Below are 72,089 nucleotides of genomic sequence, written 5' to 3' on the forward strand. Positions count from 1 at the left end.
AGCTTTTTTGGCTATGATCATGTTCTTGATAACTTTTTGTTGAGTATAATATAACAGATTAAACTGAATTTGGTTTTTTTACAATGAGATTTTCTTATGCATTGGACAATGAATTTCTTGTACATGAACGAGATATAACTTGATATGTCTTTCTGAAGTGTGAATTTTTATTTTAGGATCCTTCAACGACACCTCTCAACTTCTAATTTTTATTTAAGGATATGAAATGTTACTGTTGAAAAATATAGAGCTTGAGGGAGCTAGTGGTAGGGACACACATTAGTGATGAGCATATTGTAGGAGGAGACACATTAGTGATATGGTGAAGCCTTCAATATTATTGACATTGCATCTCAAAGGCTTAAAGGCTTGAATACAATTGCACCCATATAAGTCTATTTATAGGTGCTTATAGATGTTTCTAGAACTAGAATAATCTAGACCTTTATTTGCCTTTTCTACATTAGAATATTATGGATGTTTCTAGGCTACAACTTAACCTAGACATTAATGGAACAATCTAGAAACATATAATAACTTTAAGCTTATTCTAGTTTTCTCTAATGTATTCTAGAAATATCTAGAAATGTGCATCATATTTCAACACTCCTCCTTGATGCATATTTCGAAAACTTCAAATGTAGTACGTAGTTGCTCAAACATAGATTTGTGCTATCATCTCCTCCTGCATTGATACTCTTAATAGTTGATCAATTTGACATGATAGAAAAATTTGTGCCACCTCTTGCCATAATATTTGTTATTGGTCTTTATGAAGACTTCTGCATGGACCATTCTTCCTCCTTAGTTGCATGTGAATCTCCTTGTCGACATTGTTGAAGATTTCTGACAGGGAAAATTTCTTGTTCATAGTTGCTTGTGAGTCTCCTTGTCACTCATGTAGTAGATTCTTGACAGGGACTCATTCTTGCTCTAGTAGTTACCTATGCTTGTACTCAAGTTAAGCATCAGAGGTCACAGGTCTCCATTTATATTTATTGCCTGGACTTGTGCTCTATTCGAACTTGAGTGTCTTATTAGCCATAGGTCTTCGACATTAGTCGGACTTGAACTTTAGAGGATCGGGCTGTTAGGCTACCTGAACTCCTCTATAGCCTTCTTAGTTTTCTTGTTTTAACTCAAACAGAGTAGAGCCTTGTGGCTACATGTACTCCTTTTGCGTTTGAGTCATAGACTGAGAATTTCTACTTTTGTAGAATTCATGTTATAGAAGAACATATAGTTGGTGACACGAGATCATATTTTGCTACGCCCTGTTAATGACCGAACGCAGCTCTGATACCACTGTTGAAAAATATAGAGCTTGAGGGAGCTAGTGGTAGGGACACACATTAGTGATGAGCATATTGTAGGAGGAGACACATTAGTGATATGGTGAAGCCTTCAATATTATTGACATTGCATCTCAAAGGCTTAAAGGCTTGAATACAATTGCACCCATATAAGTCTATTTATAGGTGCTTATAGATGTTTCTAGAACTAGAATAATCTAGACCTTTATTTGCCTTTTCTACATTAGAATATTATGGATGTTTCTAGGCTACAACTTAACCTAGACATTAATGGAACAATCTAGAAACATATAATAACTTTAAGCTTATTCTAGTTTTCTCTAATGTATTCTAGAAATATCTAGAAATGTGCATCATATTTCAACAGTTACCAATAAAGAATTTTAATGATAAAAGTTTATAGCCGTAAATTTATTTAATCCATGTAATTCAACCATTTACAATTGTGGGGTTACCTTGAGATGATTTATAGCCATAAATTCATACTTAGATTCAATTATATTCAAAACTAAGCAATTCACCGATGCCTTGTTCAAATGGATGCGAGGGTTGTCAATCTTAATATTGCTCCATCTAAGATATGGTATTGTTTGTTGACAATTATTTATAGTTTGCTTAATAACGATGCAAGGGTTTTTGTTTTTGACACAGATGCAATTTTATATACGGAGGGACAAATAGTCAGGTAGATGGTAGGGTCGTATATAACAGGATTTTTAATTTTTCAAGGAAGAATATTTTTTAGTTACATTGTACAGATTTTACTTGCTTATTATCTCAAGGGACGCAAAAAGATAAGCATAAATGTTGTTACAATTTTTCGAAATTTTAAATAAAAATTTATTAATTAGTTAAATCATATTTTACCGCATAAAATTAAATAAAAATTTATAAATTTGTTACCAATATTCATCCCCATAAAACATAAAGAAGAAATAAAATCAATGACTAGTGATGTTAAGAATGAAAGAAGATAAATACTGGAAGAAATGAAAATTATTTTCATATCAAATAAAAAAAAAATCATCATTTTTTTGAGTTAAGAATTTTTTTTTTGGGGTAAGTCAGGAGAAAGGACATGCATTAGGAGGAAAGAACGACATCTCATCTAGGTTGGCAGCCCGCGAAACCTCCATCCTATTCCACTAAACAAGAAAAATATTTTATTAAAAAAGGGGGGAAATATGTACAAGAGGGGGTCTAGGCCAAAACCCTCAAAAGCTGAAAATAAAGGAAAATAAAAGGAGAAGCAGATTATAGAAATATGTAATTATGCAGACCGCATCATTCACGAAAGAAATCAGAGTGTAGTTATGGCGGTAAAGAAACCAACCAAGTGGATCCCTCGAGAATTCCAATAGAGGACAAGCATTGAGCATTTGGAGATGAGTCACCCGTTGAGCGGGTTCTAAAACTTCTGCTGCGCATCTGCTAAACTGTTAGCTTGCACCACGAGCTTCTTGTTGGTAATGGATGAAACAACAGCAACTTTGGCAACTTGTGAGAGGTGAGGTGAACCTGTGGGAACCTCAAAGAGTGATTGATGGATAAACGTGTGGTTGTGATGCTCTGCCATACCTTCTACGGGGAGGTCCGAGGTAGAAATACTAGGAATAACATGTTGAATAACCATGTTACTGTGTTGTTCTACCAAGCTTTCCTCCTGCTGATTTGCGTGACTATTAGCTTGAAAACACTACGTGGGCTGCTCATGGGCATCAGTTTCTGACACAATGCTAAAAAGAGCATGGGGACTGGCAGCCGACCTTGCTGTTTTTGTTTTGTGCAAATGTGGTTGTGTGCCATTGAGCTGGGCAGGACTCTGCCCCATAACAAAAGATGGTAAATTTAATTCGGGGGACTCATGCACGTCAACGTACTCTACTGTATGTGGAAGCGGGGAAGCGGCGACAGAAATCTCAAGATTTTGAACGGTCCGAGTGTCTTGTTGTGTTTGCTCTACTTCATGTGAATGCACGTCATCGTGTGCAACTTCGGATACCATCTCCAACATGCGCTTAACAGACTGAGGTAACCTACCTTGAGGGACTTCATCTGTAACATTGAGCAAACTAAAGATGTACGAACGTCGTCATTAACGGGAATAGCCGAGTGAGGTAATGATTTTTCCTGATTGTGCAAACCGTTTGTTGTGGAAGATGGGGCTGTAGTATCAACATATTGAACCATATGTGTGGAGACAGAGGCACCGACATCTCTTCTTGGCAACCAGTTTTGGCGTGGGGGAACAGTCCGTGTGGGAGGCTCATCAACCACTGCTTTTTTGCCACGGTCGAGCATCCTTGGTTGCTTCCGGGTGGAGCCTTTTACACGTCGTCACGTTATGTCCAACCACATAACAATGATGACATAAAAGAGGCTGCCTTTCATACTGCACTCTCACTTTAAAAGAAAAACCTTCCCGTTCCACAAGAATTTCGTCAAATGCACGCTTAGATAGATCAACTTCAAGCAATATCCATGCGTAATGCCCAAAAGCACTATTACGTGTGCGGGCATCCAATTCAATCGGGCTACCAACCGTGATTGCTATTTCCTTCAAAGTAAGTTCCCGCGAATATTCTTGTGGTTATTCAGCCAAGCGGATCCAAATGGAAGCATGAGTCTGCTTCTGTGAATAATGAGAAAAGTCTTTCGTCCATTGGGAGAGGCGAAGGAGACTTGGCCTTAAATTGATAGTACGTACCAACAGACCAAATTTTCCGTAAGTCCACAGTTGACTCAATGAAAATCATAATAACCCCTTCCAAGCAACACCATTTTCCATTTGTGAATAAACTTTTAGACCGAGCCTACCTTCGTAGCCAAATCCTGCGTCGTTTAAGGTTAGTTATCCTTGACCAAAGTCAGACGTCGCCCGAGTGGTTCTAACAGTCTGCTAAACATTTCCTTTATTCCTCCTGCCCAATTTTAATACAAAGCGCATCATCTTTGAGGCAAGGAATCGGAAGGGGAGTGTCATCAGGGGGGAACCTCTTCCGCCAAGTGCTGCCGCAAAGGACTTGTGAGTTACCGTAACAATCTGAGAAGAGACTGTAAAAGAGGAAGAAATCTATGTCTTCGCATATGGAGAAATAATAACCGGCGCTGTAAGTTCAGCATGCCAATCAAACATGGCGAGGCAGGCCGATGCTGGAACAATCTGTAAGTTATCAGTCAAACCAGAAACTTGAAGGAATTTGGTCTCGGTGACACGCAATTGAACAAAACACGTGAAGAATTGAATTGTTCCAATCACTCGACAGCTGCTATAATGAAAGCAAACACGTGAAGAATTGGTGAAATTGAATGGCCGCCTAATGATAATAAAGCTAACGATTTGTTGATTAGTTGGAAAGCCCAATAATCCAATCAGTATATCAAGGAGGGGCTGCGCTCATGCTAGGAGAAAACCCTCAAAAGTGAATTGCTGTTGAGTTTAAGAATGAGAGAAGATAAATATCGGAAGAAATGAGATTTATATTCATTTCAAATATAAAAAAAATAAAAAATCATCGGTTTTTTGAGTTGCAAGAAGTCATTTAAATATATAAAACAAAAACTATCAAGGGTATTTTTCGAAATTAAAATAGGCCAAAAAAAAATAAGTATCGCGTTTATATACACTGGCAAAAAGACGGACACTCACGTGCCCGCCTTTCAGCTTTTTTTACTGCGCAAACGCGTGTAAATTATGAGTGGTAATTTATTTGAAATTTTGATTTTGATTAAAATTAGAAGTACAAATTATAACAAGCCCAAAAAATCATATTTATTTTTTTCAATAACAACAGCAATTTAACTAATATATAATAAATCCTTATCTTTTTTAATACCACCAACAATAAGAAATTAATTTACCAAAATTAGTTTAAAGGTATAATTGGAATTAAAATTAATTGTAACATCCCGCTAAATTCTCAACAGACTGCGGTATCAATTGAATGTGTTAGAGAAGAAATATTTATCAAGGGTTAACTATGAAAATCGGCATCACTACTAGAGAAACACTTTTGGGAAAAAGTAAGATTATAGAAGAATTGTCCTCTTGTCCAATAATATCACCAGGATGTAAACTTTCATTTCAATCTAAGTATATTTATTACTAGAACTTTTATTATTTTTTGTTAATTTCTATTCTAGTATGCTGCAACCATTTAGTTTGATAGTTTGGACTGCATATATAGTTTTGGTCTACACATTAACTGTGATGGTAGCCTTTAGTGTTGACGAATTCTAGGGTGCATGGACCACAATTGTAGCCCGATAATGACTCGGTTTGGATGCTTTGTTAGAGTTATTTGATTGTGCCTATTATTGGAATATGTTGGTATTAAGGAGCTTGTGATATTCCAATTGCTTATCATATACTTGGTGTTACCTCTATTATCCTTTCTTTGTTAACAATAGAAAGATCCAAAGAAAATAAAATAACAAGAGATGGTTACTAAAAATTTTGTGTGGTTTTCTTGTATTGCTTTCTCTTTCTCACTCTTTACCTAATCCATATAATTTAGATGCTGTTTTTCTGGTGGTTTTGGGATTCTATTGATTGATATATATTGGTTTGATTTGGTTATAAGATATCACAAAGCTTGCTGAATATTAAATAATTGAAAGAAATAGAATCTGTAAATGTGTACATGTATTACATGCATACAAATTTTATGCCCAGTGTTGTAATGTGTACATGTAAAACTGTAAAATATGTTTGAAAACATGTTTGCAAAGGCACCCACCCAAATTATTCTTATCCCAGTGCTAGTGTTAAAAAGTTCAATAGTCTACATGCCAAATTTGCGGGGATTTTTTTTGGTGGTAGCCGGGGTTTGAACTTCGGACCTTGCATATAGTATGCATTGTCCCTTCCAACTAAGCTAAGCTCACGAGAACAAATTTGCGCACTATGGCGTCATTTGATCCATGTAGCCGCCCCCACTTAGTGGGATAAGGCTTGGTTGTTGTTGTTGTTGAAATTGAATACTCTAGTTCTTTACGGCAAATATGATGTTCTTGATAAGATTTTTACATAAAGTGAGATTCTCTTCTATTTCAGTTGATTATTTTAGGACTAAGGAATTATTTGAAAAATTAATCCAAGTTGGTTTGCTGAGGTTTCAACCTTCATACCCAAATTAGTAACGTAAAGGAGAGTAAATGAAGCCTAAATGTAGATTAACTATTAATTATGTATATGTTAAGTTTATAATCTATATTGCTGCATTCATAGCAAGACATGTAACCGATCGATATTGAGTAAAGGAAACCAAAACTGAAGCAAAACCACAATTTTGGTGTAAGGGCAAAGATAAGAGATGAACATAGTTATGAAGAGACTAATAAAATTATATTATGATTTGTTTTCTTTAAAAGTTAATAAATATTAGGCTTAATTGCATTTTTAGTCCTCTAACTATTTAATTGGTATCGGTTTGGTCCTCTAACTAAAAATTGAATTATTTTGGTCCTCTAACTTTGTCACTGTTACTGCTTTTCGTCCTCTCCGTTAGTTATATTAAAAAAACGTTAGGGTTCTTTACTGTTCATCTTCTCTGTTCCTACTGCCTTTTCTTTTCCAGAAACAACACAAACACAACACAACAACAAACACTACACAACAATACAACACAAAATAGCAACAGATCTTCATCTTCCATGTCTAAACTCCCACCCTTTCACTCTTGCTTTGTTTCCTTCAACTCCGCATCAATCACCGTCGTCTCCTCTCCAATTCAACAGCACCGTGGCCACTGTTGGAACAAAATGTGTTTAACAATGAACCTTAAAGAGTTTTGATGATAACAAGGTATTAAAAATTGTAAATTGGACTAGCTAATATTTGTTCAAGTGTACAGGACCATAATTAAAAAGTTACATCATCATTGGTTCTGAATGAGAAAATAAAGAGCAAAGGAAACAACAAAATTTGAAGCTTGGACGCTCCTGAAGGCAACTTGCTACTGAAGAGAAAAAGCGCTCCTGAAGTTAAGTCGCTTCTGAAGAAAGAATAGTGCTCCTGAAGAATAGTGATCCTGAAGACAAGAGGTCCAGAAGTCATATCATCAGAAGCTGTTTCATCAGAAGCTGCATCATCAGAAGCTACAGAAGCTGTATCATCAGAAGCTGCATCATCAGAAGCTGCATCATCAGAAGCTGCAGAAGCTGCCTCATCAGAAGCCATTTCACCAGAAGCTGAATATCAACTGGATTTGCAAAGATTCAAGAATTGAAGAATTATCACTGCAAAAGCTGTCTATTGGATTCGAAAACACAACAAAGGATTAGTGGAATTTTGCAACGGTCACTTCAAAGGTGTTTGAAGGCATGTGCTTGCAATTTGTACGAAAGCGTTGACATTTGTACGAATTGTACAACCACGTTCTCCACTACTCTGTTTTGTGTCCACGCTACAAGACAAGAAAACAGCTCCAGAATACGGCTTCGCCTACTTAGATGTTCCTTTGGATAAGGAATGGTTTTCAAATTAGTTCTTCATAGGACAACAACCAAATCAGGCAAAAGATCAAAGGTGAAAGATCAAGCTTCAACAACGACTCTTTGGTGTGCTGGCAATTTCACAACGTCTCTTTCACACCTCTATATAAAGGAGTGAAGACCTAGAGATTTGGTAATGCTGAACGACAGACTCTCAATATTTATACAAGTGCCAAACCTCTGCTGAAATTGTTCTGCATTCACTTAGAATTTCTGTGTCTCAAAGTCATATCTTAGAAATTCTTAAGTCCATTGAGTCTGTATCTGATTTGTATTGTGGGCACCTCTGATTGTGTATCAATTGTTCAACCTTAAACAATTTTCTGTGTAATTTTGTTTAGTTAGAAAGTCTCTTGCAGTTGTGCTTGAGCAGGAAGTCTCTAGCTTGTGTGCTTGAGCAAAGGAAGTCTCTTGCTTGTGTGCTTGAGCAATTGTAATCAGATATTACTCTTAGTGAAATCTCCTTGGAAGTGCAAGGGGGACTGGACTACTTCCGGATTGTGGAAGGAACCAGTATAATTGCTTTGTGTCGTTCTTCTTCTCTCTCTCTGTTTTATTCCGCTGCATTTAGATTCTGATTATCACTTCAGAAGCTGTCTCACTTAGTTTCTGATCAGTGTGTTCAGTTTTTAGGAGAAACGAAGAATTTTTCAAAACACAATCCAACCCCCCCCCCCCCCTTCTTGTGTTTTTCTCACCTTCAATTGGTATCTAGAGCATTGGTCTGTTGTGTAACACTTAACCGTGCAACAGTCAAAGATCTGAGAAAAACATGTCTACTCCTCCTCCTACTGGTTCTGATGATACTAGCTATAAACATGTCTCACATGATTATAGTGATAGTAAGAAATCTAGTGTTGGAAAGATTCCAAAATTCAATGGAGATGCTGAAGAATTTTCTTGGTGGAAGACCAACTTTTACAGTTATATCATGAGCCTAGATGAAGAATTATGGGATATTCTGGAAGATGGTGTTGGTGATTTACTCCTTGATGAAGAAGGAGCTGCTGTGGATAGGAAGAAACATACTCCAGAACTGAGGAAGCTCTACAAGAAGCATCATATTATCAGAGGAGCCCTTATCACTGCCATACCCAAAGCAGAGTATATGAAGATGAGTGACAAATCCACTGCTAAAGCTATGTTTGCTTCTCTCTGTTCAAACTACGAAGGGAGCAAGAAGGTCAAAGAAGCAAAGGCTCTCCTGCTTGTACATCAGTATGAGTTATTCAAGATGAAGGATGATGAAACTATTGCGGAGATGTACTCAAGGTTTCAAACCTTAGTATCTGGGCTACATATTCTAAAGAAGAGCTATGTTGCTTCTGACCATGTGAGCAAGATACTCAGAAGCCTGCCTGCAAGATGGAGACCAAAGGTGACTGCCATAGAGGAAACTAAAGATTTAAACACCTTAAGTGTCGAAGATCTTGTTAGTTCTCTCAAAGTTCATGAGTTAAGTCTTAATGAACATGAGTCTACTAAGAAGAGTAAATCAATAGCTCTTCCATCCAAAGGCAAGTCATCAAAAGCTCTCAAAGTGGTTGAATCTGAAGAAGAAGAACAATCAAGCTCAGATTCTGAACCAGATGTTGCTGAAATGGCCATGCTCTCCAACAGACTTCAGTATCTGGCCAAGAAGAACAGAAAGTTTCTAGCAAGAAGGAGTAACTCCAGAAGCTCAAGGAAAGAAGATCAGAAGGGATGCTTCAACTGTAAGAAGCCTGGACATTTCATTGCTGAATGCCCTGATCTTCAAAGAGAAAAGTCAAAGGACAAGTCAAAGAGGTCTACATTCAAACCAAGCAAATTCAAGAAGCAGAACAAGCAGAGTTTAATGGCAACCTGGGATGATTTGGGAAGTGAATCTAGATCTGATAAAGAGGAAGCTGATGAAGATGCAAAGGTAGCTGTTGGGTTGGTAGCAACAGCAACTTCAGAAGCTGGATCAGATTCAGACTCAGAAGATGAAAACGAGGTATATTCCAAAATTCCCAGAGATGAACTTGTTGAGTCACTTAAAGAACTTCTTACACATTTTGAAGTAAGAACCAATGAGTTGAAGGATTTAAAAGAAAAGTATGGTGATTTGGTAAAACAGCAAAAATCAACTCTATTGGATCTGAAAGCTTCTGAACAAGGACTTAGGGGCTTTGACTTCATGTGTAAAACGTATGAAGATCAGCTCAGGTTCTTATGTTAGAAGCTACAAGAAAAGTGTAATGAAAAATCTTTAAGTAACCATGAAATTGCTCTTGAAGATTTTATTATATCTGGCATTGACAGAAGCAGAGTGGCTTCTATGATTTATAGCATTTACAAGAACAATGGCAGAGGAATTGGTTTTCCAGAAGTGAAACTTGAGAAAACCAATCTAAAATCTTGTTGTGAATGCATCAAGGAAGGTCTGAAAACCTTCTTTGTACCAGAAGGGGCTGAGTTGGAAACTGTTGTTCAATCAGAACCTGAAGCTTCTAGTTCTAAGGCTAAGATTACTTCAAAGCCAAAGAACTCTAAGTCAAAGGCTATGATCAAATCTGATTCCAAAACTTCAAAGGTTAGGATCTTGAAAAGATCAGAACCTATTCCTCAGAGTCTGGTGAAACCAAAATCTGAGGCTCTGAAGTCTAATTTCAGAAGAAGACAGTTACTGCTTCTGAAGTACCAAAACCTAAGGTGATGGTTAATCAGAAGCAACCCAACTCACAGCACAAGGTACAAGAAGTGAAGAGTAAAGCCTTAAGTACTAACCTTCCAGGACCCATAGGACAATGGGTACCTAAATCTAAAAATGTCAATGATGCAGGTATGTCTAAGAGCAGTGCCAAAGCAAAGATCATGGTACCTAGACAGCGGTTGCTCAAGACACATGACAGGAGACAAGTCCATGTTCCTCAGCCTAACAATGAAAGAGGGAGGAAATGTGAAGTTTGGAGGCAACCAGTCAGGCAAGATCATAGGTACAGGAACTATTGGTAATTCCTCTACCTCAATTAATAATGTATGGTTGGTAGATGGTCTTGAACATAACCTTTTGAGCATTAGTCAATTTTGTGATAATGGTTATGATGTGCTTTTTGAGAAACCCAACTGTACAGTAATCAACAAGGAAGACAAATCCATTGTGTTCAAGGGAAAAAGAGTTGACAATGTCTATAAAATCAATTTTTCTGAACTGGCTGATCAGAAGGTGATTTGCCTACTATCAGTGAATGATAAGAAATGGATGTGGCACAGAAGGTTGGGACATGCTAACTGGAGGTTAATCTCTAAGCTTAGTAAGTTACAACTTGTGAAAGGGCTACCAGACATTGACTATCATTTAGATGCACTCTGTGGTGCATGTCAGAGAGGGAAAATTGTGAAATCATCTTTTAAAACCAAAGACATTGTTTCAACCTCAAGACCTTTAGAATTACTCCATATTGATTTATTTGGACCAGTGAGTACTGCATCCTTATATGGAAGTAAATATGGATTGGTCATTGTTAATGATTACAGCAGATGGACTTGGGTGAAATTCCTGAAAAGTAAGGATCCTGCATATGAGGTATTCAGTAACTTCTGCACACAAATTCAAACTGAAAAAGAGTCAAAGATTTTGAAAATCAGAAGTGATCATGGTGGAGAATTTGAAAATGAGCCATTTGAAGCTTTTTGTGAAAAACATGGAATTATCCATGAATTCTCTTCTCCTAGAACTCCACAACAAAATGGGGTTGTAGAGAGAAAGAATAGAACCTTACAAGAAATGGCCAGAACCATGATCCATGAAAACAATTTGGCTAAACATTTTTGGGCAGAAGCAGTGAATACAGCATGTTATGTTCAAAACAGGATCTATATTAGACCTATTTTGGAGAAAACAGCATATGAACTCTTTAAAGGAAGAAAACCCAATATCTCTTACTTTCATCAATTTGGATGTACATGTTACATTCTGAACAACAAGCTCTACCTAAAGAAATTTGATGCCAAGGCCCAAAGAGGAATCTTCTTAGGTTACTCTGAAAGTTCAAAGGCATACAGAGTGTATAATTCAGAGACACTCTGTGTTGAAGAATCTATGCACGTTAAATTTGATGACAAAGAGCTTGAAGATAAAACTTCAAAGCAGCGTGAAAGTGTTGCAGAGATACAGGTTCCTGAAGCTACTCCAGAACCTGATCAGATAGCTGAATATGAAGAAAGTCCAGAAGCTGAACCCACATCAGAAGCGCAAGATGAAACTGCTTCTGATGAAGCACAAGATGGCTCACATCAAGCAGATCCTCCCAAAAACACATTCAAACACAAGTCTTCACATCCTGAAGAGCTAATCATTGGAAACAAAGATAGTCCAAGAAGAACAAGATCACATTTCAGACAAGAAGAGTCAATAATTGGACTAATCTCAATGATTGAACCTACAACAGTTGATGAAGCACTTTCAGATGATGGATGGATCCTAGCTATGCAAGAAGAATTGAATCAATTTCAAAGAAATGATGTGTGGGATCTGGTACCCAAACCTCAGCACAAGAACATTATTGGAACAAAATGGGTATTCAGGAACAAACTGAATGAGCAAGGAGAAGTAACAAGGAACAAAGCCAGACTTGTTGCACAAGGGTATAATCAACAAGAAGGCATTGATTACACTGAAACATTTGCTCCAGTTGCAAGATTGGAAGCAATCAGGTTACTTCTTTCCCATGCAGTTAATCATGGCATAATATTATATCAAATGGATGTCAAGCAACCTCCTGGATTTGAGGATATTAAATATCCTGACCATGTGTTTAAACTGAAGAAATCACTATATGGCTTGAAACAAGCTCCCAGAGCTTGGTATGATAGACTAAGTAATTTCTTAATCAAAAATGATTTTAAAAGAGGACAGGTTGATACAACACTCTTCAGAAGGACCCTTGGGAAAGATATTCTTGTTGTGCAAATATATGTTGATGATATAATATTTGGTTCTACTAATGCATCTTTTTGCAAGGAATTTTCTAAGTTAATGCAGGATGAATTTGAAATGAGCATGATGGGAGAGCTGAAGTTCTTCCTGGGCATTCAAATTAATCAATGCAAAGATGGAGTCTATGTTCATCAATCTAAGTATACAAAGGAGCTTCTGAAGAAGTTCAAGCTTGAAGATTGTAAAGTGATGAACACTCCAATGCACCCTACGTGCACCTTAAGCAAAGAAGATGAAGGAGCTAAAGTTGACCAGAAGATGTATAGAGGTATGAGAGGTTCTTTGTTATACTTCACTGCATCTAGGCCAGATATTTTATTCAGTGTATGCTTGTGTGCAAGATTCCAATCAGATCCTAGAGAATCTCATATGACTGCTGTCAAGAGAATCTTCAGGTATTTGAAAGGAACAACTAATCTTGGACTCCTTTATAAGAAATCCTTAGATTATAAGCTAATTGGATTCTGTGATGCTGATTATGCTGGTGATAGGATTGAAAGAAAGTCAACCAGTGGCAATTGTCAATTTCTGGGTGATAATCTTATATCCTGGGCTAGCAAAAGACAAACAACTATTGCTATGTCTACAGCAGAAGCAAAATACATTTCAGCTGCAAGTTGTTGTACACAACTACTTTGGATGAAACATCAGTTGGAAGACTATCAGATAACTGCTAACAGTATTCCCATTTATTGTGATAATACTGCTGCTATTTGTTTGTCTAAAAATCCAATTTTGCATTCAAGATCTAAGCACATTGAAATCAAACACCATTTTATCAGAGATTATGTTCAAAAAGGAATTTTAGATATACAATTCATTGATACAGAAAATCAATGGGCTGATATATTTACTAAGCCTTTAACTGTTGAAAGATTTGATTTTATAAAGAAAAATTTGAACATGCACTTTGTATCTGATTAAATGCTTGCTTGCTCCTGAATAGGATTTTATGTTCTGAAGTTAGTTCAGAAGCAGTAGTCCATCAGAAGCTCTTTATTGAGGTTCTGAGGAAAACTCGCTTCTGATGATGACGTCAGCATCTGAAGTCCAGAAGCTGGATTTTTTTTTGCTTCTGAATAGTTGAATTAGTGGAAACGTTGGGAGTTACTTTTTAAAGTAACTTCTGGCCCACTAACTTGGTAGTTACTCTGTGAACTTCTGACGTGGCCTGTATGTGTTGGTGTATAACTAAAAGGGCAATGATGATTTAATAGCTTTGAAAGTACTTTTCACGCGCCCCCAATTTTGTCATTAATGTTATGTTTGTTTGTCTCTTTTGAATTGCAATCGTTTTACTTTTAACACTTTGTCAATTCACACACTACTCACTCACAACAAACATATTTGCTTTCAAACCTCTTGCGAAGTAAGCACATTCTCTCAACCCTAGAAACCTAAAATTTTCATCTCCTACAAAACTTCTTCAAACATCATCAATGGCATCATCAAGCTCAAAAGTTTCAGAATCTACATCAAACATGCAAAGCGCACCAGAATCTGGGTTCGTCTACAAAGAGAAGACTATGGATATTCCATGGAAATCCTTAATAGTTCAAGTAGAATCACCGGTGGATTTTGCTTCACTCAAGAAGTACGAAGTGAAAATGGAAGGATTGATAGAGACTCAGAAGCTGTCTGAGTATTTCAAGATGATAAATGGGCCAACGTATGTGAACTTGGTCAAGGACTTTTGGTTAAGAGCTGAAGTGTACAATGAAAAGCCTGCAAAAGTCGTAAGCAAACAAGCTGGGTCAAAGAAAGGGAAAATGACCATGGATATGAATCCTACATCATTTGATAGCTTAGAAATAAGGTCTGAAGTGATGGGCATTCCTATAACCATCACTGAAGATGTTATAGCTAAAGCTTGTAGAATGAATGCAGAGGGAAGATTCCAAGAAATAGTCAAGAAGGAAGATGTCCTGCTACAAGGTTACTACAACACTCTTCTGGGTGGAAAGAAAGATGCCAAGCCTTCGGAAATGGAGATTCACAACAGGATGTTGGTGAAATTCAGTAATGATTGCTACTTTCAAAGAGCAGGAGGGTCTGATCAACCCAACAACCAACAGAAGCTAGCAATTTACTTAATGCCTATTCTGGAAAAGATAAACTTCCCAAGATATGTAATGGATCATCTCTGCTGGGCTATAAACGAAAGCACTATTAGAGGAAGAAAACAAGTACCCTATGGAAGATTGCTGTCTGAAATCTTTTATCAAGGAAGAGTGCTGGATTTCTTGAAAAAGACAAGGAGTGCTTCTGATAAATGCTTTGAAGTTTCTACTGCTAAGAAGACTATTAGTAGCAGAACCTTGCACTCCATGGGTCAGTTCAAGAACGCCCCTCAAGATGAAAAGTGGTTGGAGTTGACCACAAAAGAAACTGAGATTATCAGGGACTTTCCAACCATCTTTAAGGAAAGCAATCCTGAAATCTTAGCCAAATCAGTAGCTGAGTACGTCCTGGAGGAAGATGCTAGCCCTCAGAAGGAAGCTGCTCCTGGAAAAGGAAAGAAAGTCAAGGGTGCTACTGCATCAAAAGCAGATACTGATAAGGGCAAGCAAAAGAAGGATGTTAAAAGAAAGAGGGGAAAAGCTGAAACAGTTTATCACAAGGAAAAACTGAATGAAGCTCTGGATGAGCTAGAGAGAGAAGAGGCTGAGCCAAAGCTGAAAAGGAAGAAGGCTCCTCTTGATATGAGAAGCTCTATGGTTCAAGTGACTCCAGCCATGAAGAGAATGGCTAAGGAACATTCTGATGATTTCTTAGCAAATAGACGAGAAGCAAAAGCTATGAAGGAATTTGTTAAAGATGAGGAAGGAGAATTTCTGATAATGGAAGAAGCTGGTGTTGATAACATAGCGCAAGGACAGATGGATCAGAATGAGAATCCTAGAACTTCAGAAGCTGATGCTTCAGGATCTGTTCCTTCAGCTGGTGCTCCAGATGCTACCATGTCAGTAGCTGGCTCTTCAGTCAAGGTAATTCAGATTCCAGTTACCTCTACCCCCATCTCATCCTCTTCATCACAACCACCTGCACCTGAACCTACAGAAGACACTTCTGTTTTAGACAATCTTGCTCTCCACTACTTAGGTGAGCTACCCAAAGTTGTGTCAAAAACAGAAAAAGCCTCTGAAACAACTCCAGAAGCAGCTGCTTCTGAAAATGTTGTTTCAGAAAGCCTCCATCAACAAACACCTGAACCACATAAACCCACAACACCCCCACAATCACCAATAGTGACCATTGACCCCCAACTCAACAATCAAACAACAACTTCACCACAACAACCACCAACTGAAACTGAAACTGACTTTCAACATTCACCTGAACACTCCCCAGAACCAACTCCCATGGATATTGACAACTCTCAAGTCAATATCCAAGACCTAACCTCTACCGCACACATTGGTTCTGACCAGCCATCAACCTCAACCCCAACTCAACACATCACTATTCCAGTTTCTAGCCCTGTTCAAGACCTTGAACTTAATGATTCTGATCTTGAAATTCTTGAACAACCACCCCCAAACACCCTGGAATTTGAATATATTAATGCTGAGCTACTCACTATTCTCTCTCAAATGCATAATCTGGTGGATCAAAGAAGAACAATTGATCTCACCAATGCATATAAAGACTCCTGGGCATCACTTCAGAACCGAGCAGCTAAGTTTATGGAAGATGTAAAAGAGAAGTGCATCAGAAGCCAGGAAGCTTCTGTCAGAAAGTTAATGGAGCATCTGAAGAAAAGTCTCAGAGTTAGAAGTCCTACACTGCTCCTGGCAAACAAGCCATTCTTCTCAGAAATGGACTACTTGACCAGAGACGCAAGGATGTTTAAGCTTCTAAGGCAACAGATGGCAAAGCAGCAGCAAGAAGCTAGAGATAGGGAACAGGCTCTTCTCCAGAGGCAACAATTTCTTGAAGAACAGTTGCAGAAGAAAATTGAAGAAATGGAGAAGATGAAGAAACAACAACAAACCAATCCTTAGTTGCACACCTTAGTGGGATTCACTTAGGGGGAGCTTACAAACCTCACCTTAAAGACTATCAGACTCAGGGGGAGTTTGAGCTTACAAACCTCAGATTCCGAGCTTACAAACCTCAGAACCCCAAAGTCAACTTATTAATTAGATTAACAACAATTGATCAATTTTTAAATACTTTTGTTTGTCATCATCAAAAAGGGGGAGATTGTTGGAACAAAATGTGTTTAACAATGAACCTTAAAGAGTTTTGATGATAACAAGGTATTAAAAATTGTAAATTGGACTAGCTAATATTTGTTCAAGTGTACAGGACCATAATTAAAAAGTTACATCATCATTGGTTCTGAATGAGCAAATAAAGAGCAAAGGAAACAACAAAATTTGAAGCTTGGACGCTCCTGAAGGCAACTTGCTACTGAAGAGAAAAAGCGCTCCTGAAGTTAAGTCGCTTCTGAAGTAAGAATAGTGCTCCTGAAGAATAGTGCTCCTGAAGACAAGAGGTCCAGAAGTCATATCATCAGAAGCTGTTTCATCAGAAGCTGCATCATCAGAAGCTACAGAAGCTGCATCATCAGAAGCTGCATCATCAGAAGCTGCAGAAGCTGCCTCATCAGAAGCCATTTCACCAGAAGCTGAATATCAACTGGATTTGCAAAGATTCAAGAATTGAAGAATTATCACTGCAAAAGCTGTCTATTGGATTCGAAAACACAACAAAGGATTAGTGGAATTTTGCAACGGTCACTTCAAAGGTGTTTGAAGGCATGTGCTTGCAATTTGGACGAAAGCGTTGACATTTGTACGAATTGTACAACCACGTTCTCCACTACTCTGTTTTGTGTCCACGCTACAAGACAAGAAAACAGCTCCAGAATACGGCTTCGCCTGCTTAGATGTTCCTTTGGATAAGGAATGGTTTTCAAATTAGTTCTTCATAGGACAACAACCAAATCAGGCAAAAGATCAAAGGTGAAAGATCAAGCTTCAACAACGACTCTTTGGTGTGCTGGCAATTTCACAACGTCTCTTTCACACCTCTATATAAAGGAGTGAAGACCTAGAGATTTGGTAATGCTGAACGACAAACTCTCAATATTTTTACAAGTGCCAAACCTCTGCTGAAATTGTTCTGCATTCACTTAGAATTTCTGTGTCTCAAAGTCATATCTTAGAAATTCTTAAGTCCATTGATTCTGTATCTGATTTGTATTGTGAGCACCTCTGATTGTGTATCAAGTGTTCAACCTTAAACAATTTTCTGTGTAATTTTGTTTAGTTAGGAAGTCTCTTGCAGTTGTGCTTGAGCAGGAAGTCTCTAGCTTGTGTGCTTGAGCAAAGGAAGTCTCTTGCTTGTGTGCTTGAGCAAAGGAAGTCTCTTGCTTGTGTGCTTGAGCAATTGTAATCAGATATTACTCTTAGTGAAATCTCCTTGGAAGTGCAAAGGGGACTGGACTACTTCCGGATTGTGGAAGGAACCAGTATAATTGCTTTGTGTCGTTCTTCTTCTCTCTCTCTGTTTTATTCCGGTGCATTTAGATTCTGATTATCACTTCAGAAGCTGTCTCACTTAGTTTCTGATCAGTGTGTTCAGTTTTTAGGAGAAACGATGAATTTTTCAAAACACAATTCAACCCCCCTCCCTTCTTGTGTTTTTCTCACCTTCAGCCACCACAACTGCCGCCGTCGTCTCCTCTTCTTCTTCTTCTCTCTCTCTCTCTCTCTCTGTTAGCCTCCATCTTCTTTGTTGCTTGATTTCGTTTGCTGTCTCCTTCATCTTTGTCCCGATATCTATTTTATCGTTTTTTAAGCTCTGCCGCCATTGTTGTGAACTCTGTTGATTTCGTAAGCCTCGGATCCAAAGGGTAGATCGAAAACGTGAAATGAATTGGAAGCTTGTGGTTTGTATTGAAGATATGCAAACTAAGGTACCCAGATCCGGACTGTTTGATGGAAACCTTTTAATGGAGTTTAGTTGGAAAGGTTCAAGCTTTGATGTTTGAATTGAAAAAAAAATGTGAAAAAAGATTGTGGGGATTGAAATTCGATGAAAAAGATTGTGGAAATTGAAATTTGAATTGTAAAAATGGCTTGTGAATTTTATCAAAGTAAAAAGAATGTTTGTCCTGGATTGTTTTTGGATTCCATTGTTGAATTGGAAGAGACCTTGTTGGGTGGGAGGATGATGTTGATGAACCCTAACAGAGTTTTAATAAAACTGACAGAAAGGACGAAAAGCAGTAACGGTGACAAAGTTAGAGGACCAAAATAATTCAATTTTTAGTTAGAGGACCAAACCGATACCAATTAAATAGTTAGAGGACTAAAAATGCAATTAAGCCTAAATATTATATGGTAATACTTTTCAAAAGGTTGTAAATAATATGTCTATTGTTGTCAACTCAGTGGTAAGATGGTCTTGTAAAATGCAGGGATGAAATTAAATTATTCCCTAATGTTATTGGCTTAACAAAAGTGAACATTTTTTATGTAGTATAATTAAACACTAAATTCATAAATCCCAAACCATTTATCATATATTATTATATATAGTATTCAAATGGTACAGCATGAATAGTCAACTGTTGGAAACTGAACTCTTCACACCCACCAGCCATCGTCGGCACAAATTATGCATATAACACATGCATTCTTATTAAACAATATAACAAAATATACAAATACACAAAGATAGAATGAAAATCATAACATGTCTAAATTAATTATCACGTTCTTGCATTATTCTTAAATCATTTTTTTGATACTAGGTTGTTGGTCATCATCATGATGAAGATCTGATCTTCAAGGACTAGCAGAATCAGGACGAGGATAGTATCTCTCCGGTATACAATTGCAGAGGCTGGGGCCGTAAACCCATTCAACGCAACCTGCCGGACATCCAGTTCCAGCAACAATGCAACCAATACAAACTCCCCAAGAGTCTGCACATTCCGGAGCACACTGATTCCAAATGTCGAAATCATCTTGAGCGTATGCTGCAATATATATAATACTAATATCAGTAAAATAAATTAAATAATTACTTTTTGATAACAAAACTAAACACAAATCTGAAAGAAAACGATGGACTCGACATAAATAATAGATAACCTGATCCAGCAAGCAAGAGAAAAGTGAGGAAGACGATGGCAGAAGAGGATGACTTATTAGCCATTATTAACATTGAACTTGTATTGATTATGAACTTGCATGTTCAACAAAATAAGAAGTCTAATATTTATAGGAAGGCACTGCAACCTGCCAGATGTATTGTATGATTATTTATTAAGAGCCATGTGACTTTTATCTACAAAAACACTCTTAATCATTTTCTCAAAATCGCGACTTGCGATTTTATTCACCTAGATGGATCCAAATCCATTGTAGAATCCAAAAACAAGCAATATCCTAGTAAAATTGCATCGAAATCGCATAAAATCATGAATTCACTGCAAAATTGCAGGTTTTTATATTATCTTGAAGGATTTTGAGAATTTATTTATACAGGTCAATTTTTTCCGGTTGGCATAAAATCGTAGGTTTCCCTTGCATCTAGGATTTAAGTCATTTATGACCATATGCAAATATATAACAAATATTTACCATTATTTTTCACGATACCACACTTTAAAAATAGATTCCACATAAAGTGGTGGCTCACATGAGTTAGAGTAAGTGTTGAAAATACAGTGTTTACAACACTCACCACAATAAAAAAGTGAAAGCTACCCAGTGGTGCCGGCTTGCGGGCATCCGAGGCTATAATATAGTCAGACTGGCCGAGTTAAAGTCTGACTCTATTTTCATCCGACGCAAAATTAGGCAACTTCTATAAGTCAACTAAATCACCTAGTGTTGGATAAGCCGACACGAAAGTCAACCTAACAAAAGTCAAGCGACTCATTTAGAGTTAGATGAACCGATTATAAAGTAAACATGTGTAGTCAACTAAATCCTTTTGAGTCAGCCTTACCGATGCTAAAATAAACATTAGAAAGAAAGCTAATCTTGATAGTGTAGGCATACGAAATGCTAAACTATAATTTTTCTTATAGCACCTAATACCCTATTTTGCGTTGAATACTAAGAAACAAGAATAACACATTAAATTAGTTTAAAAATACATACCAAGAATGTAATGTCTACATGACTATCTTCTAAATCATCATCATAAGGAGGATGTGAAGGAAGATGGGAAGCACTACATCATCTGACAGCTAAACAATACTCCATATCTGAAAAGTTACGAAACAGAAAGATCAATTATATTTAGCGAATGAATATTATCAAGGCATGAGATTAGACTAATTTTACGTTGGTCACTAGCATTAATTAGTCACAGTTTTAATCCTTATCCAATCAAACACTATGTTGTGGATCACTAAGCCATATACAACAGAATGTACAAAATTTAAAAAGAATAATCAATAAATTAAATTCTCATAAGAATTGTGATGAGGGTATGCTCAAGAAATAATATGTCAAATTCTCATAAGGAAGTAGTGTTTTAGATATATAATGAATTCATAAAACATGTCACTTCAACTAGATTTTATTTCTAACAATCACCAACATTGTTCAATATCAAGTGAAATATCTTAAACATAATCAGTATGGTTGAAAGGATAATCAATCACTATTAACTATGTTTGCTTGTTATGAAAATCATTGTACAGAAGGCATCCATTAAGAAACACTCATATCGTATGAGGAGTAAAAGACATGGCAACAAGAAGACATTCAAAGATGTCACGAGCTTCAATGTGAGACAGCATACCAAGAAAGAGTTTACTAAAACAACATGAGACCACATAAACATATTGGAATTTACTACTTTAGATAAAGTAAATCATGGTAAAAATACCAGATCAGACTTCACTACTTTTATAATTCGTTTTTGTTCATCTTTAATAGATAAGGTGGTGGACTGTAATAATTCAGTAATTGTAATCGGAGAAAAAGGAGGCGAGGAAATCTCACTTTCAACCGCCCCCGACATCTTCTATGCTGTCTAGCAGGCCTGTCTTCAAGTGCATGCTCCTTGCATTAAGTACATGCTAGACCTCAAACGCATATTCGTTATGTTCAGATCACCCTACACTATGGACTGCATCTTTATCCATCCTCTATTGAGAAAATTTTCTCTTATACTGATGTTGACTGGGGTGGATATCCTGACCCTCGTCGTTTCACATTTGGCTATTGTGTGTTTCTTGGTGACAAGCTCAAAATCTATTTTATTTGTTTACCGTTATAAAAATCACTTTATTTTTAAAATAATAATCTAGTTTGTTTGGATACAATACAATAATTTAGTTTGTTTGGATACAATACAACTATATAAAATAGATTTTTTCATTTTGAGGGAAAAATAAATTTTTTATTATAAAATTAGTTTAATTTTTTAAAACATATTTTCTCTTTTTCTTAAAAAATCTATTTTTTAAAAAAATTACTCTGAACACTTCTTATTTGAAGTTGTTTATAGATTTTTTTTTAAAATATTGCACGAATAGCATTTAATAATGTTAAAAGTGATTTTTTTTTCTTAAAAAACAAAAACTATAACAAACAACTCCTAAATAAGAGTTTAAAGTTTATCAATCGAAAAAATAAAAGTGTGAAGTCTGGCTTTTATCCTTGTTGGGCCTTTCAATGTAAATTATAAATACCTTCATCCTTGATTCATTGGATTGATTCATTTGTTCAGCTATGAAGAAACGGAGAAGGGAACGAAAAGAAGAGAGGCTTCTTTCATCTAGTGTTTCTTCTCCTTCGGTTCAGGTTAATTTATTCATGTCTTGTTAGGTTTACGCAACTCTATTTCCTATGTCTTCTTATGTTGATGATTGGATAATTCTTTGTAGCTAGATTCCATTGTTTAAAAACCGAAAAACTGTTCTTAAATAGCTCTACTTCTTTGAGATATAGGATTTGGTGGAGAATATCAAGGTTCTAGCTTTGTATTGGAGTATGAGTAAGCTGATAATAGCGACGTTTTTGTATTATGAGTGGTGTTCGAATTCTCGGGATTGTTACTTAGATAGGATTGGGTGTTTTTTTGTGTTTTTTGGGGCTGTTGCTGTCGGACGTTGGCTCTGCTGTAGCTGCTGCTGGGCGCTGTTATGTGGGCTGGACAGTAGGTGTTTTACATGGTGCTGTCATGTTTTGGTAGTGTGGTTTTGTCCGGTTTTGGGCCACCCTGTATTGCTTATACGCTGGGGTATTCTATTCTATTTTTTAGGGGCCTTTTTTCTCGTCTTGGGAGTTGTGGTTGCTAGTAATAATATTAGCTGTTCAAACAAAAAAAAAAACGAAATCGAAAGTTAAAATAACATGATATTTGTGATTTTAACCATAAAAGCTGACATGCCCGGCTATTTATTATTGTAGTAATAATCATAGTTTTCATTGATAGACAACAACTAATCAAATATATTTTCATAGCAGGCACTCTACGATCATGAAAACAATTTGATGGATAGAATCAACAATTAACCAGTGGAGTTATTGTGTCACATCCCCTCTTTTCTTCCAACAAAACTCTTTTTCACAGCAACAGCATTTTCCAAGAAGTGGACCCCACTCTGCTATTCACTATCAGTTCTAGACTTTCACGATGAAACCTTCAAAGACATAAAGACCTTCGACGGCTTCGGTCGTTTTGTCGACAATTTCATGTTCTCTCCTCTTTCAACCAACCAACCCCTCAAATCGTTTCGCCTAAACTGCTTGTCTGGAAGAAATCACAAGCATGATTGTGCAATCTTCAATTCATGGCTTGAAGCCGCAAAACGGCGCCATGTTGAGGAATTACATCTCAATCTGTATTACCAAACATTGAATCCCATTATTTTCATCTCCCAAACTCTTGTTGTTCTCAAACTTGAGTTCTTAGAACTTGGAATTGATACTTCGTGTGTTGATCTTCCATCCCTCAAAACCTTGCATTTGATATCCGTTTATTTTCCAAATCGGAATATCAATTTTATTTCTGCTTGTCCTATTCTAGAAGATTTACTTGCTAAATCTATCTACATAAATAATGTGAACATTACACAAGAAGAAGGGTTTAAATCCTTGACATTGCCCAGGTTGGTTAGAGCGAATATCAATTCAACAGGTGATCCGTTTTATGGCTCAAGATACTACTTTCAAAATCATTCCACTGTTTCCAAACTTAGTTCATATAGAACTAGTGTTTTGTCGTCGCTCACTTTATTGTTGGGATGGTGTATTACAACTCCTCCGCCACTGTCCCAAGCTTAAAATTCTTTCTATTGGCAAGGTTTGATTAGTAGTTCGTTTGTTTACATGGTGTTTTCTTTTTCCGTATATTTAGATTAATATTATTTTTTATCTCTTGGACAGTGGATGAATACCAGCTCAACCAAGGAATGGAAATGCCCAATTTCGGTTCCTGAATGCATTTCGTCTCACCTCAGATCATGTACTGTTTTAAACTTTCAAGGCTCAAGAAATGATCTTAAATTTGTAGCATATATTTTGCAGAAGGCAAGTCTCTTACAAGACATGAAAATCTGCTTTGCTACTTATGGAATGCTTTTGGAAAAAAGTTTGATTATAGGAGAAATATCCTCTTGTCCAAGCATATCTCCAAGTTGCAAAGTTTCAGTTGAATTAATTTAAATTTACTATAACTATCAGTGTTTTAATGGATTGTTTTTTATTCTGCTTGGATGCTTTAATATTTCTATTTTTATTTGTTTTACTTTTAATATTTCTTTCCTCGCTATGTATATTCCGGCTTCTGCAGTTGTAGTATCAATTGCTTGTTCATTATAGATATTCCGGCTTCATGTTTTATGACTATTTTTCAAACATTGATATGGCGACATATCCTTTGTAGCTCTGAATAGATTTTGGTTGAATTACAGTTATTCGATTTTCTAAAAATTTTGTGCATTTTATATAGCTCTTGAACTTTATTTGTGGAGAGTTTTGAATAGAAAAAACTAAAAGAAGAAAATGAGCGCTGTCGTTGCACAAATTTGTTTAGATCATGGAAATATGAAGGTGTTGGGTGATCTTGCAAGGAAAGGAAGATGGTTTGTACTTTATAAATTTTGATTCCAATATTATAAATATACTTAATTTTTGAATAATGTATTCTGTTAGTATCCAATGAACAGAAGCAAAAATTGTTGTTGAATGCTTTCATGATAGCTAAAAAGTTGTACACCTCTTTAATTTTGCTACAGTCATATGCAGTTGATTTGCATCCATTTTCTGATATTCTTGGACATTGGCACTGTCTTTACAATCTACAAATTAATAAGTTGGTTCTCATGTTCTCCTGTTTAAAATACATTTATTTCTTACTCTAGTGAAGTGTTTTCTTCCTCTTCTTTGAAGAAACAGTAATCTGCCTCATAGTTTCAAAGGGATACATTTTTACCGTTGTTTCTCATTCTATCATTCGCTTTCACTATTTGCATGTTCCTTCTTATTCTGATTCCTCCCAAGGTTCCTTCGACCGACATTGATGCTTCCCATGGTTTTCTTTCTCTCAGTTTGTGGATATGTCAAGTTTTAGTGTAGCATTTTCCTTCATTGAAATTTGAATTTTTTATTTACAATCTATTATGTTTACCTAATCAAATAATTAATCAATTTTTTTTATAATTAGAAATTTTATCAATAGAGTCCAACCTAATATCACAGTGAGAAAACTTTACCAACGGAAAGGGTGCAAATAACCTATTATATCATTTTCAATCCACTTGGGTTGGTCAAATGGTGTTGACTTGAGACCTTTGAATGTGCTCCTCGAAAGATCTCAGGTTCGATTATTCTTGATACTAATTTCGATGAGCTAGTTTGACTTCATAAAAAAAAAAATTAATAAACCATTTGCTTGAAAGTTGGACTTAGTACAAAATCTATAGAACAATACAACTCCAACGGGGCAACACCAATTGGCCACAAACTGTCACAAGCCAGAGGTTCAAAATATCAAAATATAATGTAATGTATAAGATCCTTAAAATCAAAATGTTTGGAACCATAGATATAAATAGTAATAACAAAAGAAAGGTATAAATTATCATCGTCGTCGTCATCATTATTATTATGATTATGATTATTACTTAAATTTGTACTTAACCATATCGATTATTAATTCCATAAAAATAGATTAATCAATAGTCAATTACTGTGAATGATTCTTGATTCACAAGTTTAATACCAACCATCAATCAAGTATATTTTTTCATGCTATGTGAAGCCGATATGAGCAGAACCTCATGGTCCTATCCCATGTTCTTGAGCTGCCTGAAAATGGCAACATATAAAACGAACAAAGCTGAAGTAACAAAATTTTGTAACTCAAATTCGAAACAAAGCAGAAGAAAAAATCATTCAGAGTTCTTATAGTTGGTTGAAAAAAAGATAGGGTGATTTCCATCAATTTCTCCCATGAATTACCGATGAATGTTCCTACTTCCTTGAGAAATCTGAAAGAACTAATAATAAGAGAAGGGACAAGGAAATCCAAAGTTCAAGCTTAATTGAAAATCTCAAAACCACAAGAATAACAATATCTGAACATTGAAGAAATTTATTAAATATGTAAATATATACATTAATTATCAAAACAAAGGAAGATCAAACAAGCCCAATTACTCCAAAAATTATTAAAACTTCAAGAATCTCCAAGAGCATACTATCACTAATCCCCACTAATCGATCACTAACTTCTTCAAACAAAATCATTGATCACTTACTTCATCCCTTTCTATCATTGTACACAGTGACTGGATCCAACCAATTTAGATTGTGACGTTTACTCACAGTTTCTGTAAATCCATCCTTTCCTGACACATGAAGGGGAACACAGTGAATGTTTACCAATTTCTTAGTTCTACAAATTTCCTCTCCCATCACTGTCTATCTGACTTGAAATTTTGGAACGTAAGTTGTTATCTTCGATTTCCCAAACTAAATATTATGTACATGGGTAGGAGTTTCATTTTATCTTCGATGTCGAACATCGCATGAACCCAAACTATCTACCTGCTTGTTTATTTTTCCTTTGTGCAATATACAAATCCCCTACCTTCCATTATGTTTGAAATGTTTTCCGTAGTGTTGATAAATATGTGCCTTATGGGAAATTAGATATGAAAAAGGAAGTTACATTTCCATTCCAAGGAAACTTGTATGATGTATACTTAGTGAAGTCGGCTACATCAATCATTCAATGCCATAATTTTATGCCAAGCATATTAAGTCAAAACTGTCATCTATATGAAGCACATAATTCATCTCGGTAAATAACTATAGGGGTACAAGTCTCTTCCTTACGGAGAGCAAAACTCGTCTCATGTGGGGTACAAGACCCGTATGTATTTTTTTATTTTTTTTGGTGGTAAGACCCATATGTATTTAAAATTGTGTTTAATGTTTTATTAGCTTATAAAAACATCTACAATAGAATTTAATTTTTTTTTTTTTTTTTGTAATTGTAAACATGCACAAATTTTTTTAGTAGTCTTACAAAATATCAACAAAGGTTATTATCTAGTTGAAAGAGTTAAACTATCACGGCTTAGTAAAATAAGGTTTTAATTTCAGTCAAGAGAGGTTGTGTGATATTTAGTGTCTGACACACTTCAAATATGATCATAACCACCTTATACATAACCTATAATAAACAAAAAATCTCTCGCCAAAATTAGTTTATATCAAAGTCATTATTTACAGATTTTTTTTTTTAAAAAAATTTATATTTAAAGATAAAATATCCAAATGAGCTACATAGCTCATTTGGAAAGATTATATTTGTGCAAAAAATTAGGAATTTATTGGTGGAAAGCTAACCATCTTTGCCAACACGAATGCACCTTCCTCGTCATGAATGCATATGGCAATCCCCGTACGGTTAGTTTAATTCATGGAGGATTTGCACCTTCTTTTTGTTTTGATGTAAGCACTTTCGTTAAGGGTTATGGCCCTCTCCAGGTCTTCTATAATATTTCTTCGCTTGATCAAAAAAAAAAAATCCCCGTACGGTTGAAATTTAAAGAAAATACCGCATTTATATTACATTTGTAGCACCCAGAAGACGGCTTCTGCCACACAGCCAGAGACGCAGCTGATGTACTAGTTGCTGCAGAATTGGAAGGCAGGCGTGAATGAGGGTCTGTTGTAGCAGTTGTGCGCACAGCTATGCGATCGCAATCTTCCAGTCCATAATCATCACGCGAGCACGATCAACAACAACCACAATAGTTTCTGTTACATCTTCTAAACCCTGCGCCATGTCCTCATGAGGTGAAACGCAGCTAACGCATTGCGTAGGGCACTGCACACCTTTATCATGAAGTCTAATTCTCGTAGGTAAACAACCCCTACACATCCTTCAAACTAGGTTCTGAACCTTGGGAGGTATTTTGATCTTCCAAATGTCAGCCCAATTTCCGGCACGACAAAGGTGGGAAGAGTCAATGAGTTCCTCGACACACAAGCGATAAGAATTTTTTACATAATACTTTTCATGCTTTTCAACCTTCCAAATCAAGCGATTTGACTACGCATGAGCAATGAGGGGCGTGTTCATAATTTTGTCTGCTAATTCAAGACTAAGAACTTGTCTGACAATTACCTCGTTCTATCGCTTCTCAGTTGGCACCATCAAGTTGTCAATGGTAATATCACGAACATATTGTGCTCCATCAATATTAGGATATATCAATGCATTCACCATTCATAATCCATGGTTCACCCAACACAGGAATAGTTCCACCCACACCAATACTCCATCGAGCTCCCCCACGAACAATGAAACGGGCACGCATGATACTACACCAAACATAACTGGGGTTTTGGCCAGTAGTTGTGAGATAGGTGTTGTTGGGGAAGTAACGAGCTTTAAACATCCGGGAAACTAGGGAATCCGGTTCCGTTAAAATTTTCCAACCTTGTTTACCCAACATGGCGAGGTTAAAAGTCGTAAGATCCTTCAAGCCCATGCCGCCATTGGTTTTGTGCATGGATAGTTTCTCTCAACTTAACCAATTAACTCCTCGCTGGTTACTACGACAATGTCCCCACCAAAACGAATTCATCATCTTTTCGATCGTATTAATAAGAGCGGCAGGAAATTGAAATATGCTCATCACATACGACGAGATGGCCTGCAAGACAGACTTAATTAGAACTTCACGATTACTCTCTCCTTCTTGAACAAATTATTTTTTTATTTGCACACACTTATGTCTCTCTCTTTCTCTCTTTTCTCTTTCACAAACCCTATCTCACAAATTTTCTTCTTTTTTATCTACCAAAAAGGGTGATTTAGGATCAATTTTTACCAGAAGTCACCATTTGGAATTTTTTTTCTTTCTCTTTTAGTTAAATAGGTGATTTTCACAAATTTTTTGTTTTATTTCGTGTGTTTTTTTGATTTCGTGTTCTAGCACGACCTTTTTATTTTTATTTCTTGTCTTTGCGCGGTGTTTTTTTTTATTTCCATCTTAGTGTGGTGTTTATTTGATTAAGTGTAGATTCAATCAATGATTTTTGCGTCGTCAATGTTGCACATCTAGAAACATGAGTATTCCGGTGGCTTGAATATAGTCATATTTGCAGCTATACATACTTTGCTGTTTTATGCTATTAACATGGATGATGTAATGGATTCATCCGTTTTGTTTTTTGCGACTTTGAATTTGTATTGTATCGATATACATCAATCTGAATGAATATTGTTTATTTTATTTTATTTTTAAATATCAATTTGAATGAATATCGTTTATTTTATTTTTAAATAAAAAAATTAGATTTAGAAGTTTGGGCCTTTGCCTTGTTTCTACTTCTTTTGTGTATGTGTTATTTTTCTTCTTCGTCTGCTGTTGTAATTAAAATCTATATGTGTGATAATTAATTAGAGTATTCGGTCTGTGTTTAAGAACCCAAATCAAACATGCAAACATCAAGGTATTTGTGATTTGCAAACATCAATATGTGTGATGATTAATTAATTGGATTATTTATTCGGTCTGTGGTTATGAACCCTAATAAAAAAACTCATATTTTAGTGGTGACATGTAATAAGATTTTGGATTCGTATTTGCAAGACCTTTCTTAGATTATTATTAATATTGTTGTTTATTATGATTTTTTTTTGGCACACCGGTTTCCGACCCACCAATGGTGGGTGACTAATCCGGCTAATGTGTAGAGTCATGCGCACTGGCCAATTGGTTTTATGATTTTTTTTTTATTAAAGAAGATAATGTATTCATTTATATAATCATATTATATGATATTTTTATTAAAGAAAGATGCATTCATTGATCCCATTCATTGTTTGAAATTAGGTCAACGAAAACATGAAGTCAGATTTCAGCAGCACAAGAAAGAAAAAGCGTGTTACTGAAATTTCAAAAGAGGGAAATTGCTCTCACGAATGCTTCCTTCCTTCATCCCATTCTACTCAGGACTCGACAATGGTGGACAGAATCATCAGTTTACCAGATGAATTGTTGTCTTACATTCTCTCTTTCCTCCCAACCAAACTCGCTTTCACTACAACCCTTCTTTCCAAACGGTGGATCCCACTATGCTATTCACTCCCTGTTCTCGCCTTTGACTATGAAGGCGACAAAATATATGAAACCAAGCAAGACTATGAAACCTTTGATTGCTTTTGTCGTTTTGTTGATACTCTCATGCTCTCTCGTCCTTCAACCAACCAACCCCTCAAATCATTTCACCTAAACATTTGCTATGGACACCCCGATACCGCGATTAATGTGACAAAATGGCTCAAATCTGCAAAACGGTGTTGTGTTGAGGAGTTACATCTTAGTCTGTGTTGTTTTTGGATTTCCAAACTATTAAATTTGAATTTCCAAATTCTATCATCTACCGAAGTTGTTACTAGGTTGAGTCACGACCAGGTCGCTTTCTTTAAGACGTTTCGTGGCACTACCCAAAGTTGTGCAAGGTAGACTATCAACCACGCCGCCTCCAGGATATAAAAACAAGCCCAGCTACAACTGTTCGATTAACTACTGCACTGTAGAAAAATCGTTCGAGAATTACACCCTCAAAATATGGCTCAATCGTTTGATCGAAGCCACTCGATACGGTACGTAACCGCTCTATTCGAAACCGTTCAAATTAATATGGTATTATTACCATTCTATTATGGTGCTGAGACCACTCAAATATGGTGTTATCACCATTCTAACTTCTCCAAAACATGAATATGGCACTACGACCACTCAAATATGGTGATACCACCATTTCTCTTTAAAGTAATATATATATATACTGTTAAGATCATTCTTTAATATGATCTTAATAGTACTCTATATTCCGAAGAATCATATATTATCGAAGGGACTATGAACTTAAGACCAAGGGACTATGGTCTTAAGAACACTCTTAATACCGAAGGGACAGAAAGGAGTAGAAGCAGAAGAAACTTGTTAAAAACAAGTCGGAGGGAGAAGAGAGGAAAAAACACAGGAAGCATCGACTGTGAATTTTCGATGTAAAGAATCAAATGGGGCGAGCTCTCCTTTTATAGGGAGAGTTTGTAACAAAAAACGAGTGACTTGGGGATTAAGTCTGCTTAATCCTTAAGCAAACGCGTTTTGTTTCTTAATTGGATATATCCGGAAGTTTCTAGATATGCTTTTGGATCGGGTCGGGTCGTAACAAATTTATTTGTTACGCGTAGCGCTTACGGATAATGATTAAATTAATTAATTAATTAATTTAACATTTTCAAGTGACAAAAAAAATATATATTAATTTTTTTTTTTTAAGCGTTCACCCGTTCACAAAATTGGGTACCCCAAGGGCACACCCTTGGAGGTCACTTTTCCCGTATATAAACACTTACTAGTTGGGGTGACCCTTCAATGTGGGACATTTTTAAGTCACACCCACACACTAGTTTTTTCATAGTGTTTTTCTTTCCAATTTTCTTCACTAGAATTAACTAGTGTTCCAACAATCCCCCACTTGACTTCAAAATGGTTTCGAGAAATAACGTAAAACGTTTCCATAAGATTTGCTAATATACAAAGGTGTCGCCAACAACTTGAACCTTAGCATAGTGGAAGATATTCTGATTTAACAAGAGTTGCTTACAGCATTTAACTCTATCTCAGACATAGAAACCACACACAAACCTTTTCATAGGTGTATTCTAAAAGCCCGTGCGTTTTAAGGCCCTGCACGTGTATCCCGGTTTTAACGAATGCTCTAGGAATTTTGCCTCGAAATTCCATAGGACTGGCCTAAGTTCCACATTCGTATAGGTGAGTCTATCAAGGGTACTCCTGTAGCTGTGTACCCCACTCAACATAGAGTATAGATCTCATTAAGAGTTACTATTACCTCATCCTTCTTTCGCTGCAGGATCATGCTTTCTATATTCTTTCTCTCATAGCATGTTCTACCACTTCATGACTTGTTTTAACCCATTGAACCTATTTCTTGGGATCTCCAGTCATGTAGGTCGGGTTACCATCACTTGTGGGCTATAGGCATTAGTCCCATCCTACTGGATGTTTCTTGGACTTTCTCTCTATTAAGTCCTTTCGTCAAAGGATTAGCTAAGTTTTCATTCGTACGTACAAAATCAACTCCAACCGCTCCATTTAGAGATACACTCTCTAATCGTGCTATGTTTTTGCCTTATCTGTCGTCTCTTACCATTGTAATAACGATTCTTAATCTTTGCAATAGCCGCGGTACTATCACAATGAATTAACACAGCAGGTAATGGTTTTTCCCATAGAGGGATCTCAGCTAGCAAGGATCTTAGCCAACTTGCTTCTTCACTAGTTTTCTCTAGTGTTCTCATCTCAGATTCATTCCATAGTGGACTGAGTCAATATCATTTGTTTTAACAAACAACTCCTCTAGTGATGCTCAATGTGCAAACACTAGTCGCTAAATATTCATCTGAAAGATGTTCTATTTTATATCTTGTACCATTTAAGTACAATATGTTACTCCTAGTGAAGTAATCTTAGAGTCATATTCTTCTTAAGGCACCTCATGATTATTTCTATAGCATGGCAATGCTTCCCATCCGTCTATTAGTAAACTTGCACAAGAGTTTCACGACATCGACAATGTCGGATCTAATACATTCAGTGGCATACCTAAGTGCTGCCAATGATGCTCGTATATTCTGTTTTTCTAATTCCATCTCAAGTGTTCTTACACTTGGATCATAATATGTGATTGCAAGTTTATGGTGAAATAATTACATTTCTTTAAGATCTTCTCAACTTTGTGAGATTTATCAAAAAAGTTATCTTTTCTGATCTAGTAACCAAGAATTACTTCAATTTTTTTGTTTAGGTCTTTCTTATCAATGTTGTTGATAAACAATGATTTCACATAATTCATAACATGAATCTTTAAATCAAATATGAGCAAGTCGTCTTCATAGAGACATATGATCGTGCAAATATTATTTGTCACTTTCATTCACTTTATACTCATTCGATAACATTAGAATGTCAAATTTTTCATGCCATTCCTCAGGAGTTTATTTTAGACCATTCAAATAATTATATAACTTACAGACCTTGTTTTCTTGTCCATGAATTGCAAAAATTTTCAGGTTGTTCCATATAGACTTGTTCTTCTAGTTCGCCATAAAAAGACAACTTTCACATCCATTTGGAGTACTATCGAGTTATAAATGGTGGCTAAAGGGACTAGTACTCTTATGGATATGATTTTAGTGACTGGTGAATGAATGTCGAAGAAGTCTATATTTTTTCTCTTTGTTTAAAACCTTTGACTACAAGGAAAGCCTTGTATTCATCAACCGTACCATCAGGTTTTAGTTCTTTTTTTTCAAAAAAACCAAATACAACCGATTGGTTTTGCAACTATGAGACAAGTCAACCAAGTTTCATGTTTTGTTCGACTCTAGAAAATTCATTTCATCGTTTATTGCTTTTTCCATAATTCAGCATCCAATGAGGATATAACTTCATTAAGGCTTAATGAATCTTCTTCCAATGTATAAACCAAGTTCATACTCTTTAGCAATTTTAGCTTTCTTACCTCCTTGAGGTTCTATAACATCTTGTATGATGTTTTCATAACTATTTCTAATGAATGTGATTAGATATAGTGCCCCCACTAGTTCTTAATTTTTAAAGGTAAATTTATTTTGCCCCCACTAATGTCGTGCTCCCATTAGAGCCCCCACTAGTGCCCCCACTATTCTTTAGTTAAAGGGGTAAATATTTACATAGAATTCGACATCTTTTAAATTCTATGATCACTTTAACATTTAGGTCATAAAACCTATATGTTTCGTTATTTATCGCATACCCGATGAATATATATTCATAGGCTCTACTAGTGAGTTCAACTCTCTTGGGGTCCAGTATCTAAATATAGTCCAGACAATCCCAAGTTCAAAATAAGACAAGTTGGATTGTCTTTTCTTCAAAAATTTCTTAATTAGAATTTTTGTTCTTAGACTTGGGTACTCTATAAATTTCAATTTTCGTTATAAAAAATTGAACATTCAAGCATATCAATTTTATTTTTCCAAAGTTCACAGTCATCAATAAATATGATAAAAATATCATTTTATCATTTCTAATTTATGTGTCATCAAATTAATACATATCATTATGTTTAGAAATTCATATCCTCTAAATTCTAATTTATATGAACTTTTGATTCATATATCTTGACTGCAATAAATAAAATTGTTTAATTATATAACTTTGGAATTAAGTCCAAGTTACTCAAGTTTAAAATTAAACACTTGTTCGTGATCAATTTTGATATGTCAAATATTAAAATCACACAACTAATAACATAGAAGGAGTATTTAATTTTTTTTTTTTTTAACATATCATCAAAGTGCAATCTTTTTCACAAGAGTGCATGGTACACAAGTCTTTCTTTAAGTCTGAGTCAACTCAGTCTTATTCAATAGAATTCTGAAATTCAGATTCTTTCTAATATTTGTTTCAAACATTTTGAACAAATTTCTCAGATAATTTCTAGTTCATCAAAAGACATTATTATTTTTCTTTCAATGTTCATATCATTCCAAGTACATTCCAGTATTGAACAATTCACTAATGTAAGTATGTAACGACCGAGTGCATCAAGAAACAATTATTAGCACATAACAATCCATTTTTTTTAATAGTCACCAATTAGAATGACGTCACATCAACCCAAATACTTTGATGTAAATAAAAAGTTTTTTAGCAAGCACAGAAGTCACATACTTCAATTGAATGGTTCGAAGACCAGTATTGTTCTCTAATGGATTTAAGTGTTGTTGTTTAAAAAACACCTAACACTTCGTCGTTTCAATCAAAAGCTGTAATTCTTATAACTTGATTTATCCATATTTTATTTAGGGACAACTTAACCTCAATATGTAACTTCTTCGGTAGACATAGCAGATCGAAACGTCTTAAAATTGTTGTTTTTGGATTTCCAAACTATTAAATTTGAATTTCCAAATTCTATCATCTACCGAAGTTGTTACTAGGTTGAGTCACGACCAGGTCGCTCTCTTTAAGACGTTTCGTGGCACTACCCAAAGTTGTGCAAGGTAGACTATCAACCACGCCGCCTCCAGGATAAAACAAGCCCAACTACAACTGTTCGATTAACTACTGCACTGTAGAAAAATCGTTCGAGAATTACACCCTCAAAATATGGCTCAATCGTTTGATCGAAGCCACTCGATACGGTACCTAACCGCTCTATTCGAAACCGTTCAAATTAATATGGTATTATTACCATTCTATTATGGTGCTGAGACCACTCAAATATGGTGTTATCACCATTCTAACTTCTCCAAAACATGAATATGGCACTACGACCACTCAAATATGGTGATACCACCATTTCTCTTTAAAGTAATATATATATATATATATATATATATATATATATATATATACTGTTAAGATCATTCTTTAATATGATCTTAATAGTACTCTATATTCCGAAGAATCATATATTATCGAAGGGACTATGAACTTAAGACCAAGGGACTATGGTCTTAAGAACACTCTTAATACCGAAGGGACATAAAGGAGTAGAAGCAGAAGAAACTTGTTAAAAACAAGTCGGAGGGAGAAGAGAGGAAAAAACACAGGAAGCATCGACTGTGAATTTTCGATGTAAAGAATCAAATGGGGCGAGCTCTCCTTTTATAGGGAGAGTTTGTAACAAAAAACGAGTGACTTGGGGATTAAATCTGCTTAATCCTTAAGCAAACGCGTTTTGTTTCTTAATTGGATATATCCGGAAGTTTCTGGATATGCTTTTGGATCGGGTCGGGTCGTAACAAATTTATTTGTTACGCGTAGCGCTTACGGATAATGATTAAATTAATTAATTTAACATTTTCAAGTGACAAAAAAAATATATATTAATTTTTTTTTTTTTAAGCGTTCACCCGTTCACAAAATTGGGTACCCCAAGGGCACACCCTTGGAGGTCACTTTTCCCGTATATAAACACTTACTAGTTGGGGTGACCCTTCAATGTGGGACATTTTTAAGTCACACCCACACACTAGTTTTTTCATAGTGTTTTTCTTTCCAATTTTCTTCACTAGAATTAACTAGTGTTCCAACAGTCTGCGTTACCACACATTGAATCCGGTTATTTTCATCTCTCGAACCCTTGTTGTTCTCAAACTTAAGAGGATGGATTTTTCAACTGATACTTCATGTGTTCATCGTCCATTGCTCAAAACCCTGCATTTGAAATATGTTGGTTTTAGAAATCGAAATGATTACATGAATTTTCTTTCTGCATCTGCTATCTTACATAAATTGCATGCTGAGCACATCTCTCTACGTAGTGAGATGCATATTGATAAAAAAAACAATACACCAGAAGAAGGGTTTAAATCTTTGACATTGTCTAAGTTGATTAGAGCGAGTATTAGTTCAATGGATGCTTTGTTTAATGGTATTGATAATGTTGAGTTTTTACGCATAACCAAAGGATATTCCACTGTTTCCAAACTTAAATCATATTGAACTAGTGTATTGTCATCGCTCGTTTCATTGTTGGGATGGTATAGGAGAACTGCTCCGCCATTGTCCCAAGCTTCAAATCCTTATTATTAAAAAGGTATGTTGAGTAGTGCGTTTGTTTTCTTGTTTGTTCTTTTTTTCTCATATATTTTGATGAATGTTTTTTTTTTTGTATCCTTTTGACAGCGGACAACAACCAGCTCATCCAATGAATGGAAATACCCTCTTTCGGTTCATGAATGTGTTTCGTCTCACCTTAGATCATGTACTATTTTAAACTTCCATGGCTCGGCAAATGATCTTCGATTTGCAACATATATTTTGCAGAATACGGGTCTTTTAGAAGACATGAAAATCGGCGTTTCTACTAAGGGAATGCATTTGAGGAAAAGTCGGATTAAAGAAGAATTATCCTCTTGTCCAACGATATCTGCAAGATGTAGACTTTCATTTAAATTTAAGTATTTTTACTAGATTTATCAGTGTTATGCATTAGTTTCTATTCTAATATGCAACCATTTAGTTTCATAGTTTGGACAACATTTATAGGCTTGGTCTTGTACAAACTAATAGAGAAGACGGTCTTTATTATTATCGAACTCTAGGGTGATGAAAATTATATATGTAATTGATGGTCTTTGATATTAATTTGCTTTAGTACACTCAAAATGAAAATTATTCCAAAGCATTTGTTGTCGGAGTTGTTAGATTGTGGTTGTTACTGGATTAGGTTGGCACTATTAAGGAGAATGTGATATTCCAACTGTTATCATAGTGTTGCCACTATTATCTTCTTTTTTTTATTTTATTTTGACAATATCTTCTTTAATTTTTTTTTTTGTTAACAATAGAATTATCCAAAGAAGTTATAATGGATATATTTTAAATTAGATGTATGAATGGACATATCTAATATTATATATGTAAATGAACCCTTTTTGGGTACAAATTGGCAGAGGGGAGGGATATATGTAAATGAACTTTAATGTATGATGAATTTTCTTTACAACATTTCCCGTTTTTATATTTAAAGTAGAGAAATCGAAATTTATTGTATTTCTTGCATTATCCTAATTTAAGTTTTATATTTTTTTTATTATTTTGAAACGGCCAAATATTATTAACCAACGAGCCCGTGCGAGAAGCACTAACAAGCTCGGGTGGAGAAAAAAAAAATACAAATAAGGGGAAATCGGTTGCCATTCAATCACCAGGCTCGAACAAAAACCCCTTTAAAAAACCACCCAAAACAACAGGATCAACCCAAAGAGAAATGACGCAAGGTCATAATAACTCCTTATCTAGGCTAACACACCTAAAACACTGGCGACGGTCTAAACAGCTACTGCCCCCCTTCCGTTAGAATAACACAGCCACACCCAAAAACTGCTGCCTGCACAACGCAAAGCTGCCACATAACAGCCAGGGACTCTAACAGCAGAAAACTCCGCTGAACCAGCAGAAACAGGGCCCCTTCAGACAACTGCCACCCCCAAAAACCTTCAAAACACCACCAAAAAACAACCCCGGGTCAACCCCCAAGACAAAAGCCAGGGTTCCAACACCATTCATAGAACAAACACGTGACAATTTTCAAACGAGACAAGCTCCATTCCCATGACAACACTTTGATTTGCTCCACCAACTCGTCCACTCCAATAATCTTATTATTGAAAATCCGATTGTTTCTCGTCTTCCAAAGCACCCAAACCACCGCATGCCAAATCAACCACGCTCCCCTTCTAAGCTTCTTAGATCTCACCTCTCTAGACCAACAAAGAGCATGAATGAAAAGATTAGGAGGAATGATAAAATTAAAACCCAACCACCTCATAACCTCCCGCCAAACTTTAGAAGCCATATCACAATGGAGGAATAGATGGACCGCCGATTCAACTTCAAGATCACAAAAAACACACCGCTTGGGATCGTCCACCCCTAGAAGCCTTCGCTTCGCGAGGTTAGCCTTAGTTGGAATCCGATCAAGTAACAAAGTCCACGAGAAGGCCAACACTTTTCCGGGTGCCTTACTCCTCCAATTCTCACGAAAAATCAACTCCGCTTCAAAAGACAAAGTGCCAACTGGGAGGCTTTGGTATTGAAGAAGCGAGAAGCAAGACTTAACGGAAAAAACCCCATCTATACCCGGTTTCCACACCCACACATCATCACCATCCCTCCTTACCACCCCATTCAATCTCTCCAAAAGAGAATTTAAAAGCTCCTTTTCCCATTCAAACAACTCACGCCGCCAACACAACCTCCACAAACCCCCCTCCGCATTCCTCTCACAAATAGCACTCACCACACCATCTTGAGAATCAACTAAGGAATATAGGCGCGGATAAGCCTCCATTAAAGGAACATTAGTCACCCACGGGTCCTTCCAAAAAAATGTATTGGTTCCATCTCCTACCTTTCTCTCCAACTCTTTAAAAAACCACCGCCCCCTTGATCTTCCAACCCCATCAAATCTTTCCACCAACGCGACGCGTAGGAGGGCCAAACCTCCCCCGCCAACCTACTTCGAAGACTCACTCTAGGGCCATATTTATCTTCAAGAACCACTTTCCACAAAGTCGGAACATCATCAATAAGCCTCCATTTCCATTTAGCAAGGAGGCTAATATTAACCAACTTGATATCTCTCACTCCGAGCCCCCCTTTACTTCTCGGTTGACACACATTCCTCCACTTAACCCAGCAAACTTTCTTTTTATCCCCAACACCTCCCCAAAGAAACCTCCTTTGAATACCTTCCATCTTTTTCACCACCTTGACCGGCATCTTAAAGAAAGATAAATAGAAAATGGGAATCGAATTTAACACCGAGTTTAGAAGGACTATGCGGCCTCCTAAACTAATGTATTTATTCCCCCAAGAATTAAGTTTAGCACTAATCTGCTTCAACACCGGTTCCCATGTCGACAACTTCCGCGCATTTGCACCCACCGGTAAACCCAAATACATGAAAGGAATGGAACCCACCTTAGAATTGAGAAAAGTCGACGCCATCCTCAAGAAATCCGGCGAAACATTCACACCAATGATACAACTTTTATGGAAATTAACTTTTAAACCCGACACCATCTCAAACCCCCTTAGCAACGCCTTAAGAGTCCAAAGATTCTCCACTGAAGCCTCTCCAATACACAAGGTACCATCCGCATATTGAAGATGCGAAATCACCGTACCACCTCTCTTAACCTCAAACCCCTTAAAAAGATTCCGATTCACCGCATTGTCCATAAGCCCACTAAAACCTTCTGCCACCACTAGAAAAAGGAAAGGAGCTGTTGTGAAAGTGACTCAAAATTGGAGTTTGGAGGCCAAAAATTGATGTTTGCTGAAAGTACAAATCGGGGCCCGAATGGCAAAAATCGGGGCCCGATTTTGGCTGTCTTTGGGAGCAGTTTGGTACTGGAAAAATCGGCGCCCGAATGGTAAAAATCGGGGCCCGATTTTGCGTGCTGTTATTTTTCAGAAACGTATTTTTGGGCCAGATTTGGTACAATTTTATGGGAGTTTCTTTTACTATAAATATAGGCATTGTATCAGTGTAAACCTTGAGATAGAGGGGGCTGAAACAAGGGTTTAGAAAGGCAACAACAAAACTAGGGTTTGTATAGAGTTTGTCTCTTTGGAACAAACACTAGGTTTTGAGGGTTGATTCACCTTGGGAAACACTATTAGGATTGAGTCTCTTGGTTACGGGAAGAGGCTGGGATTTGGGTAGAATTAGGCGGGAGACTTATTCTTGTAATCCATCTCTTTTGTAACGTTACTCATCATATAGTGGAACGGAGGGCTGCTCTCTCCCCCAGACTAGGTCAACTTGGACCGAACTGGGTAAACAGATTCTTTGTGTTCTCTCTTCTTCTTTTCTCTTGCTGTGTTGTTTTCTACTTTTGGCTTGTGATTATAACTGTTCTATTCACTTTGATTATTGGTTGCTTTATTATCCCTTGCTCCACACATCAAGTTGTTATTGGTGTGAGTTTTCTCATCGAATCCGCAACAGGAGCCAACGGATCTCCTTGTTTTAAACCCCTTTTGATATCTATTTCTTCGGTCGGACTTCCATTCACAAGGATTGACATACTTCCCCCAAAAACACACGCCTTCATCCAAGCTATCCACTTACCCATAAAACCCATCCTCCGAAGCATATACTCCAAAAAATTCCACTCCACCGAATCATATGCTTTCTCAAAATCCACCTTAAGGATTAAACATTCACGCTTCCTCAACCTAGCCACCTCCACCACCTCATTAACAACCAAAACACCATCCTCCAAATGCCTCCCTTTCAAGAACGCCGATTGGGCTTTCGATATAACCGAATTCATAACCTTCGAAAGTCTTCCGGCCAACACCTTCGCAAGAATCTTATAAATACTACCCAACAAGGAAATCGGTCGAAATTCTTTAAGGGATGTAGGGCAATTAACTTTAGGGATAAGAGTCACAAAATATGATAAAAGACTCCTCGGGAACACTACATTTATGTTTTATATTTTAAGTAGAGAAATATAAATTTGTTATATTTCTTGCATTGCATTATCCTTATGAAAATGTAAATTTTGATGGCTTGGTTTATGTTGTGGTTTATGGGTGATACTTAAAATTATTAAAAAGGGTGAGGTTGTTTATTAGGAGGAATTGGGGTTACCTAGGAGAGATAAGTTTAGGCGATGTTCTTTTTTACTCGTTTGGCATATTATTGTGTTCTATCTGGACGGTCCGTAAATATCTTGTATTTTTCATTAAGGTTTTAGATGCAGAGGAATTGATTCATAAGATTCATCAAGGTCTCAAGTTCATAAGATCCATCAACACCATTTGGGTTGATCTGGTGATGTTGACTTTGGACTTTGGAGTAAGCTTCTCTCAAGGTCTCAGGTTCAATTCTTTATGGTGTATATTTTGGTAGTCTAGTTTGGCTTCTTAAAAAAAAAAGTAATTCATAAATATATAAATCCATCAATTTAAAGTAGAACTTATTAGCATGCTCAACAAATAGTATTAAATTTGCAAGATTTAGTGTAGAGTCTGACTTGAAAACCTCTAGTGACATTATATTTGGGTGGTGACATGTAAGGTTTGAATAGGAAGGAATTCATTTTGGATTGTTTCAGAAATTTGCTATTCAAATTGAGAAATGGAGTCAGGCCTAATGCTTCCTTCCAGGTTTTGAAGAGGTGATAAGGAGAGTTTGGAATAAAAAATAAGTTTGGAAACTCACTATTCGGCCGACTAATGACCAATTAATAATAAGCCTAAAGAATTTGATGTGATCTTTGAAAGGAAGAAAACATATCAGATCCAATAAAATATTACTAAAAAATTATTGTTGGTCTACGGTAAAAAAGTTGGCTATTCTCTTTTGTAAGAGTTATTTTTTGATTATTGATACTCATAACCATAAAAAACAATGAAAATTCTTAATTTGTGGAGCAATTTAGTAAAGTAAGAATTGCGGTCTAATAACTTTTATCAAGAATATTCACAATGAAGACATTTATTTTATAACACTTAAATGAGTCTCATGTGTGTACACACCACCCATTTATAATTTTTTAATAGTAGTATCTAATAAGTATTCAATCACTCAACCCAACATCTCACACAAATTTTTTAAATGGTACCCACTAATCAACTATAAATAAATTCATATCGCTACATTTCAATTTTTCAATAATAAAAAAATGTAGATCTTACTTAACATTGAAGTTTTAAATGAGACATTAAGTCTTGTAAGACTCATAAAAACTTTTTTCTCAAATGAGGTACCTAATAGGTATCAAGTCTTAAAAGTTTAAAACCTGATGGTCTGGGTCACATTCATGGTGACTTTTCAAACAGCGATCAGTGACTAAATATAGTTCCGATCACAATTTTAATTGATGGTGGGAATAGTTTTCCAAGGTTTGGGGTTCTATAAATTGGCTACATCTATCAACAATGTGATAGCACATAACCATTTACTTTTTTTTAGAAGACAAAAAAAGGTGATGGAGAGGAAAACACTTGCTAGCTTGTGGTTCTTTCTCATTGTTCTCTTAGCTGCTCGTAAGTTTATATTATAGTAATTTGGGATATGATTTTGTATTTTAGTCATTATGTTTAACTAATAAAACCAATTTTTATTACAATACTTTTTATTTGAAAATAAAAACATGTATGCAAGCTATAATTTTGAGTTAAATTTTTATATGTTTACGATTTTTAAAGAATATTTTTTATCAGGTTAGTAATTATAAATTGACACATTATTAAAGATATATATATATATATATATATATATATATATATATATATATATATATATATATATATATATATATATATATAAGGTTTTGCAAGAAACCACCCATGAAGGTGTCTTTTAGCAATCCACATCTCAATGTTTGATTTCCACTTTTTAGTTATAACTTTGCTAAAAGACACCTTCATAAAAATAGTTGGTGTCTTTTAACAAATGCTCATAGAATAACTTGCTAAATGACACCTTCATAAAAGGTGTTTTCTAGCAAAAGTCACATATATATATATATATATATATATATATATATATATATATATATATATATATATATATATATATTCATGATTTTTTCACACACACTATTTCAATCAAAAAACTTAATACTTAGATCAAATGTGGTTAATGAGATTCAGTTAATAATAAATCATTTTAGATGTAACAATTTTTTTTCTATTTATTATCTTTATCCCTAAAAATTATACCCCCTCTGTTCCAAATTATATGACATTTGGTCATTTTACATGTATTAAGAAATGTAATTCATTTTGTATCGAAAAGAGATATTATTAGTTATTTTACAAAATTGTCCTTAATAAATAGTATAAGAAAAATAAATTAAAGAATTGAAAGAAGATAGAGTAATAAATAGTTAATGATATAATAGGAAAAGTAACATTAATGTTTCATTGTTATTATAAAACGGCATTTTTTTCTTCTTCAAAGCGACGTATAATTTGAGATTGAAAGTGTATCTTAAATAAATCACGGGAATCTAAAACGTTGACTCTGGTATTGTAAATTTGTCTTCGAGAGAATTAATTATCTTTTACCAATGATTAGCTTGAAGAGAAATAAATTACGGGAATCTATGTTTCACTGGCAATTGATTTTGCTTTTACAAATTTATCTTCAAGAGAAATAATTAGCTAATGTTTTTCCCTCAAAAAAAAAAAATTAGCTAATGTTTTCTTCATAGTATTTATTACATATCAAACAAACAAACATATGTAACATAATATACTAATAATAAAAAAGTTTTTCTATCATGTGCACATGTGAACAAGTTTAAAATAGTAATTTTGTTAACTATTGAGTGTTGAAAATATATTGCTTAAGAAAAATAATATTGTTCTTTTGGAAATTGCAGAAGAAGTAGTGGCGCAAAATGCGCCTTGTAAGACACCAAATCAGAACTTCAGGAGTGCAAAATGCGACGACCAAGAATGTGACAATGATTGCAGGAGAGTAGGAGGCTGGAATGGTGGTTCTTGCAAAAATCAGAAATGTGTTTGTGACTGTTGAACATCTCCTACATAAATAAATAATCTAGCTATAGTATGATTCATAGCTAGATTATGTTTATGGAATAAATCATTGATCAATTCTCTTCCCTTGAGTGAGAAGAGAATTAATTAATATATAGAGTAATATGTGTGACAAGATAGCATGTTTTCTTATTAAAAAAAACGGAAATGATTATCATAGAAAGACATTGCATCGTGAGGCAACATAATATCCTTTTGATTTTGCATTTATTTGAGAGATCGCTGCTTAAAAAATAAATTGAAAACAAGATCTCCCTTGATTTTCGGAAAGAAGCAAATTTAATTGGTTAAATAGTGTTTCGTGACCGTTTCATGATTTTTCACCTTGGGATGTATAGCATCGCTGTTAAATAAAATATGTGTTAATTGTGTATGTAGTGTTATATTTCTTTGTTCAAAATTTATAGACCAACGTAGTGTAACAAAACTAATTAAGAGTTAAGTACAAAAATATAAATGAACATGTATTAGACAAAATACAACAAAAACATATGGTTTGCAATTGCAGTTGCACACATTCATGTTGGTCATATTCCAAGAAGAGAGAAAAAATGATTAAAATTTCGGAAACCGTAAAACTGTGTCAGATGTCAAGTTTTTGTTAGCGCAGCAATGGAAGCTTGTTCAACAAGCAACAATAACAGAAACAGTTATTAGGGTTTCTAGGGTTTTCTAGTTTTGATGATTTTGTGAATTAGAGAGAATGAGAAGAAAGAGTAAGTGAATAGAATTGATAAAATGAATTGTATTATTGAGCTATGAAAATTTGTACAAGGAATGAGCTTATATACAAGCATGTGTTAGGTTACTTGAAGCACAAGTAAAGTAACAACCCTAACTCTTATTTTTCTAAACTCTAACAAACTTGTAACAAACTTCAAAACAAACTAAAATCAAAGTGTGATTAATCAACTAACATGATTATCACTAATGTAAACTTGAATTAACAACTAAACTAACATCCTCCCTTAATTCAAGTTTCAACTTCCTTCATTCCAATCAAACTCCTTAGCTTCATAAACCTGTCAACCTTCAATGGCTTCCCCTCCCCATAAATCATACTTGATTATCTCTATCTATTATTTATTTTTACTTGAAATAATCCGACTTTAATGTAATATATTTTGGAAAATCTCTATTTTTTGTGTTAACTTGTGACTCACTACTACAAAATATACATTTAACATTAGGGGGTTTTAGTTTTCACATCAGCACAGAAAATAACTGAAGGGAAAGATACACATTGTAAGTTTTTACATCAGTTGACATAAGCACATGAAGGGAATTCCTAATAGCATATAACATTTACATCAGTGCACAATTGAAATGAAGGGAAAAACACGCGGTGACATTTTCGCAATTTGAATAAAACTTCGGCTAACTTTTTTCACATCAGTGGTGAGAATTGCCTGAGGGAAAAAAAACAAATATTCACCTTTACCTTTTGCCTCCTCTATCGTAAAAACACATCCACACCTTTTTCACTCTCAATCAAAAACGTTTAATCTCAACCTCTCACGTTCTCTTTCACCGTCGAAGCTCAACCTCTCTACCGTCGAAGATCAATCATTGTTTTCTTCGGGTGAGTTCTCTGTTTCTCTCTCTATGAATTTTCAATCTTTGCCCTTTTCAATCGAGAAACCCTAACCCATTTTCAATCAGTGGATTTAGATGGTTAAGATGAATACACTCAAGCTTATCGATAATACACCCAAATTCTTGTTGTCAACGCCTACAACGTTGGATCTAATCAGCTACAGAACATTCGTCAGGGTCTATGTGGTGACTCGGTTGTTCTCATGGGAAAGAACATCATGCTGATCGTATGCACGCTGAGAAAACCGGCAACATTTGCTTTTCTTGACCTTATCCCCTGCTTGTAGTGAGTTTTCCTTTTCTCTTTAGATTACACTTTTTCTATTGATTCAAGAATGAATTTCAATTCTATAATGGGTTGTTTGTTTTAGTGATATTGCATGATAAATCTATTTTTTTTTTTTTGGTTATTTTGTGTTGATTTCTGTTGTTTATTGTTACGTATGGGACTGTTTAGATTTTGGGTTTGTTGAAATAGCGTATAGATAAGCACATTCATACCATGAGCATTGAGGGAATGTTTGGATTGACATATTTTTTAGCTTATGGAAATCTATGAAGCACGGACCCTCCTCGGATTAGGCGTGTCCGGTGTCGGACACGTGTTGTGTCCGACACCGACACTACACGACACCGACACATAATTACACTAAATTTTGCGATTTTCTCAAATTATTAGCGGTGTCAGTGTCAGTTTCGGTGTCATGTCCAGTGTCCGTGTCCGCATCTGTGCTTCATAGATGGAAACAAACTTCCTAAGTTCTCACTAACGAAAATTGTATCTTCATAAACTGTTTTGACATTATGGAAGAGAGATACGAAAATTGTATGATAAATTCAGAAAACAAAGGAACTTAAAAATGGGCTAAGTACTGATCGAAGTAACATACAAATATGCTAAGTTTAATCACAAAATCATGAATACACGCACACATACAAGTAAATCAATTATTAGAAAGTATCTCCAATTATGCCGAGTTCACATACCATTAACACCAATAATTCAAAGAAGGTGAAACGTGCTGATCTAATCATATAGTGCTCTAGGCTACAACTAATGTTTTCCTATAGAAACTGGAATGGTTTATACATACATTTAGCCACTCAAATTTAATGTTTATTATAAGGAATGGGGTAGCAAGGACCAAATTTATGAGCACTTCGTAGTGAAGACTGATATCTTGTCAAAGATCAACCCTCCTAAAAGCTTAGACTATACCTGATTTAATCATATAGTGACAAAAGTACGGTTTTATATCTTCCAACATAAACAATACCTGATTTAATGTATGATGCTACATAGGATGCAAATAGCATTTTTAATGTTTAAATGATACAATCATATTTCATACAAACAATCTGTTTTATTTGTATCTCTTCTCATGTTTTGGACTTATTGCTAGTCATTTCAATTGAATTTGCAGATTAAAACATCAAACTTATTCGTATCTTCTCACAATTTCGACTATCAAAGTTCGAATCTCGGCTAAGAGAGGTGGTTAATTTATTGCACTAATGCATGTAATCTCTACAACTCAAATGACATTATTTTTCTAAATTATGATAGTGTAGCAGACTACTGCTTTTGATAGTGTATGGCTGATTTTTTGTGGTTCAGAGAGAAAGTTTATTGTTAAAGAATGTGCCAAAAGGATTTCTCAGAGTATTTGAGAGTGTACTTGTGTTGTTGTAGGAGCACATTTTGAATATTACTTCAGTGGCTTATTTTGGAGATATATAGAAGCTCAAGTGTACATAATCATTTTAAGTCCTAAACTCTATCAAGTATTGTTATCAACTCTTGTATATTGTGTGTCTTTATTTCTAATCAAAGGTTGATGTACTTTTTTTTAATAAGTTATTTACTAATGTCAATATGCTTGTATTTTCAGCAAATTCAATTTGATAATGTTTTTAACCTCTTGATATTCCACTCAGTTTAAGCATTAAAAGTAATCTAATTTTCATTTTGTAGGTGTATATGTAGTGAAGATAAATCTTGAGCACTTCTTCAAAAAGATAAATCTTGAGCACGTATAATTAGTAAAGTATATATTTAGATAGATTTTCATCAAGTCTTAGTAAATTTGAGAAAGCCCCTAGACCATCTTATTGTACAAAATCGATAATATGGTAGGGGGGTAAACCGAAATTTGCTCAAATTACCCGGGGGGGGAGTGGGGTGGTCAACAAAAACTTGCTCAAACTACAGGAGGGTAAACTTAAATTTTCTGAAATTATAGGGGCGATATTTGCCATTAAGGTCCAAAAAAAAATATAATTACAAGGATGAAAACCAAAAAATAAAATTTACAGGGTGGAAGACCGGAAATGAACTATATTATAGCTAGGTAAAACACTATTAACCCTATTAATAAATATGAAACGTTTCTCTTTAGGCCTCTCAATATCTCCAAGGCCCCTTAAATACACATTCGATAGTTATCTACTGGATGAATGTTTAAATAAATAAACGTACATCTGCTAGATAACTACCGAATGTGTATTTAGGGGTCTTAGAGATATTTCAATGCCTAAACAGAAACACCCATATATATGAGTGTTAGAAAGACTCTTTTTCCAACATTTACTCAAACACTAACTCTTTTTATTGAGTGAAACATTTGTTGATACCATACTTTGGAAATGGATTCCACTTAAAGTTGTGGATCTCACATGAGTATCATTTGATAAAAGAGTGAATGTTAGAGTAAGTGTTGAAAGAGCAATGCTATATCTCTAGAAAAGTAACATCAAGAATTCTTCAAGAATAAAGAGCAGCCAATCACAACGCACTATTTGCCACAATTAAAGGAGGTGTGGCTGAAAAATAGAAAGTGAACAAATAAATCATGCAATTAAAATTTGTCAGATGTGTCTTGAAAAATTCTTGATACTATTTTGCTAGAGAAATAGCATTTTCGGTGATGAAAATACAGTGTTCCCAACACTTCTTATTAAGTTCTAAACTTGCCAGCTGTGTCTTGAAAAATTCTTGATACTATTTTGCTAGAGAAATAGTTATGGCTTTAATTAAGAGTTCTAAATAAGTTCTTAAAAACACAGTCACTAACACTCCCTAAGTCTAAAGGTAAATAAGCTGTTATAAACACTCCTAAATCCTTGAAGAAAAAAATAAAGGTTTGTTTAGCAAAACAAAATTTTGAGGTTAAAGTGGATGAGATATACTATAACTAATAACGTCACATAACCAAAATGGACTTTTTTGTATAAACTTTTTCTTACAAGAATATAGCTTTTCTTTACAAAGTTTAAAATTATAGTGTATTTGTATTTTTTCCAGTTTAATGTGTAAAATAATATTTATACTTCTCTCATAATTTCTAATATATTTCACTTTGTTGTTCAAAAAAATAAAATAGAATTACCTTACAACTTATTCTCTCTTTTTCCATAAAAAAAAACTTATTCTCTCTTTTCTTCCAACTGCTTTCACAAAATAAGCTACTTTTATTAGTTTTTAAGAAAATCATTTACAATAGAAAAAATGTTTTTTCCTTAAAAACAAAAATATTTTCCTTAAAAACAAAAATAGAAAAGATGTATTTACACGTTTTTTTTGTTGTGGTGACCGGGGTTTGAACGCTAGACCTTGTATATTGTCCATACCAACTGAGCTAAGCTCACGAGACAAATGTTTTTGTAATCGTAAACTAACACACAAGAATTTTTATTTTTTAAAAATCTAACAACAAGATTTATTTGTGGCTAAGAAGTTATACTATCACATATGGACGAACTGAAACTTGAAATTCAGTTGAAAAAGGTATCAATATTTAGAGTCTGACACACTTTAAATAGAACTATCTCAAGTGGAGTGATTCTATTTATAAAAAAAACAGATAAATTTTATATAAAATTAGTGTTTCTTTTTGTGTAAAAGATCAAAATCACTTATGCATAATCTAGGGTTATGGATTAACATAAAAATGAATTTATAAAAAATTAAAATTTATTTATTTTGTGTTTGTTTATCGATAGAATAAGTAAAAGTTTGAAGTTAAAGTTTATCAATAGAATACCTAAAAGTTTGAAGTTGAAGTTTATGAATAGAATACGTAGAAGTGTGAAGTCTGGCTCTTGTCCTTGTTGGGCCTTTTAATGTAAATTATAAATAACTTCCAACCAACCATCCTTGATTCATTGCCGAATTAATTCATTTGTTCAGCTATGAAGAAACTGAGAAGGGAACGAGAAGCATCAACTGAAGAGAGGTTTCTTTTTTCTCCTTCGGTTCAGGTTAATTTATTCATGTCTTATTCGTTTACACATGTGTTTTTCTGTTGACGATTGGATGATTCTTTGTAGCTAGATTCCATTGTTTAAGAACCGAAAACGAAAGTTAAAACAACGTGATATCTGTGATTTCAACCAAGTTGTCAAATTCGCAATAGTTTTTACATAGTATCCACATAAGAAATAGTAAATTCGCAATCAAAATCATAGTTTTTACCAAAACTAAAATAATGCTAAATACATGTTAGTTTGAAGTCCACACAATACTTATACATAGATGACTAAAAAAATGAACAAAATCTTTCATAACCCTTTAAAATCCTGCGATTTTGTATGGATTTCATGATTTTGTGCGATTTTGATACGATTTTACCATGATTTTGCCTATTTTGGATTCTAATGTGGATTTGAGTTGTTCCGAAAATCCTAAATTTTAGGATTTAAGTCGGGATTTTGACAACAATGATTTTAACCATAAAACTGGCGTGAAGGTCTTGATGCAAATTATTATTGTAGTAATCATAGTTTTCATTGACAGACAACAACTAATCGAATATATTTTCATAGCAGGCACTCTACGATCATGAAAACAATTTGAGGGATAGAATCAGCAATTTACCAGTGGAGTTATTGTGTCACATCTCTTCCAACAAAACTCGTTTTCACTGCAACAGCGCTTTCCAAGACCTTTGACAACTTCTGTAATTTTGTCGACAATTTCATGTTCTCTCCTCTTTCAACCAATCAACCCCTCAAATCGTTTCGCCTAAACTGTTGGTCTGGAAGAAATCACAAGCATGATTGCTCAATCTTCAATTCATGGCTTGAAGCTGCAAAACGGCGTCATGTTGAGGAATTACATCTCAATCTATATTTCCAAACATTGAATCCCATTATTTTCATCTCCCAAACTCCTGCTGTTCTCAAACTTGAGTTCTTACAACTTGGAATTGATACTTCGTGTGTTGATCTTCCATCCCTCAAAACCTTGCATTTGAAATCCATTTATTTTCCAAATCGGAATGATTACATCAATTTTCTTCTTTCTTGTCCTATTCTAGAAGATTTACATGCTAAATCTATCCACATAAATAATGCGAACATTGCACAAGAAGAAGGGTTTAAATCCTTGACATTGCCCAGTTTGGTTAGAGCGAATATCAATTCAACAGGTGATCCGTTTTATGGTATTGATAATGTCGAGTTACTATTTACAATCACAGGATTAATAGCTCAAGATACTATTTTCAAAGTCATTACACTGTTTCCAATCTTAGTTCATATAGAACTAGTGTTTTGTCGTCACTCACTTCATTGTTGGGGTGGTGTATTACAACTCCTCCGTCACTGTCCCAAGCTTCAAATTCTCTCTATTGGCAAGGTTTGATTAGTAGTTCGTTTGTTTACTTGGTGTTTTCTTTTTCCGTATATTTTGATTAATACTTTTTTCTCTCTTGGACAGTGGATGAATACCAGCTCAACCAAGGAATGGAAATGCCCAATTTCGGTTCCTGGATGCGTTTCGTCTCACCTCAGATTATGTACTGTTTTAAACTTTCAAGGCTCAATAAATGATCTTAAATTTGTAGCATATATTTGCAGAATGCAAGTCTATTACGAGACATGAAAATCTGCTTTGCTACTTATGGAATGCTTTTGAAAGAATGTTTGATTATAGAAGAAATATCATCTTGTCCAAGCATATCTCCAAGTTGCAAAGTTTCAATTGAATTTAGGCCTTGATTTATTTAAAGTTACTATAATTATCAGTGATTTAATGGATTGTTTTTTATTCTGTTTGGATGCTTTAATATTTCATGTTTTATTTGTTTTACTTTTAAAATTTATTTCCTTGCTATGTATATTCCGGCTTCTGCATTTGTAGTATCAATTGCTTGTTCATTATAGATATTTCTACCATTATTCCGGCTTCATGTTTTATGGCTATTTTTCTAACATTGATATGGTGACATATCCTTTGTAGCTCTGAATAGATGTTCGTTGAATTACAGTTATTCGATTTTCTTAAAATTTTGTGCATTTTATATAGCTCTTGAACTTTATATGTGGAGAGTTTTGAATGGAAAAAACTAAAAGAAGAAAATGAGCACTGTCGTTGCACAAATTTGTTTAGATCATGGAAATATGAAGGTGTGGGTGATCTTGCAAGGAAAGGAAGATGGTTTGTACTTTATAAATTTTGATTCCAATATTATAAATATACTTAATTTTTGAATAATGTATTCTGTTAGTATCCAATGAACAGAAGCAAAAATTGTTGTTGAATGCTTTTATGATAGCTAAAAAGTTGTACACCTCTTTAATTTTGCTACTGTCATATGCAGTTGATTTGCCTCCATTTTCTGAAATTCTTGGACGTTGGCACTGTCTTTACAATCTGTTTAAAATACATTTATTTCTTCCTCTAATGAAGTGTTTTCTTCCTCTTCATCGAAGAATGAGTAATCTGCTGCATAGTTTCAAAGGGACACATTATTGTGGTTGTTGCTCGATCTATCATTCATTTTAATTATCTGCAAGTTCCTTCTTATTATGATTCCACTGAAGGTTCCTTCGACCGACATTGATTCTTCCGATGGTTTTCTTTCTCTCACTTTAAGGATGTCAAGTTTTAGTGTAGCATTTTCCTGCCAATTTTATCCTTCATTGAAATTTTTATTTACCATCTATTATTAATACCTAATCAAATAATTAATCATTTTTTTTTATAATGAGAATTTTTGTCAATAAAGTCTAACCTAATATCATAGTGAGAAAACTTTACTTGAAAGGTTGCAAACAACTTATTATTTCATTTGCAACCCACTTGGGTTGGCCTAATGGTGTTGACTTGAGACCTTTGAATGTGCTCCTCGAAAGATCTCAAGTTCGATTATTCCTGATACTAATTTCGATGAGGTAGTTTGACTTCATCAAAAAAAAAATTATTAAACCATTTGCTCGAAAGTTGGACTTAGTACAAAATCTATAGAACAATACAACTCCAATGGGGCAACACCAATTGGCCACAAACTGTCACAAGCCAGAGGTTCAAAATATCAAAATATAATGTAATGCATAAGATCCTTAAAATCAAAATGTTTGGAACCATACTTTGCGACATCATGATTATTGAAATCATAGATATAAATAGTAATAACAAAAGAAAGGTATAAATTATCATCATCGTCTTCATCATTATTATTATGATTATGATTATTATTTCAATTTATACTTAACCATATCGATTATTAATTCCATAAAAATAGATTAATGAATAGTCAGTGACATCTGTGAATGGTTCTTGATTCACAAGTTTAATACCAACCATCAATCAAGTGTATTTTTTCATGCTATGTGAAGCCGATAAGAGCAGAACCTCATGGTCCTATCCCATGTTCTTGAGCTGCCTGAAAATGGCAACATATAAAACGAACAAAGCTGAAGAAACAAAATTTTGTAACTCAAATTTGAAACAAAGAAAAAAAAAAATTCAGAGTTCTTATAGTTGGTTGAAAAAAAGATAGGGTGATTTCCATCAATTTCTCCCATGAATTACCGATGAATATTTCTACTTCCTTGAGAAATCTGAAATAACTAATAATAAGAGAAGGGACAAGGAAATCCAAAGTTCAAGCTTAATGGAAAATCTCAAAACCACAAGAAAAACAATATCTGAACATTGAAGAAATTTATTAAATACGTATATATAGTCTATACATTATCAAAACAAAGGAAGATCAAACAAGCCCAATGACTCCAAAAATTATTAAAACTTCAAGAATCTCCAAGAGCATACTATCACTAATCCCCACTAATCACTTACTTCATCCCTTTCTATCATTGTACACAGTGACTGGATCCAACCAATTTAGATTGTGAAGTTTACTCACAGTTTCTGTAAATCCATCCTTTCCTGACACATCAAGGAGAACACCGTGAATGTTTACCAATTTCTTAGTTCTACAAATTTCCTCTCCCATCACTGTCTATCTGACTTGAAATTTTGGAACGTAAGTTATTATCTTCGATTTCCCAAACTAAGTATTATGTACATGGGTAGGAGTTTCGTTTTATCTTCGATGTCGAACATCGCACGAACCCAAACTATCTACCTGCTTGTTTGTTTTTCCTTTGAGCAACATACGAATCCCCTACCTTCCATTATGTTTGAAATGTTTTCTATGGTGTTGATAAATATGTGCCTTATGGGAAATTAGATATGAAAAAGGAAGTTACATTTCCATTCCAAGGAAACTTTATGATGTATGTCCAATGACCCCTCCTTTGATGATCCAGTCTACGAGAGGAGTCAGAACCTCTCTTTATCTTTATCTCTAGAGTAACATTTATAAGAGAAAGAACCATTTACCATTCATAAGAGGACCATTTTCCTTCTTGGTGAGATTGACTACATGGAGCATTAAATGCCAGAATTTTCTACCATAGCACTACAAGAAATGTTGCATTTTGCCAGGGAACTATGCCAGGAGCAAGAACTCCTGGCAAATTTACCAGGAGCAATGCCAGGGATGCCCCTGGCAAATGACTTTGGGAAAGGTGGGACCCAATTATCATAAAACAGGGGTTTATAATATTATTTTTTTAACCTCTTTTTACTCAAATCTACCAAAATATTATCACTTTCCCAAAAAAAAAAACCCTCAACCTCAAAATCTCTCTCCTAGCCCCATTTCTCTCGTTCGGCCGCAGCTAGAAGAAGAAGCTTCTTCACCATGGGTATCGATTTGAAGGCAGGAGGCAAGTCCAAGAAGACTAAACGTACCGCACCTCAAAATCTCTCGGTGCGGAATAGAGAGAGAGAACGACAAGGTGAAGAAGAAGGAAGAAGAAGAAGAAGAAGAAGAAGAAGAAGAGGATGGAATAGCGAAGATGGAGCAGGAAAAGCACGAAGTCTATGGTGCTGACATGAAGAGGTTGACATGGATGCCGACATAGGGTTAGGGTTATCGAATTAGGTTAGGTTTTCTTTATCTATATATTCCCTTTTAACATGAATGAATTGATTTTGCAGGAATTGGAGGATATGAAGAAGAGGCTGAAAGAGATCGAGGAAGAAGCTAGTGCCTTCACGAAATGCAAGCTAAGATTGAGAAAGAGATGGGCACTGTTCAAGGTTTCATTCTTATTATGCTTTTACATTTTTGAAGATTCGATAAATTTTTGTTGATTGATTCATTATTTCATTGTTTGTTCAATTCAGATCTGTTTATAATTTGGTTCAATTATTGGTTTTTTAAGCTTTTTGATTTTTTTATTTTAGATTATGCCGGGTCTTCTGTGTCTCAAGCTGAAAAGGATGAAGTGGATGCTCGATCGATCTATGTCTGTAATGTGAGTTTCACATACCTTTGATTTTATATTTTATATATGATTAATTCAGATTTTGTTATGTTGTTACTCTGTTTTATATCTGAAGTATGTTATGTGTAAGTGCTCAAGTAGAACGTTTAGGTGTATGCTGGTTTTTGCTTATAAATGATTTTTGTTACTGTTATGATCTTTTTGTGGGCTGAGATGTGAACTTCTTGATTTATGAGTTTGTTAGTTTGTCCATAAATTATGAATTGTGATGGTGCATTTTTATAATCCGGTCTGGCAGAGTTACTTATAAAATATCTGTTTTTTCTTTTGAATTGAAGAGGGCTGAAGCCCATAAAATATCTAAAATTTGAACTCATACATTTAATTGTGTTTAGGTACTATGCTAGATGTTTTTTTAACATATGTTTATATTGACTAAACTCTTATGAATCGTGAGTTACATAGACTCCTGAGTTTGACAACCTTGATTATATTTTAAATGTTGTGGTTGTTAGTCAGTTATCACATATGCACTTTATTTATATTACAGGGAAATTAATGAGGAAGCGCTTGGGCAAGCTTTATCTGCTGCCGTTACGTGCACAATATTGGCAGGTGCAGGGCCTCAACGCTCTCGTGTTCTTGCCACACTGTACAAGGTAAAGATTCAATCATCAAATAATTTTCAAATGTGAAATCATCAAAAAATTTCGCATTAATTTTTGTGGACTTGGTTGGATTAGGATGAGTGATGTTCAAAGTTGAAGATCTATCCCATACTGCAGAAGGTTTCTCTCCCCGCCTTTCCTTTTCCTCTTTGTGTGCCTCATTTGAATTTCCACACTGGTCATATAATGTGATTCCTTATATATCAGGTGTATTTGGAAAGAATTCTTCGAAAGCCTGAAATTGATGCTTTTGCAGAAGAATTGAAACCACATCAGGTTATTAAAGTTTGTGTTGTATCTTCATATTTTTGCTTGCCATGACGGGTATGTCTCAGCTTTTTCTTTTCCACAGAAAGCCCTTCACGACGGTTATTAAATTGATGCTGGACCGAGCTATGATTGAGCATAATCTTCTAAGTGCAAGCAAACTTTATACTAATATCAGGTATGAGAAATTGAATTATCAGTTTATTGTTTCCGAACGGTTGATTATTTAATATTTACACTCGTTATTTTATACTCCTAATCTGTGTGTTTGCCTTTCTTGTAGCTTTGATGAGTTAGGCACACTGTTGGGAATCCCACCTCCCAAGGTATAAAATTTCATGTCCAAAGTCATGCTGATTTTTAAGTGAAGAGAAGTACGTCTTATAGAAAGAACAAATCTGTCAATTGAATTCAGCATTTTGTATTTCTAATTTATATTCCTTATTTGTTTTTGAGGGAATATTCCCTATTTTTTGTGAAGCTTTATTTAAATTAATCATCAGATTTAAATAAGAAAAAATAATAATTGAAAGGTGTGGCATGGCGATAATAGCTTTTATGTAAAGTACTAAACAAGAATGTTCTGGAGTAGGAAACCCTGTTGGTAGTGATTTTCTTATGTTCATTCAATGTCCATCCTACAACTTGTAAGATTTGATTTGTTTTGATTTTTTTCTCCCACAATTATTATACTTTCAGGCTGAGAAGATAGCATCAAGAATGATTTATGAGGATAGGATGAAGGGATCTATCGATCAGGTATAAATGTTAAATAACCATTACAACCTCTTAGTTCGTGAAAGTACTCTGAGCATGATCAAATTTTTAGGGCTGTAGTTGCACCAAGAATTAAGCATTAGCCTGATACTCATTTCTAGATTAAGCATTTATGATGAGCATGAGTTTTCTGTTACCCCTGTCATTGCTTGGCTTATGTATACGAGGGATTCATTGTGCGAGCATGAGTTGCAAATTATTATACTTTTCTGGTCCACCATTGCTCTGAACTCAGTTTCTATCGTTGACCGCCGATACCATCTTCCTCTGCATCTTTCGTTTGAACTTTCCCTTTGCTTCATAGGTAAACTCATCTCTTTTGCTCACGTGTTAGTTTGTTCTCCTTTTTAGTGATTTTGTGCGGCTGAGATTATCAGTGATTTTGTTTAGACGGAAGTTTGATGGGCTGGGTGTGTATTTTGAAATTCTTGTATTTTGATTTATCTAATTTTGACTATGTTTATAGGAACTTGGATCAACTTGAGGTGTTATCGAAGAAATAGAAGAAGCTTAATCAAAGAGTATAAGAGCCAAGGCGTCTTCACAATCCATTGCTGCAACTAGGTTATCTCATTGTTTTTAAATTTTAATTATTTATAGAAATATATTGATTCATGATGTTTCAAGATGTATGCAATTTTTCAGCTTCCACTCTTGTTAATTTGTGTGGACGCGGTAATGTAAATACTGTTTCTTGAGCATCATCATGGTTATAATTTTTTTTTGAGGATATTCATGTTTATTGTCTACAAGTCTTTTAATGATGTTATAGATTGGTTAAATTGGTGTTTTTGTCGTTCCTGAGAAAAGAAAATCAAAGATTTTGATAGGTGATAGTTTAATAATGGATATTTTTGTGATGATTTTAATAATGATATATTTTGATTGAATTTAAAATGTTTTATAAAATTATTTTAATTATTAAATTTTAATATTTTGATTTTTTAAACAATTAAAAAGTGTTTTTTTAAAAAAATTTCGTACGCATTTTGCCAGGGGTTAACCCCTCACAAATCCCCTGGCAGCGTTTGATTTGATCTATGAAAAGTGGGTCAGGACGCGTCAGAAAAGTTGCAAGGGGTTGTACCTGGGAATGGGCCCCACGCAATTTGCCAGGAGCTAAAGCCCTGGCAGGGTCATTTGCGATGAGCAGATTTGCTGGGTATTCTGCTCCTGGCAAAACTCCTGGCAAACGGCCATTTGCCAAGGATTTTTGCATTTTGCCAGGACTTCTGCCCCTGGCAAAATGCAACATTTCTTGTAGTGTAGTTTACTTAGCGAAGTCGGCTACATCAATCATTCAATGCCATAATTTTATGTCAAGCATATTAAGTCAAAACAGTCATCTATATGAAGCACATAATTCATCTCGGTAAATAACTATAGGGGTACAAGTCTCTTCCTTACGGAGGGCAAAACTCAGCTCATGTGGGTACAAGACCCATATGTATTTAAAATTGTGTTTAATGTTTTATTAGCTTATAAAAACATTTACAATAGAATTTAATTTTTTTTTGTAATTGTAAACATGCACAAAAAAATTTAGTAGTCTTACAAAATATCAACAAAGGTTATTATCTAGTCAAAAGGGTTAAACTATCATGACATAGTAAAATAAGGTTTGAAATTCAGTTAAGAGAGGTTGTGTGATATTTAGTGTCTTACGCACTTCAAATATGATTATAACCACCTTATACATAACCTATAATAAACAAAAAATATCTCGCCAAAATTAGTTTATATCAAAGTTATTATTTACAGATTTTTTTTTAATAAAAAAATTTATATTTAAAGATAAAATATGCAAATGAGCTACGTATACCATTTAACAAGGGAGGAATAGCATTATTCAATAAATAAATATGATGAGAAAAAGACATATGTGCGAGATTAGTTGATGATAGTAAACTTTAGTCATATACTCTTTCCATTCATTTTTAAGTGTCGTTTTGGAATAGTAACACAAAATTAAGAAATTCGATTTTTGTACCTTTTTCCTATTATACCCTCATTCAATCCACCAATAAATTCCTAATTTTTTGCTCCAATAAATTTAATTTGCTATGTTTCTCATAACAAACAATTGTTTTTTGCATTTCATATATAATAATAGTTTCAATACAATATGAGGGTCTGCTGTAGCAGCTGAGCGCACAGCTGGAGTGCAGATATTCGCAATCTGCCAGTTCGTAATCATGAGCGCGATCAACAACAGCCACAGTAGTTTCTGTTACATCCTCCTAGACCTTTAGGTTCCGGTGTTTCCAAAGGCTCTACAAAATAGCAGCAAACAATTGTTTTTGTTCAGCGGGAAGCGCTTCAATCAAAGCAAAAATAGTATCTACAGTAGAAGCAGCAACCAAACTAGTGTAATGAATTTGAGACCCAAGTCTTGACTGACGGCATACTTGAATAGAAAATGGGCAAGCAAAGAATAGATGCGCCATGTCCTCATGAGGTGAAACGCAGCTAACACGTTGTGTAGGAACTGCACACCTTTATCATGAACATATTGTGCTAGCTCCATCAATATTAGGATCAATGCATTCACCATTCATAATCCATGGTTCACCCAAAATAGGAATAGTTCCACCCACACCAATACTCCATCGAGCTCCTCCGTGAAGAATGAAACGGCACGCATGATACTACGCCAAACATAACTGGGGTTTTGGCCAATAGTAGTTGTGAGATAGGTGTTGTTGGGGCAGTAACGAGCTTTAAACATCCGGGAAACTAGGGAGTCCGGTTCCGTTAAAAATTTCCAACCTTGTTTACCCAACATGGCAAGCATAAAAGCCGTAAGATCCTTAAAGCCCATGCCGCCATTGGTTTTGTGCATGGATAGTTTCTCCCAACTTAACCAATTAATTCCTCGCTGGATAGTATGACCATGTCCCCACCAAAACGAATTCATCATCTTTTCGATCGTGTTAATAAGAGCAGCAGGAAATTGAAGCGGCAGGAAATTGAAATATGCTCATCACATACCACGAGATGGCCTGCAAGACAGACTTAATTAGAACTTCATGATTACATTCTCCTTCTCGAACAAATTATTTTTTTATTTGCACACACTTATGTCTCTCTCTTTCTCTTTTTGTTCTTTCACAAACCTTATCTCTCACAAATTTTCTTCTTCTTTATCTACTAAAAAGGGTGATTTAGGATCAATTTTTACCTGAAGTCACCCATTGGAATTGTTTTTCTTTCTCTTTTAGTTAAATAGGTGATTTTCACATATTTTTTGTTTTATTTCGTGGGTTTTTGTGATTTCGTGTTCTAGCGTGACCTTTTTATTTTTATTTCCTGTCTTTGCGCGGTGTGTTTTTTTATTTCCATCTTAGTGCGGTGTTTAATTGATTTAGGTTTAGAGATTAGCTTTGATCAAGTGTAGATTCATTGATTGAATCTACACTTTTTTTTTTGTTTAAAACAAAAGTGTAGATTTAATCAATGATTTTTGCGTCATCAATGTTGCACATCTAGAAAGTATTCTGGTGGCTTGAATATAGTCATATTTGCAGCTATACGCACTCTACCGTTTTATGCTATTAACATGGATGATGTGATGGATTCATCCGTTTTGTTTTTTGCGACTTTAAATTTGTATTGTATCGATGTACGTTAATTTGAATAAATATCGTTTATTTTATTTTATTTTTAAATAAAAAAAATTAGATTTAGAAGTTTGGGCCTTTGCGTTGTTGGCCTTCTACTGTAAACTATAAATACCAAAGGGTTCCGTCATTCTTTCATTCAGCCGAACAAAAAAGAAAAGAGAGGGAGCTTTCAACTTCATCACACTCCGTTTGTTTGTTCGTTCAGGTTAATCACTTCTACTTGTTTTGTGTATGTGTTCTTCTTCTACTGATGTCGTAATTAAAACCTATATGTGTGATGATTAATTAATTGGATTATTCGGTCTGTGTTTAAGAACCCAAATCAAACATGCAAACAACAAGGTATTTGTGATTTCCACAATAAAATTAAGTAACCTATATGTGTGATGATTAATTAGTTGGATTATTTATTCGGTCTGTGGTTATGAACCCTAATAAAAAACTCATATTTTTCCTTCAAAAAACTCATATTTTAATATTTTAGTAGTGATTTTTTTTAAAACAATATTTTAGTGGTGATATGTAATAAGATTTTGGATTCGAATTTGCATGACCTTTCTTAGATCATTATTAATATTGTTATTTATTATGATTTTTTTTTGGCTTTCGCATCGGTTATCTGGCTAATGCGTAGAGGCATGTGTACTGTCCAAACGTTGTTTCCCTGGGAATCAATCCCGGTATTCCCCGGGTACGTCCTTGTAAGGAGCACCTTGCCACTGGAGCCAAAACAACTTGATTTTATGATTTTTTTTTATTAAAGAAGATATTGTATTCATTTATATAATCATATTATATTATATTTTTATTAAAGAAAGATGCATTCATTGATATCATTGATTGTTTGAAATTAGGTCAACGAAAACATGAAGTCAGATTTCAGCAGCACAAGAAAGAAAAAGCGTGTTACTGAAATTTCAAAAGAGGGAAATTGCTCTCACAAATGCTTCCATCCTTCATCCCGTTCCTCTCAAGACTCGACAATGGTGGACAGAATCAGCAGTTTACCAGATGAGTTGTTGTCTTACATTCTCTCTTTCCTCCCAACCAAACTCGCTTTCACTACAACCCTTCTTTCCAAACGGTGGATCCCACTATGCTATTCACTCCCTGTTCTCGCCTTTGACTATGAAGTCGACAAAAAATATGAAACCAAGCAAGACTATGAAACCTTTGATTGCTTTTGTCGTTTTGTTGACACTCTCATGCTTTCTCGTCCTTCAACCAACCAACCCCTCAAATCATTTCACCTAAACTTTTCCTATGGACACCCCGATACCGCGGTTAATGTGACAAAATGGCTAAAAGCCGCAAAACAGCATTGTGTTGAGGAAGTACATCTTAGTTTGCTTTCCCACACATTGAATCCTGTTATTTTCATCTCTCGAACCCTTGTTGTTCTCAAACTTGAGAGGATAGATTTTTCAATTGATACTTCATGTGTTCATCTTCCATTGCTCAAAACCCTGCATTTGAAACGTGTTGGTTTTAGAAATCGAAATGATTACATCAATTTTATTTCTGCTTCTGCTATCTTACATAAATTGCATGCTGAGCATATCTATCTACGTAGTGAGATGCATAGTTATAAAAACAATATACCAGAAGAAGGATTTAAATCTTTGACATTGTCTAAGTTGGTTAGAGCGAGTATTAGTTCAATGGATACTTTGTTTAATGGTATTGATAATGTTGAGTTTTTACGCATTACTAAAGGATTCGAAGATCAAGAGGCATCTTTTAAAGCTATTCCACTGTTTCCAAACTTAAATCATATTGAACTAGTGTTTTGTAATAGCTCGTTTCATTGTTGGGATGGTATAGGAGAACTGCTCCGCCATTGTCCCAAGCTTCAAATTCTTATTATTAAAAAGGTATGTTGAGTAATGCGTTTGTTTTCATGTTTGTTCTTATTTTATCATATATTTTGACAAATGTTTTTTTTTATCCTTTTGACAGTGGACAACAACCAACTCATCCAATGAATGGAAATACCCTCTTTCGGTTCATGAATGTGTTTCGTCTCACCTTAGATCATGTACTATTGTAAACTTTAATGGCTCGGCAAATGATCTTCGATTTGCATCATATATTTTGCAAAATGCGGGTCTTTTAGAAGACATGAAAATCTGTGTTACTACTAATGGAATGCATTTGGAGAAAAGTCAGATAAGAGATGAATTGACCTCTTGTCCAACGTTATCTTCAAGATGTAGACTATCATTTAAATTTAAGTATTGTTACTAGATTTATCAGTGTTATGCATTAGTTTCTATTCTAATATGCAACCATTTAGTTTGATAGTTTGGACAACATATATAGACATGGTCTTGTACAAACTAATTGGGATGACAATGATTATGTTCTGATGCTTTTAATATTAATTTGCTCCACCGCCTTATTTGATCTCAAAGTTGTTTGATTGTGCTTGTTACTGAAATATGTTTGCACTATTAAGGAGCATATGATATACCAAATGTTAATAACATATGCATGGTGTTGCGACTATTATCCTTTTTTTTTTTGTGAACAATAGAAAGATCCAAAGAAATTACAATGGCTATATTTAAAATTAGATGTATTACTGGCAGAAGTACGAGCACTAGTGGACATATCAAAGACTAGATGTAAATGAATTTTTTTGGTACAAATTGGTATACCACAATTCCTATATAGGACCTGTTTTTCTTGACGTGGCCAGCTTGTGTGTTTTACTATCTTCAGATTGTTGCATTTTGAGTTCAAATGGCAAATCAAACATCAGAAGACACATCTGCTATGGTTGGACTTGGACTCGCACATCTTTCAAATACATATTTCCAGGAAACTTAAAGCTTAATGCATAGTATATTCAGAGAAGTGAAACTCTTGCTTGGTGGTTTAATAGGGAAAACAGAAGGTAATTCAACTTTTTGATCTATGTGCATGCTTGCTTCATATGTATTATGGAATTGAATATACAATGCAATATGAAATTGAATAGTCTGAGGTTGTTGATATCAGACTCTGGGATAACCTTTTGTTTGTTGTTATAGTTGTTGAAGGATTCTTAGTTTTTGGAGTGTTCTGTTCTGTTGCTTAGTTTTGAGTATTGTTTACATTTTTTGGTTCAATAATATTTGGTTTTGTTGTATGTTTGTCTATGTTGTTTCCTGCTTATTGACAGTTAGTAGCATGGTCTGATTTGGGCTCATATCAGAAATCGAAATTATCCTTATTTAAGTTTTATATTTAAAGTAGTGAAATATAAATTTATTCTATTTCTTGCATTGCATTATCCTCGTGAAATAAGTAACTTTTTATGGCTTGGTTTATGTTGTGGTTTATGGCTAATACTTGAAATTATTAAAAAGGGTGCAGCTGAGGTTGTTTCTTAGGTTGAGTTTATTGTAGATAAAAGTAAGCATCATAAGTACGTGGAGGAATTGGGGTTACCTAGGAGAGATAAGTTTAGGCGAGGTTTTTTTTTACTCGTTTGGCATATTATTGTGTGGTCTATCTGGACGGTCTGTAATTATCTTGTGTTTTTCATTAAGGTTTTAGATGTGGAGGAATTGGTTCATAAGATCCATCAAAGGTCTCAAGTTCATAAGATCCATCCACAACACTTAGCTAGGTTGATCTGGTGGTGTTAACTTGGGACCTTGGAGTGAGTTCCTCTCAATATCTCTGACTCAAGTGGTGTTGACTTCTTCAAATAAAGTAATTCATAAATATATAAATCCATTAATTTAAAGTAGAACTTATTAACATGCTCAACAAATGGTATAAAATTAGCAAGATTTTGTGAAGAGTCTGACTTGAAAACCTGTGGTGACATATTATTATTTGGATGGGAAGGAATTCATTTTGGATTGTTTCGGAAATTTGCTGTTCAAATTGAGAAATGGAGTCAGGCCTAATGCGTCCATCCAGATTTTGAGAGTTTGGGATAAAAAATAAGTTTGGAGACTCACTATTTGGCCGCCTAATGACCAATTAATATTAAGCCTAAAGAATTTGATGTGATCTTTGAAAGGAGGAAAACATATCAGATCCAATAAAATATTACTAAAAAATTCTTGTTGGTCAACGGTAAAAAAATTGGCTATTCTCTTTTGTAAAAGTTGTTGATTGATTATTGATACACAATAAGTGACTAAATATAGGTCCTATCACAATTTAAATTTAAAGTGGCAATTCTTAATTTGTGGAGCAATTTAGTAAAGTAAGAATTGCGGTCTTATCACTTTTATCAAGAATATTCACAATGAAAACATCTATTTTATAATACTTAAATGAGTTTCAGGCGTCATTTATAATTTTTTAATAGTAGTATCTAATAAATATTCAATCCCTTAACCCAACATCTTTACACAAATATTTTAAATGGGACTTACTGATCAACTATTAATAAATTCATACCATTACATTTCAATTTTCAATATTAAAAAAATGTGGATCTTACTTAACATTGAGGTTTTAAATGAGACAATTAATAAATTCATATCATTACATTTCAATTTTCAATATTAAAAAAATGTGGATCTTACTTAACATTGAGGTTTTAAATGAGACATTGAGTCTTATAAGATTCGAAAAACTTTTCTATCGAATGAGGTACCTAATAGGTATCAAGTCTTATAAATTTAAAACCTGTTAGGGATGGTCTGGGTCACATTCTTGTTGGTCAACGGTAAAAAAATTGGCTATCCTCTTTTGTAAGAGTTATTGATTGATTGATTATTGATACTCATACCCATAAAAGACAACAATAAGTGACTAAATATAGTTCCTATCACAATTACAATTTAAAGTGGAAATTCTTAATTTGTGGAGCAATTTAGTAAAGTAAGAATTGCGGTCTTATCACTTTTATCAAGAATAGTCACAATGATCCTTCAAAAAAAAATGAAGACATCTATTTTATAATACTTAAATGAGTCTTAGGGGTGTACACACCACTCATTTATAATTTTTTAATCGTAGTATTTAATAAGTATTCATTCCGTCAACCCAACATCTTATACAAATTTTTTAAATGGGACTCACTAATCAACTATTAATAGAGGGTTAAATATGGTTTTGGTCCCGATAAAATTGGGAATTTCTAAGTTTAGTCCTTACTTAATTTTAATAGGTTTTTTGGTCCATACCAAAAAAATTACTTCTAATTTTAGTCCCTACTACTACAAAGTTTGTTTAATCATCCTTAAACTCTTAAATTTTTGAACGATTTTTTTAGACAAGTTTAGAACACTATGAAATGATCATTTACTAAAATTTAAAATTGTTTAACATGAAACGAATTAAATATGAATTTTTCAAAACAAAAAAAGTTAAAGATAAAAATAACAAAATCTGGACGTTGAAATCAAATTTTGTAACATTTTTTTGCAGAGGAACTTTTAGTAATGTTCTTAATACGTCTGCATAAAATTGTTCAAAAACTCAAGAGTTAAAACATAAATTGAACAAATTTGAATTGAGTAGGGACTAATATTTAGTGCAGAAAAAAAAATTAGGGACTAAAAGAACTATTGAAATTAAGTAAGGACTAAACATAAAAGGTTCCAATTTTATAAGGATAAAAAACATATTTAACCCATTAATAAATTATAATCATAAACATATTTTACAGGTTCCATATTCAATATTAAAAAAATGTGAATCTTACTTAACATTGAGGTTTTAAATGAGACATTGAGTCTTGTAAGACTAAAAAAAAATTCTCTCAAATGAGGTACCTAATAGTAGGTATCATGTCTAAAAAATTTAAAACCTGTTAAAGATGGGAACACATTCATGGTGACTTTTCAAACAGCGATTAGTGACTAAAAATAGTTCCGATCACAATTTAAATTGATGGTGGGAATACTTCTCCAAGGTTTGGGGTTCTATAAATTGGCTACATCTATCAACAATGTGATATGACATAACCACTTACATTTTCTTAGAAGACAAAAAAAGGTGATGGAGTGGAAAACACTAGCTAGCTTGTGCTTCTTTCTCATTGTTCTCTTAGCTGCTCGTAAGTTTATATTATAGTCATTTGGGATTTGATTTTGTATTTTAGTCATTATGTTTAACTCGTAAAACCATTTTTTATTACAATACTTTTTATTAGAAAATAAAAACATGTATGCAAGCTATAATTTAGAGTTTAATTTTTATATGTTAACGATTTTTAAAGAATATTTTTAATAGTAGATCATTTTAGAGAATTTGATTGTAAATTCTGATTGAAATAATCTTGGCAAAATTTACTTACCTCTCGATCAAATTATATATCACTTTGGCGCTCTTCCCTTAAGAATTGAAGGAGGAAAACATAAAAACAAATCTTAAATTTGATGTAACAATTTTTTCTATTTACTAACTTTATCCCTAAAAATTATACTTCATCCATTCCAAATTATATGACATTTTGGTCATTTCACATGTATTAAGAAATGTAATTAATTTTGTATGGAAGAGTGATATTATTAGTTATTTTAAAAAATTGTCCTTAATAAATAGTATGAAAAAGATAAATTAAATAATTGAAAGAAGAGAAAGTAATAAATAGTTAAGTATATAACAGAAAAAGTATCATTAATACTTCATTGATATTATAAAGTGACATATTTTGTTCTTCTTCAAAGCGACGCATACTTTGAGACATAGGAGTATCTTAAATAAATCACGGGAATCTAAAAGGTTGACTCTGGTATTATAAATTTATCTTCAAGAGTTTAATTATCTTTTACGAATCATTATCATGAAGAGAAATAAATTACGGGAATCTATGCTTCCCTGGCAATTGATTTTGCTTTTACAAATTTATCTTAAGAGAAATAATAGTAGCTAATGTTTTCAGCATAGTATTTATTACATATCAAACAAACATATGTAACATTATATACTAATAATAAAAAAGTTTTTCTATCATGTGCAAATTTGCAAATGTTAAGAAATTTAAAATAGTAATTTTGTTAACTATTGAGTGTTGAAAATATGTTGCTTAAGAAAAATAATACTGTTCTTTTGGAAATTGCAGATGAAGAAGTGGAGCAAATTGAGGCTTGTGAGTACCTAAATCAATTCTTCAGGGGTGCATGTATTGGTTCATCTAGCAACCAAGAATGTGACAATCTTTGCAGGAGAGGATCAGGCTGGTATAGTGGTTCTTGCAAAAATCAGAAATGTGTTTGTGCCTGTTTAACGTATCCATAAATAAATAATCTAGCAATAGTATCATTCATAGCAAGATTATGTTCATGGAATAAATCATTGATCAATTCCCTTCCCTTTAGTGAGAAGAGAATTAATTAATATATGGTTTGCAATTGCAGATGCACACAATCATGTTGGTCTTATTCCAAGAAGAGAGAAAAAATGATTAAAATTTCGGAAACCGTAAAACTGTCAGATGTCAAGTTTTGCCCGCGACTATCAAGTCACTTGCATGAGCTCTTTGAGCTATAAGGCTTTTTCTACCTTAAAATTGAAACACATTCCTCTTGCCTTAATTTCAATACCGAAAATGAAGTCATAGCACTTTGACCCTTAGCTTCGTCTAATTTCATTTTCCGCTGTTTGATGCGACCAGTCTCATTCTGATTGCGCTTATTAGATATCTGAATAACAGATTTAATTACAACAAAATAAGTAATAAACAAAGTTGTAAAGACTTAACCCATCAATTACTTTGCAACCATTTATGCAGAGGATAAAGAAGTAAGCAACTCAAGTATCCATAAGGTGATTGAAAATGTTTACCTTCATGGCTTGGAATACTAAATATTATCATTATGCTAAAAGATCAAAATGGATAGAGGACCCTATTAGCTTTAAATTTTTATTTTTTTTTATCAACATAAATAAAGAGAAATGTTACCGAGTGTAATCTATGAAAGTTTTACTGAGGTAAGTTTGTGTAATCTATCCACTGAATATTGAAATATTTGACTTTTTTTAAGGAATAGTTTCTCATTTTAGAATCCTGGGCAATCGGTAGCAAACCCATTTATTAAAACAGCGAAGCAAAAGTGTAAAATGGGAACAGAAAACAAGGTCAACAACGAGAAGAAAACACAAAACGAACCACCTAAAAACGCAAATGGAAACAACGACAGAACCGCGACACAAACAAAACCTGGCCATAGCAGAACCAAACGGGGGCTACAAAGCTACGAAAACAGGGGCATCAAAACAGATGTTCAGCACAACCTCACTAATGTGCATTCTACTTCAAGTAATCACGAGTTAATTAGCCGCATAATGTTCAAGAAGTTGCTTCAATTTCCGAAATAAATCTGCGGTATGTAAGATTCCAGCTTGAAGAGAAATGTTTACAATAGAAGCTTCAAAGAACTCAAATTAATATTCAGATCTAGAAAATTACTGCGGATGTGCAACTAAACAACGTTCATGCAATATTGCAATCTAATAACAACGACATAAGTATATTTTAGTTGCATTGATTATTGACTGAACAATAACAGATGGAACAAGAAAATCCAAAATGAATTCTTAATGAAAAATCTCAAGAAAATAAATAGAGTAGTAGAGACCACTCTAAATAAGAAAATCACAAAAGCTTCATGTGACTTCATGTATGGAGTGTTACTACGTAATGTGGACGATAGGGGAATAAATTTAACACAACAGGATTCAGAATTGGTAACTTCTAGTTCTAACTAATATTCTTGTTTCGCTACTACTTCACCTAACCCAATGACAAATTCATTCATTAGAAAATGAAGCAACTAGCTCTCATGGTTGGAAATTATAGTAGGATCAATGTAGGATGATATAATTGTAATTGTAATTTTGGTACCTATGGTCTTGGTACAAATTATAGTTATCTCTACTTGTATTCAATCAAGAAAGTTTAAGTACAACATTACAATAACTCTCTGTCAATTTGTTACAAACTAAATATGGATGAACAATAATTTGCTGCAAGAAGTAAGATAATGTATCCGGACCAGAACGACCAAGTCAATGGACATCATAAACTGATAGCAACACGATATGGACAAACTAAAAATACAAGTCGTTATATTTCTTACGAATATTTTCATAAACGAAACGCAAGAATGAACACTTGTCCGTGTGTTAAAAAAATATTGAAACTGTTAATCTCTTGTTTGGCAGAATTCACTGGTTAGTGGGTGTAAAGATCTATTCTTGCAACTATTGTTTTTCATGTTTGTAAAAATAAGCATTTCCATTAATTTAGATGTTATGAAAAAAAAAAATTGGCCCGGTATGATTTATATTAGACACCATACATATATTATAAGCTACTGATTTGCTTACCATACAGCATGCATATAGAATCGAATCCAAAATAAAATCAAATCAAATCAGAGAGATGAAACATCATAATAACCAACCAAAATCAGAATTATGTGTTGCAAACCACAAACACTAAAAGAAAATGATTCTCTCATCATACCCATTTCTCCCTCTCCTATCTTCTTATAACAGAATGATCACTCAACAACGTGGTCCTTAATCTTCGTAAAAAGTTAAGATTAGCAAGCATAATCGTCGAAATATCATGTTCAATATAAAACCATTCATGCATTTCCACCTAACAATTTAAGCTTTTGGGAATGGTTCTTGAACAAATGACGACTTGGCCAAATAGGTAAAAAGAGCAATGAAAAGAAAGTGCAACACACAAAATTAACAAAGGAAAGATAATAGTTGCAGCACCATATTTATATATGATAGCAATTGGAATATCTCAAGCTCCTTAATGCCAATATCAAGCACAATCAAACAACTTTGACAACAAATAGGACTTGGAACGATTCTCATTTTCAAAAGCATCCAAACATAATCATCACCAAGACACAATATGGTAGTCCACTCTAGAATTTGTCAATACTACTGTATACAAGAAGACAAAGCTTACCTATGATGTCCAAGCTATCAAACTAAATGGTTGCAACATGTTAGAAACGAAAGTAATGCAATAATTCTAATAGCGAGCCTTAAATAAAAGTTTACATTCTGGAGATATCTTTGGACAGGAGGACAGTTCTTTTATAATCTGACTTTTTTCTAAAAGCTTTCCATTTAAGGAGCCAGTATCAACGACTATTGTCATGTGTTGTAAAAGACTCGCATTCTGCAAAATGTAAGTTGCAAATCGAAGATCATTTTCCGAACCATCAATGTATAAAAGAGTACAAGATCTCAGGTGAGATGAAATGCATTCAAGAACCGAAATTGGGCATTTCCATTCCTTGGAGGAGTTTTTGCGTGGGAACTGTCAAAGGGTTAAGAAAATAACATTTATCAAAATATATGAAGAAAAAAAAAAGAACAAACAAACAAACATACTACTCAACAAACCTTTTCAATCGAAAGAATTTGAAGCTTGGGACAATGTCGGAGCAGTTCTACTACACCATCCCTTGTTATAAAAAAACCTCAGTTCAATGTGAATTAAGTTAGTAAACATTTTAATGACTTTGAAAGAAGCCTCTGTGAATCCTGTGGTTATACGAAGAAACTCAACATTATCAATACCATTAAACAAAGGATCCATTGAACGGAAACTCGCTCTAACCAACTTAGACAAGGTAAGGGACCTCGACCCTTCTTCCTGTGCATTGTTTTCATCACGATGCATCTTACTCTGTATATAGATACGCTCAACATGTAAGTCTTGAAGGATAGGACAAGCAGAAAGAAAATTTATGTAATCATTCCGATTTTTAAAATAAACATTTCTCAAATCTAGGGTTTTGAGCAAGGGAAGATCAACACACGAAGTATCACTTGCAATATATAACATTACAAGTCTGAGAACAACAAGGGTTCGTGAGATGAAAATAGTAGGATTTAAGGCATGGTAGCTCAAAGAGAGATATAAATCCTCAACACCACGTTGTTTTACAGATTCCAAACATTCCTTGAAGACTTCAACCTGACAACCACCCTTGTGGTTTCCAAGTCTCTTTCTAAATGGAAAGAAATAGCTGAGGTGAAATTTTTGAAGCTGTTGGTTGATTGAGAGGGGAGAGAGCATGAGAGTATTAACAAAACGACAGAACCGATAGAACTCATCTTCACCGTCGTCTTTCTTGGTTTGATCGTCCGAGCTGAGAACGGGGAAGGTATAGGCGTTTGGCTTAACATAGTGAAAGTTAAATCGGAAGGAAGGGAGTGAATAGCAGAGTGGGGTCCACCGCT

General features: G+C 34.5%; 6 protein-coding genes, 1 long non-coding RNA gene and 2 pseudogenes across 11 annotated transcripts in view; 6 read left to right on the forward strand and 3 right to left on the reverse strand.

Moving 5' to 3' along the window:
• The window catches only part of LOC146913282 (uncharacterized), a 3,146-nt gene extending 1,702 nt beyond the window's left edge, over positions 1-1,444 (forward strand). The window contains exon 2 of the long non-coding RNA XR_015013369.1: positions 1-1,444. This exon is cut by the window's left edge and continues 964 nt beyond it. This is a non-coding gene — a long non-coding RNA (uncharacterized LOC146913282).
• Positions 1,445-19,284: 17,840 nt separating this feature from the next.
• Positions 19,285-20,019, reverse strand: LOC146913283 (uncharacterized). The gene is made up of 2 exons (XM_085719008.1): positions 19,881-20,019; positions 19,285-19,765 (listed from the first exon to the last, which is right to left on the reverse strand). The coding sequence occupies exons 1-2, from the start codon at positions 19,951-19,953 to the stop codon at positions 19,572-19,574; spliced, it is 267 nt and encodes an 88-aa protein (XP_085575134.1). The 5' UTR covers positions 19,954-20,019; the 3' UTR covers positions 19,285-19,571.
• Positions 20,020-22,481: 2,462 nt separating this feature from the next.
• Positions 22,482-24,623, forward strand: LOC146913284 (F-box/FBD/LRR-repeat protein At4g00160-like; annotated as a pseudogene).
• A 5,494-nt stretch (positions 24,624-30,117) lies between these two features.
• Positions 30,118-37,282, forward strand: LOC146913285 (FBD-associated F-box protein At5g56370-like; annotated as a pseudogene).
• Positions 37,283-38,339: 1,057 nt separating this feature from the next.
• On the reverse strand, positions 38,340-39,164 carry LOC146913286 (uncharacterized). Its single transcript, XM_085720906.1, has one exon. The coding sequence runs from the start codon at positions 39,162-39,164 to the stop codon at positions 38,340-38,342; it is 825 nt and encodes a 274-aa protein (XP_085577032.1).
• Positions 39,165-42,644: 3,480 nt separating this feature from the next.
• LOC146913287 (uncharacterized) lies at positions 42,645-44,784 on the forward strand. Its single transcript, XM_085716499.1, has 2 exons — positions 42,645-42,880; positions 44,224-44,784. Exons 1-2 carry the CDS (start codon positions 42,715-42,717, stop codon positions 44,376-44,378), a joined length of 321 nt encoding a protein of 106 aa, XP_085572625.1. The 5' UTR covers positions 42,645-42,714; the 3' UTR covers positions 44,379-44,784.
• Positions 44,785-54,709: 9,925 nt separating this feature from the next.
• On the forward strand, positions 54,710-58,023 carry LOC146913288 (uncharacterized). 5 transcript variants are annotated; one of them, XM_085716498.1, is made up of 10 exons: positions 54,710-55,214; positions 55,290-55,391; positions 55,539-55,609; positions 56,130-56,238; positions 56,323-56,367; positions 56,455-56,523; positions 56,600-56,692; positions 56,798-56,840; positions 57,214-57,595; positions 57,758-58,023. In XM_085716498.1, the coding sequence occupies exons 2-5, from the start codon at positions 55,302-55,304 to the stop codon at positions 56,329-56,331; spliced, it is 279 nt and encodes a 92-aa protein (XP_085572624.1). In that variant the 5' UTR covers positions 54,710-55,214; positions 55,290-55,301; the 3' UTR covers positions 56,332-56,367; positions 56,455-56,523; positions 56,600-56,692; positions 56,798-56,840; positions 57,214-57,595; positions 57,758-58,023. The 5 variants fall into 5 exon arrangements, with proteins under 5 accessions (XP_085572624.1, XP_085572623.1, XP_085572621.1 ...); XM_085716497.1 differs by having other exon boundaries at positions 54,710-55,191; XM_085716495.1 differs by lacking the exon at positions 54,710-55,214 and having other exon boundaries at positions 55,225-55,391; positions 57,214-57,273; positions 57,459-57,595.
• Positions 58,024-61,061: 3,038 nt separating this feature from the next.
• On the forward strand, positions 61,062-63,301 carry LOC146913289 (F-box protein At4g22280-like). The gene is made up of 3 exons (XM_085716493.1): positions 61,062-61,119; positions 61,769-62,788; positions 62,874-63,301. The coding sequence occupies exons 2-3, from the start codon at positions 61,781-61,783 to the stop codon at positions 63,159-63,161; spliced, it is 1,296 nt and encodes a 431-aa protein (XP_085572619.1). The 5' UTR covers positions 61,062-61,119; positions 61,769-61,780; the 3' UTR covers positions 63,162-63,301.
• A 7,270-nt stretch (positions 63,302-70,571) lies between these two features.
• The window catches only part of LOC146913290 (putative F-box/LRR-repeat protein At5g41840), a 1,837-nt gene continuing 319 nt past the window's right edge, over positions 70,572-72,089 (reverse strand). Inside the window, exons 2-3 of the mRNA XM_085719058.1 lie at positions 71,247-72,089; positions 70,572-71,160 (exon numbers count right to left, since the gene is read on the reverse strand). The exon at positions 71,247-72,089 is cut by the window's right edge and continues 133 nt beyond it. Of these exons, the coding sequence (XP_085575184.1) occupies positions 71,251-72,089 (839 nt within the window). The 3' untranslated portion in view covers positions 70,572-71,160; positions 71,247-71,250. The remainder of the gene's footprint in view (positions 71,161-71,246) is intronic.

Source organism: Medicago sativa, chromosome 6 (genome assembly GCF_051527215.1).
Source record: "Medicago sativa cultivar Bolivia chromosome 6, Bolivia_mono, whole genome shotgun sequence".
Classification (NCBI taxonomy): Eukaryota; Viridiplantae; Streptophyta; class Magnoliopsida; order Fabales; family Fabaceae; genus Medicago; species Medicago sativa.

Excerpts from the sequence above, each read along its gene's own strand:
- LOC146913283 (XM_085719008.1), bottom strand. The coding sequence starts at position 19,953 with ATGTTAATAATGGCTAATAAGTCATCCTCTTCTGCCATCGTCTTCCTC. Across the intron at positions 19,766-19,880 it reads TCTCTTGCTTGCTGGATCAG|CATACGCTCAAGATGATTTC; the intron begins GTTATCTATTAT and ends TATATATTGCAG.
- LOC146913288 (XM_085716494.1), top strand. The coding sequence starts at position 55,269 with ATGAATGAATTGATTTTGCAGGAATTGGAGGATATGAAGAAGAGGCTG. Across the intron at positions 55,392-55,538 it reads AGAGATGGGCACTGTTCAAG|ATTATGCCGGGTCTTCTGTG; the intron begins GTTTCATTCTTA and ends TTTTTATTTTAG. Across the intron at positions 55,610-56,129 it reads GATCGATCTATGTCTGTAAT|GGAAATTAATGAGGAAGCGC; the intron begins GTGAGTTTCACA and ends TTTATATTACAG.
- LOC146913287 (XM_085716499.1), top strand. The coding sequence starts at position 42,715 with ATGGTGGGAATAGTTTTCCAAGGTTTGGGGTTCTATAAATTGGCTACA. Across the intron at positions 42,881-44,223 it reads CATTGTTCTCTTAGCTGCTC|AAGAAGTAGTGGCGCAAAAT; the intron begins GTAAGTTTATAT and ends TGGAAATTGCAG.
- LOC146913286 (XM_085720906.1), bottom strand. The coding sequence starts at position 39,164 with ATGGAGGCTTATCCGCGCCTATATTCCTTAGTTGATTCTCAAGATGGT.
- LOC146913289 (XM_085716493.1), top strand. The coding sequence starts at position 61,781 with ATGAAGTCAGATTTCAGCAGCACAAGAAAGAAAAAGCGTGTTACTGAA. Across the intron at positions 62,789-62,873 it reads AAATTCTTATTATTAAAAAG|TGGACAACAACCAACTCATC; the intron begins GTATGTTGAGTA and ends TCCTTTTGACAG.